The sequence below is a fragment of the Barbus barbus genome (genome assembly GCF_936440315.1).
Source record: "Barbus barbus genome assembly, chromosome: 15".
In the NCBI taxonomy this organism is placed as follows: Eukaryota; Metazoa; Chordata; class Actinopteri; order Cypriniformes; family Cyprinidae; genus Barbus; species Barbus barbus.
Genome location: NC_136743.1, coordinates 15768865 through 15840953, shown reverse-complemented (window position 1 = coordinate 15840953; position 72089 = coordinate 15768865). Strand labels below are relative to the sequence as shown.

Genomic DNA, 72089 nt, shown 5'->3' with positions numbered 1-72089 from the left:
TGCACTGGGAGAGGAGCGGGTTTATTAAGCTATCCGTTACCGGTATCCGACCTCAAATTGAATTCAATGGCAGGCGAGGATGTAAATAAAACTCTGGCAATGCTGTGCATGAATGAATTGTAGGTGCATGGTGATGAAGGGTTAGTAGTGGACAAATGCATGCATTTTGAAATAGCATAATTAAGTCACTCAGATATCTTTATTGTATTGTAGCATTGTAAAAATCAGGCTGATAGTAAAATCAATATCCACATTGTTTGTTTTTACATTACAAACTAATAGCAATAATAATTTATTATTTTTGAAAACACTTATGATGTTGAGCAATGCCCTTACGGAAATTAGACCATGGTTTTGTTACACTAATGCCTGGTTTCACAGACAGGGTTTAGACTATACCAGAATTAGGCCATAGTTCAGTTAGGACATTGAAGTAAATTTTATAAATGTGCCTTAGAAAAACACATTACTGGTGTCCGTCTTGAGACAATACAAAGGCACTGATAAATTTTAAGATCAGTTCTTTCAGTTGAAACAGCTCATACATACATTTTAGTCTGGGACTAGGCTTAAATCTTGTTTAATGTGTTTTTCTATGAAACCAGGGGTAACAGTAGTTTAACCATTGTATTTATAGTGAATTTGTAGTTATACAAATGTGACCCTGGACCACAAAACCAATCATAAGTAGCACGGGTATACTTATAGCAATAGCCAAAAATACATTGTATGGGTCAAAATGATTGATTTTCTTTTATGCCTAAAATCATTAGGATATTAAGAAAAGATCATTGTTACTGTTCGGCTAGGCTCTATCACCAGCCAATCACAGCGCACTCCCTCACCTGAATTCTGATCACACACACCTGCACATCGTCTGGCCACTAATCACCCCTGCCATAAAAGCACACACCTCACAACACCACATTGTCCGGTGTCGTTCATATGAAGTGGACTGCTTATGATATCACAGTGGTTTACCTGCTACTTACGTCCTTGTGTACTCACCTCCAGCGTCGTCTCTCCAGAGTTCCCCAGTCTGTCTGCTCCCGTGATCTGCTCCAGAAGCCTGCTACTCAGTCTGTGTGAGGTGTGTGTCCTGTTCCAAGTTCCTAGTATTCCTGTCAAGACAAAGATATCAAATCACCCTCTCATCGCTCTCCAACTAGTTTATTGGATATTCTACTCTCCGTATTCCGTCAACCTTGCTCTGCTGTTCCGAAATAAACATCATCTATTAACCTTATTCTCTGTTTGTCATGTTCAATCATGTTCCATGAAGCTATTTTGTAAGTTTCTTTCTGTAAATGTATCAAAACTAATTTTTTTATTAGTAATATGCATTGCTAAGAACTTCATTTGGACAACTTTAAAGGCGATTTTTCTCAATATTTAGATTTTTTTTTTGCACCCTCAGATTCCAGATTTTCAAATAGTTGTATCTTGGCCAAATATTGTCCTATCCTAACGCCACACGTCAATGGAAGACTTACTTATTCAGCTTTCAGAGGATGTATAAATGTCAATTTCAACAAATTGACCCTTATGACTGGTTTTGTGGTCCAGGGTCACAAATGGTAATCCCCAAAACACATGTTTACTACACTGTTATTAAAATAAAACCATGGTAAATTTCTGTAAGGGTAGGTCGCTAAACTTTTCGAGTGAAATATAGGAAAAAGTAAGCTTTTATCAGTTTCACTGCATGGAGTCCTATGGTAAGCAATAAAATGAGAATACACATGACTGAAGTATACAGATAAAGAGGGAAAAGGCCTACTCTGTATTTTTGCTTTCTTTGTGGGCAGTTATATTGGCATGGAAATTGCTGTTCAGTGAGTATGTGGATTAGATTCAGTTGCTGAACTCACCGTGATTTGGTGTTTCAGATCGGTAACTCCCCACCATGTGAGGATTCATTAAAATAACTGAGTCTTTTGACTACACGGGTCAGATTTAGAATAAGAATCAGAAAGAGCTTTATTGCCAAGTCTGCTTGTCCATACAAGGAATTTGTTTTACTGACATAAGCTTCCGGTACACAGAGACAACAGCACACAGACAATAAAAATAAGACAAAAAAATGAAAGAAAAAAAATTGAAAAATAAATAAATTGTATGTACAGTTGTGCTATAGATGATAGAATGGAATGAGATGCAGGGATGTGCTAGAATGGAGGTGGTAACAAATAAATAGAAGGTTATTGCACAGATCTTTATTGCACAGTGGGGGGAACATTTATCTGTTCATAAGGTAGATTGCCTGGGGGAAGAAACTGTTCTTGTGCCTGGCTCTCCTGGTATTTGGGGCTCTGTAGCAGCGGCCATATGGCAAAAGTTCAAAAAGGGGATGACTTGGATGTGAGGGATTCAGAGTGATTTTCTGAGCCTTTTTCCTCACTCTGGATGTATACAGTTCTTGGAGGGTGGGCAGGGGAGCATCAATAATCCTTCAGCATTATCTGAATAATGCTGAAAATTCGGAAAAATCCTCCCCTCCCCCGTGCAGCTTCCATTCCAGTGAATCTTTGATTCCATGGTCATTCCATGTTGATTCACTAGCTGCTCTGATGGATTCAGCGAGCTCCCTCAATGAAGGATTTGTCAGAAAAATTAAAATTGGAATCTTTGGCTGCATCCAAATATACTTCCCTACTATACAGTATAAATAAGGGAGACTATTCACAATGTCTGGATTCAAAGTTTTTATTATACATTAGGAGAAAAGTATCTTGATGTCTTCCTACTTCAGGCACAGTTCAGAATCTGCATCTGATGGACTCCTTACTATTCCATGAGGGCACGAGAGAGGAATTGTGAAAGGCAGTGAAGTGACACAACTGATGCTGTAGGTCACATGACAATGACAACATGACAAATATGTCCAGATTATAATCATACCACACAATCGTTAAAAAAATCATTGAGTAACATTTTTATAATAGAATAAAGAACCGAATCATGAGGCTAAATTGTGTGTGAATTGAACACTGCTTGAGGTATGTTTCTGCTTCCGTCAAGGAAAATGCTGTGTAGACAACAAGGTCATGATTTGTTAGAAATATGTATTCCCAGCTACAGAAATATTTTCTGACATGACATAAAAACTCCATCAGCGTTATACTTTGCAGGACTCCCAGTTTGAAAACTGCTAGTGTTGGAGGAAAACAAATTGCGATATTTTTCCTTATTTATACAGATTTCCCCATATCATGGCCTGAAAAAGTAGGAACTGCATAAATCTTAACATAAAAAAAATAAAAATAAAAAAATTATTCTATTTAAAGCATAATAGTATTAGCAAAACATTATTGTATTTCTTTGATTTATAATTTGTTTTATAATTGAATTAAAAAAGAAAATATTATTATTATACATACATATCAGAAACTGAATTCAGAAAAAAAAAGAATGCTGTCCTTTTTGTTTTTAGCCGATCACATGCCTGGTTCATGCACCATCCACATGCTGACATAAAACAAGCAGACTTGTCTGACATAAATACAACTGAACATACCACTGATATGATGCATTTTTTTTACCCATGTGTTTTGTTGGAAAGGGGGTTTCAATGTATTCTGCAACTACAAACATGGCATGCTGGTCTTTTGATGCCTCATTGCTGACAGTTTCATGAATTGTCCTTGATTTACTGTAAGTGGAGGCAGGCAAACTTGATTTAAGCCTGATTTCCCTTCAGGGCTTTTGCTGTCATTCAACAGTACATCAGCTCATCAAAAACACCTGGGATCTTATCATTTACCCTGGATTTATGATATTGGAATACTCTGAAACAGAAAATAAGTTTTTTTTTTCCTCCAGATAAGGTTAACAGCTCATAGAAGCAGCTGCCAGTCTGTCCAGCCTGTTTAGATGGATGTACATGTTCTCCAGAGCAAAATGATCAATATAAAAATGGCAGCGCTCTTTTGTTCTTTTCCATCAGTAAATCAACAGTGAGAATGCGCTTCTGGTTGCCCGCTTAAGTAATCAAACAACTCCTCTAAAATAAAGTATTTTTGTAAGCTATCTAATGGCGATGTTTTATCAGGGGAGTTTTCATGTATTAGCGGACTTATTCCATTCATTCCTTTTCTTGGCATTACAGCATGCCTAATGAGGTGTGTGTCTTTCGAGAATTGAAAATTCAAATGTGGAGTCTAACACAATGTGCCCAAGAAAGTGGGACAGCCGTGCTTTATGGCAGCCAATTTCAATGTTTTTTCCACTTATGGCCTTTCCCGATGGGATGTGATACGCATATGAAGCAGACTACTTTATTAGGCTTCCTCCATGTCATTGCTGTTAACTATAAGCATTTAAAAAAAAAAACTATATATTATTAAATTTGACAAACATAGATAAAATGTAGATTATGATTTAGAGAATAGTCCCCCCATGTGACTTAACCCTTGAAACAATATATTTTATTCTGCACTCATTGAACACTGAGCAAAAATGCGCTCTTTCTTTCTTAAAAGCCCTTAAGACAATGAATGGTGGCCTCATTTGAAGTGATGCGGGAGGAGCCTTCGGCCCCATGTCTGAGAGTGTCTTAGAGCCTCTGAGAATGAGTGGTGTGGAGAAGATGAGAAGGAACGCCTATCCTCCAGACCAAAGCAGAAGTGGCTGAAGTACCATGGATGATTGAGAGGGCCCTCAATATTTGAAATAATCATGAATGAAGGTGAGCGTGGAGAGAGCCAGTGATTAGATCGCTGACCCTCAATATGAACCGTAGATCTAAATGTAAGAAATTCGACCTGAAATGTTAAGTAATATAAATTAGTAATAGACCTTATTATTCATTACTATAATCAAAAATAAATACAATAAAATAAAATAAAATAAAATGAAATGTCTGGAGGGCCCTGTTTAGGTATCTTTCCCTGCATGGGGCGATTATTAAAATAATCATGTATAGTGAGTGATTTCTATTACTTGTTCATGATGTGACAATACTAAAATATTAAACAACTTGCTTTAAAACAACACCCAAAATATAGTAGGCTTTTAAATTTTACTTTATAAATTGTGAAAAGGTAGATAGTTAAATACAAATAGCTGCATCCACTCCTCCGTTAATGCACAATGATACATCTATTGCAGGTAGCAAACACTTTCAAGCCGTTAATCATTTCATACAAATGTATATATATGACTCTACAATTAGTAGAAAATCAATAAAATGCTTTTCTGAGAGCAATTCTCCAGAGCACCAATGTGCTGCATGGTGCATCGTGCCAGAAAATGAGATTACATTGACTAGAGCTTTTACTGGTTCATTCTGCTTCATTATTAACCATTCTATTGCCATTTTATATGCATCATGAGGTTGCAAAGTGAAGAAAATTGGTTTGTTATTGGTTTGTTAAAAACATAGATCATATAGATTGTATCAAGGACTCAATCTCGCTTCAGATCCACAATGAAGAACTGTAGTTGTTGTATCAAGGCATCTCTTTTTCAGTAAACTGTATTCATTTCTATCTCAAGGGCAGAGATGATTGGCAGTACCCACAGTATTTAATTTACTCTGTCATATAAGGTTTTTACAATGCGTTGACACTCAACAGAAGCGCTCGTGCCGTTCTTCGTTCGCAACGAGGATTATTAATAGGTAACTGGACTGGTTAAGAGAGGCCCTTGAGCTAAATCAATGAAGTGCTTGAGAAGGAAGCTATGCAAGAAGACCTAATGGCCACTTGTGATCGAACTTCAAAGGTCAAGTCAAGTCACCTTTATTTATATAGCGCTTTTAACATTGGAGGATAGAGTGTCAGTAATGTATAAAAATAAGATTAAACACTAAATTTTCAGTTAAAGGCATTTCATTATTGAATTCAGAGATGTCATTGTCTAGCTCAGTTTAGTTTAAATAGTATCTGTGAAATCAAATTGACGATAATCACTAGAAATTAAGTGTACCCAACTGAGCAAGCCAGAGGCGACAGTGGCAAGGAACCAGAACTCCCTCTGTGACAGAATGGAGAAAAAAAAAACCTTGAGAGAAACCAGGCTCAGTCGGGAGGCCAGTTCTCCTCTGGCCAGGATATTATTGTTTATTTATTGCTTGCTTATTGTTTTAATTACAAATTTAAATGTATAAATTTATTATATTTCTATGTTTATATTGTTGCAATTTCTAACAGTAATAGTATTATGTAGTTTGGTATTTTATTATATTTTTAGTTATTTGTTTAAAGGACTAGCACTCCACATGAAAAGGTCTGTAATCCTGTTTGAACTAGTGCAATTTTTATGTCTCCCATTTCTGAGCAAAAAGCCTGTTTAGTACACAGGAGTTTTAAACTTGGTAAAGCTAAGTGCATCTGAGATGAAAATGGAACCATTTTCATATTGCCATGTGTTAGCAACTAAAGTGGATTCAGTGACATCTGGGCGATTGAACTGAGAACGCAAATACATTTGAAAAAAAGGAACGCACAAGACTCTAAAATAGACTAAAGTTCAGTTAAAAGGACCAAAACAAACATTTCAGAGGGCAGGAATATTTTAAAGAAAGGGTTTCTGCTAATGGACTTTGCTTTTAGATGCCTCCATCGGAATGTGGGTCCAATCTTGTGGACACGAGGGAGATTCCACACCACCGTATGTCTTCTAAGTAGTCTGTGATCTGTACTCATCCCTTTTTCCCTGTCCATTGAATTATAGATATGGGCATCATCTATGCTGGATCCGAGTGACCTCAAAGCCTCTGTGGGGTTGTTCAGCTGAGAGGGCCGAGTAGTGGAAATCACATTCTACAGGCAACGCTGGAGCACATGAATTATTCTGATCATTTTAGGGGTAGGAAAATGAATACTGAGGGTGAAATGAAATGTAGAGAAGCAGATGAGATGCGGCAGACCCCATGATATTTCATTTATTCTCCTCCGGACCCCTCCATTCCCCCCTCTGAGTAAACAGAAAGTCATAGACTTGGCAGATGGAGGCATATTAGAAAATCTCAATTTGACAACAGCTTCACATTTCCGCCGATAATCCACCATCTGATGACAAAAATAGCGGTGGTTTTTGGAGGCAGGTAAGCGCTAAGCTGTGAAAATGGGAACTTGGGGTAAAAATTTAATGACGTCTTTGCTTTCGTGAATTGGTCCGTGATGATGGACATAGTGTGGCCAATAAATGTTCCTTCCTTCCACCGGCGTGCGGTAAAGGCTGCATTTTCCGGCCCATTGGAGAGAGATGTTAGCACCTCAGATGTGCGTTGTTTTGAAGCGAACCTTCATGTCCTTTCTAGCAGGAAACAGCATTTGCCTAATGTGGCTGCAAAGGTTCAGAAGTTCAAAAGAGAAGAGCTGCGACTCCTTCCGCGCATATAAGGAGGGTGTCCTTACAGATTTGGATCCGCTGTGCATGGCTTCACATTCTCTACAGACATGAAAAACTAGACATGAAACCCGGTGGGAGATTGTTACTTGTGCCTTACAGGTTCGATATTTCAAGCTCTAATGAAGTTTTGCTGGCCTTTCTGACATCGGCTGTCTTCCATACCACTCACTCTTCAACGCGCTGTGTTGTTCTGATGGGCAGACAGTGATTACCAAATACCTGTCATGTACCAAGATAAGCAGGGTGAAAGGACAAAGATGGAAGGCTCTGTGAATTGTCTAATGCCACAGTATTGTCTGGTACTAGGACTTTTGGGTTGCAAATCACAGTGGAAGATGAAATACACCAAAAGTACAGATAAACCCTAATAAATTATTACTACAGTAAATGTATATCTGTAGAAGAACGGATACTGTTATCCACAGTAGTTTACAGTCATTTTCCTCAACCTTAAAACACAGCACGGTGCAATACATAATTCAAAATATGAGTAAATACAACCAACAACAACACTTGCAGAAGATCAATGTGGAAATTCTGTCATAGTACATTCATCAGATATTTTTATGGACTTTTATTTTGATGAATTGGTATGAAACTGTGTTGGTATTTTGAGCAATACACTCTGAGTCACATACATTTTATAATAGAATAAAGTTTTTCCCCACTAGCTTTTAATTTAATCAGTTTTATTTAAAAAAAAAAAAAAAAGGATACTGTGGGTGATAAAGATTATGCTGCATTAATGCAGACAATATTTTTTGCTTCAGAGACTCAAAGGAGTTTTTTGTTTTAATCAATGTAGGCCTATATTAGACTGAGAAGTTCAGAAAGTTTGCACACTTTTGAAACACAAGATGTATTGGACTCTGAGATAAGAGACTTCCCATCAGTACCATTCCAAGAAAAGCACAAGAGTCCATATTAATTAGAATAATCCATCAAAAGCGCTCACTGTATCAGAATCTAATGATGGGTACGTAAAATTTTAACAGTCACTGTTACTTAAACTGTTGAACGATGGTGTATGTATCACTAAACATGCTGTTCGGGAGATTATTTTGAGCCATAGCTAAATGTCTTTTGTATGGCAAATAAACAGCCTATTGCTTGTTAAATGAGTCAGAACTACAACAAGTAACCAAAATTAGTGTACAAGTGAATGAGACTCATTCGGTGAATGACTGGAAAATAAGCCATGACACAACACATTCAAAACAACATCAGGAGCTCTTAGATAACACAGACAACAGACCTTTCAGTGCACTTCACAACATTTGCAGTTTGACAGATTGAATATAAACATCATTTTTGGCACAAAAGAAAGTGGGAACGGTGCTTTAGAACTCTCTGGAGTAAAGTTTAATCTGAAAAATTTTACTTGGTTTTGTGAATAACAATGAAAACCTTGTTTGTCAGGGATGATGATGGCAACGGCACCCCATGAAAACATTGGGTAGAAAGAGAAGGAAATCAAAGCCCAAGATGAGGTAGATTGGTGTTTAGCATTTCCCCTAACATGACATGCCCATTAAAGATTAAGGCTAAAGAGACAGCCGAGGCTAATGGGAAGCGACGCAGCGTTTTAAGCCTCGACCATGATGAGTTACAACCCTCAGCAGCCGCACTGCTGCGGTGACATGTTGACTGCCCTTGATTCAGCCGGCTCTTTCATGGAGTCGGCCGTGAGAGCAACGGATCCCCAGCGTACATCCAGCGCCGGCCTCAAGCACAGTTAACCTTTAGTCGGCTTAACATTACAGAGATTAAAACACACTTGAGTGTACTTTTTTCTTCTGCTTTGTGCCGCCCTTGCTTTCATTACTGTGTAGTTCATGTAATCTTGTCTTCGGGGCTTATCCTACGATTACCAGCTGTATTTGATTCGAGATATACGCTTGTAATGAACTCAAGTCTAGAGGGAGTTTGCAACATTTTAGTGCAGCAAAACTTCATGTCTTATGCATATCAGGTAAAAGCTGTTTGAGTTTTGCTCAGGCTTTTTCATTATATATTATACTGATGACTGAGCATGTATTGTTAAACAAAGTTCACCCATTCCCTGCTGGAAAAACCAGCTGAAACTGGTTGGCTGGTTTTAGCTGGTCTTCCAGCCTGGTCATAGCTGGTTTACGGGCTGGTTCTACAAAGGTTTTGACCACTCCTTTAGCTGGTCAGGCTTGAAGACCAGCTAAAACCAGCTAACACCAGCCAACTACAGGCTTGTTTAAAGGATAAGTTCACCCTAAAGAAAATTAGGCTGTGGTTTACTCACTCTCGTGGCATCCTATGTGTATATAACTTTCTTCTTTCAGACGAATCCAGTCGGAGTTATATTAAAAATTGTCCTGGCTCTTCCAAGCGTTATCATTGCAGTGGGTGGGTATTTTTTTGTTTTTGCACAAGACGTCAATTAAAGCGCGCATCCATAATAAAAAGAGCCTCACACGGCCCCGGGCGTGAATAAAGGCCTCCTGTTGCCAATCCATGCATTTTTGTAAGAAAAATATCCACATTTCAAACGTTATAAACACTTTTCTCTCACTTCCGGTATCTGTTGTACGTGGAAGCCGTTCCGGCAGATGACATAGGACGTATGCGTCGCACTCATGCCTCTGAGATATGCTAATCTCACGAGTTTCCTTACTTTAGCAATGGAAAACCAGTTTCCTCTTGGCTTATATCAAAATCTACCAACAATTTTTCTCTACAAATCCTCGGTTTGTACTTCTAATTCTTGCCTGCCATTTTGTTTTGTTCTCTCTCCGCGTTCGTCACTAATCACGCAATGCCAATGTCCTACGTCATCCACCGGAACGTCTTCCACGTACCACAGTTAGATGAACTATGTTTTTTTTTCTCTCAAAGCCGTGAGTCCCATTGACTGCCATTATTGACAGACTGCAATGGTTTGAGTTAAAAATCTTTGTTTGTGTTCTACTGAAGGAATCCTGGATGCCCTTGGGGTAAGCAGATAAACAACAAATTTTCAATTTTGGGTGAACTATCCCTTTAATGTGACAAATACGTCACATCAAAATTCCATCTACTTTTATAAAGTTAATAGCCCGATGTGACATATATGTCACCACACTATCTTTGTAACTTGTTTTATATAAATTTGTTCAAGAAATGTATTAAAATCAGGTTAAGATTAATCTAGATGTTGCTATGGCAACAAAGATGCATACATTGTCACATGACTGAACCTGGGTGTTGAAAGTGAGGGATAATGCTTTAAAAAGACCTTTCCAGATAATCACCAGTGTTTGTGACACCCGCGTCACCTTGGGTTCTTATGGGTTAATTGATAATGAAGTATTCCTTTAAAAGAGCAATCCTTTATATAGTTTTCAAAGGTATCCATTTGTCTGCTTTTTCAATAGTAGTCTACATAAACCTCAATCAGTTTCTCTTAGAAGCAAAAGCACTTCTGATGGAGCACAATTTTTCCATCTTCTTTCCAATAAATGCATACTGACCCTTCTAAATTGAGGTTAGTGCACCTGAATCCTGGAGTGCTGCTTTATATTTAAGCCCTTAATGGCCTTGTACAGACACACAGAAAGACCAGATGAGACTAGTGTCTACGCACATATTTGCAGAGTGCTGGATGGCAGGGTGATTGAGTTAACATGGGCATTGTTTGAAATGTCACCATCTGCCTCACAATTGCTGATCCCCAATCAATTTAAAATGAATACTGTTTCCTCTCCCTCCAAATCCAGTGGCGAGCTTTGAGATCTTCATTATAGATTTGCCTAATGAGCTGACGATCTGGGACACTGGAAATTTTCCGATAACGATCATGACATTTGGCCTCTAAGAATCATGTTAAAGTCATGCACATATATTGAGCATCAAAGGAAGTAATTATTATATATTAGTATATAGTACTATTAGATACATCTTATATATATGTAGGAAATATATTTCAGATTAAATAAAAAAAAAATACAGAATAAATATACAGTATATCCTAGATATGTTTATATATTATTATTATTTTTAAATATTGTATACTATTTTTTTTGTATTTTTACACAGACACATACATATGTAAAACATATTTCATATATGTATAAAATATGATTACATTTAAATAAATATTAAATACATTTGTTTTAGGTTCTATGATTGAACTTATCTTTGCTCAGAAAATGGGCAACAGCCCAACAGTCATTTGCAAAATAAATACATAAATACAAATTGCTTCTGATAAGTCAAAAGCTTAACGTAATGCATTTATAAGTGTTTGGGCCTGCAAAGAATTGCTCAGGTTTTTTGTAAAAGAGAACATTTATTTGAATGAAAGTCTGATTCCATTTGCACATCATCAAAAGAACTGCAACCAGCTCACATTTACAGTTTAACACTTTGAAAACACAGAAACAATAATACCGAATGTACATATTTCAAGAATATTTAGTCATCATTGTGGTATATAAATATTTGGTACAAAATTTCACAAGATATAAAGCAAAGTAGTACATGGACACAATCTACTCTCCCAAGCTGGCACTGGTACAAAGCACTGTTCATTAAAACAAGTTTTTACGGCATGAGTTACCTTTTCTTCATTTTTTTCTTTTTACAGCATATCAATGACAAAGAATGGAAATTCTGCTTCTAAAAACACAAATATTTACCTGCTGGATTGCCGTCCTAACTGAAGAGGTGAAGGCAATCTCAGACTCATTTTGTGGTTTGAAGAGAGGGTGCAATCATTGCAGAGTGATTTACTTTAAGATTTGACTCACACCTCAATACAACACTGTTGTGGTTAACATTCAGCCAAGGAATAAATCTGTTGAGCTTTTATTACTTCCCTGGTTATTTGACGCTCGCTATTAAAAGCAGAAGGTTGTCAGAGGAAGGACAGAATTGCAGCTTCAAACTGTGATTAATTAACAGTTTTGCTTTCGATCTCTTGATCCATGAAGCTGTAATTCTATGTATGGATATTAATGCTTCATTCTCTTTCAGCTGGTTTGACTCTATAGCGGTTCTTGTCAAGGTCTCATCTGAATGAATAGACAGAGAGGAAATAAAACACACACATACAGTGATTAAAGGTAATAGTATGGAATGTAAATTTTGCAGCAGGTCATTAAGGGACCGTGTGAAAGTCTTAAAGTCATACTAAGCAGTTCTGAGTTAAACCAAACGTTTGTCAGACTGCTAAAGGAAGCAAAACACATTTAGGTCCAATGACATAGCAGATAATTGTAAGCTTCTGGCTTTTTTTTTTCATGTGGATGATGAAAACCAGTGCCAACCGTGAAACATCTTCTGACCTATTTTCTAGATGGGCTTCATACAATCCGTCTTGATTCGGGTTACAGGACAACACATCTTTTCTTGAGTGCGTAAGTAGATTAGTAAAATTATGCAAATGGTTAATAGTAAGGGTTTGAAAATTCCTCCATGTTATTAGACAACTCCTATGATCTTGAACTGTTTGATTCTGAGCTGCCCGCTGCACATTGAGGTCTGATGGTGAAATCATAGGCTCAAGTTTGGCGATGGTTTCATTACTTTCATAAAGTCCTCGGCCTTGGCCTTTTTTTTAGTCAATGACCTGCTCGAGTGTCACTTCAAGTGTTTCACAGGCTCACAGTCAACTGATAAACTGTTCTTTGCAGCAGGATTTGAAGAGCGCTTCTGCATTAGATGCTCAACTTTTCAAAGGAACGTTTTCAGCGATGGTTACGGATATGAAAAACTGCATACATCTCCAGAACAATCTGGGATTTTGCAGGAAAATGTCACCGCAGATGATCTCTCTGATGAAAAGTCGGCGTACAGATATGTGCTCCTCGCCAGAGCGTGAAGTTCGTCAGCCAATCAGGACAGAGAAACTGGCTGCCTGATTGTAGGACAAAGAGAAGGATAAAAGGGCACTTTGTAAAAGAAATTAGGCTGCCTCATTCTGCCACTCCAGTCTTTATGTAGAGGCAGATCAGCAAATGAGTCTCGTTCCACAGTATGTCCGTTAGGAGTCCCAGTCGCTATCCTCGCCGCCGTACATGTCTGCTAGCTTCCTGAAGCGTGGCCCCCACTCGCTGAGGTAGTTATAATCCTGCTCCCCTTCTGAGGACACGGACCCCAGCGAGCTGAGTGACTCGGCCACCGATCCGTTACCTTCATATGCGTAGGTGGCCAGCGAGTCGTAAGGGGGAGCCGTGGGGTTGCCGTCGTTTTCCTGTACGCGCTGGTTGATAAAGTCCCGCACGTCTGCGTTCTCTCGGGATGGCACCATGGTTCTGCGGAGTGGCGGCAGAGGGTAGAGCGACTCGGAAGGCACGATGTCCCGCCGCAGTTTGCTCTCCTCCATCACTTCAGGATGCCGAAGCGCTCCGATGTCGAAGGCCTGTGTGTCCTCCTCGCCGCCGCCCTCGTCGTTGTAGCTGACCACATTGTCCCTCACGTCCTCCTTGGAGATGATCAGGGGCTCTTTCTTCTTCTGACGTTTCAGGGCAGCAAACAACACCACGATCACTACAGAATGAGAGATGGAAAAATAGAATTATAAGTGATGCACCAGAATGAAAAACCCTTGCAAATGTTATTTATACTCATAAATGTATCAAAGGTTTTGGGTCAGTAACATATTTTTTTATTTTTTTATTCAGCAAAGACACATATAAATTGATCAAAAGTGACAGTACATTTATAATGTCACAAAATATCCAAATAAGTGCAGTTCTGAACTTTCTATTTATCAAGGAATTATGACAAGAAGTATCAAAGTTTCTACAAAAAATATTAAGCAGCACAACTGCTTTCAACATTGATAATAATACGTTTCTTGAGAAGCAAATCAGCATATTGGAATGATTTCTGATGGATCATGTGACACTAAAACCTAGAGTAATGGCTGTTAAAAACTCAGCTTTGCCATCACATGAATAAATTACATAAAAAAAAAAAAAAAAAAAATTTAAATTGTAATAATATTTCTATATATATTTATAACTGTGTATAATTTATATATATGAATAAATCTAAATATATATGAATATATGAACATCAAATTGAGTTGCTATGAGTGAGGTACAGAGAGGAGGAGTGCAAAACTAAAACCACGCCCTCTATATGTACAGTATTCCGTTTCAGCTGGAAATACATCACTACACTGAAATAAAGTTAGCAGCAACTTCTGGTTCATGCGGACTTTATATATATATATATACACACATACACACACAGTCGTGGTCAGAATTATTGGCACCCTTGGTAAATATGATCAAAGAAGGCTGTGAAAATGAATCTGCATTGTTATTGCTTTTGATCTTTTATGTAAAAAAATCACAAAAATCGAACATTTCATTGGAGAATAAGAATTTAAAATGCGAGTAAATATCATTATGAAATAAAAGTTTTTTCTCTAATACACATTGGCCACAATTAATGGCACCCTTTTATTCAATACTTTTTGAAACCTCCATTTGCCAGTTTAACAGCTCTAAATTTTCTCTTAAAATGCCTGATGAGGTTAGAGACCACCTGACAAGAGATCAGAGACCATTCCTTCATCCAGAATCTCTCCAGATCCTTCAGATTCACAGCTCCATAACGGTGCTTCTTCTCTTCAGTTCACCTCACTCATTTTCTATAGGGTTCAGGTCAGAGGACTGGAATGGCCATAGCAGAAGCGTGGTTTTGTGCCCAGTGACTCATTTTTGTGTTGTTTTTGAGGTTTATGTTTGGATTATTGTCCGGTTGGAAGATCCAAACATGGCCCATTATAAGATTTCTAAAAGAGTCAGTCACTTGTTGATTTTGTATCTGTTGGTATTTGATAGAATCCATGATGCCATGCGTCTAAACACGATGTCCAGGACCTCCAGCAGAAATATAGGCCCACAACATACAGCAGTATATTTCATTGTACACATGGGGTACTTTTTTTTATCCTTGTGTGCACCAAACCCATCTTGAGTGTTTGCTGCTAAAAAGCAAATTTTTTAGTTTCATCTGACCATAGAAGCCAGTCCCATTTGAAGTTCCAGTCGTGTCTGATAACTGAATATGCTGGAGATTGTTTTTGGATGAGCTAGGATAATTTTTCTTGAAACCCTCCCAAACAACATGTGGTGATGTAGGGGCTGATTGACAATTTTTTTTTAAGGTTTTCTGACCCTGAATCTCGACCTTTCTCTAAAATTCTCCAGCTGTGGTCCTTGAAGAGTCTTTGGCCACTCAAATTCTCCTCCTCACCGTGCATTAGGACGATATAGACACACGTCCTCTTCCAGGCAGATTCATAACATTCTCTGTTGATTGGAAATCCTTAATTATTGCCCTGATGGTGGAAATGGGAATTTTCACTGCTCTAGCTCTTTTCTTAAAGCCACTTCACTAATTTGTGATGCTCAATTATCTTTTGCTGCCCATCAGAAATATATTCTTTGGTTTTTCTCATTGTGATGGATGATTAAGGGAATTAATCCCTTTGTTTTCCCTCCTATTTATATGAGGAAACGGTTGCCTTAAAATTAAGTAAATAATACAATTCACTTAACTTTTTTTTTTTTTATTATTATTTACTTAATAATTTTAAGGCAACAGTTTTCCTCATTTTTTTTTAAGTTAAGTCAACTTATCACTTTTTACAGTGATGAGGAAAAGGTTGCCTTAAAATTAAGTAAATAATCATTTAAAAAAATAAGTTAAGTGAATTGACAAATTCACTTAACTTTTTATTTTAATTATTATTTACTTAATAATTTTAAGGCAACAGTTTTCCTCAATTGTTTTAAGTTAAGTCAACTTATCACTTTTTACAGTGTATTTCTGTGAAACAGGAAGCCATGGCTGGATAATTTCTTGTTCATAATCCCCCTGGAGTGCTCAAAATTGTAAATATGAATGGGAATATACTTCAGAGATATTTTACTCAAGAATTTCTAGGGGTACCAATAATTGTGTTCAACGTGTATTTGAGAATAAAAAACATTTATTTCATAATGAGATTTTCCCCCATTTTCAGTTGTTTTATTTGAATGAAAGGTCAGATTTTTGTGATTTTTTTTTTAAATAAAAGGTCAAAAGGATTAATAATGCAGGTTTATTTTCAGAGCCTTCTTTGATCATATTTAGCAAGGGTGCCAATAATTCTGACCATGACTATATATATATAGCGTTAGATAAACCACCCACAGAAAGCACTTGGAATATGAAATGTCATTTGCTACTGATCATTATAGCAGATATTCATCAAATGATGAAGAAGAGCATTATAAATGGCCATATATCCAGATGTGCTGTGTAGTGAAGTATGCTTTTGGCATTTTGAAGAAGTGATTCAGACAGCGTGTGCAAATAAACCACACTTTCAGTGGGCCGCAATTCGTTTTTAGTAACCCCCCCTTAGTGCCATTTGGTTGCTTTTATCAGTGAACTTTCACTGTAGTGCAGCAGGAAGAGTTTCATACATGATGCATGCTTTCACCCTTTGGGTGACATCTAATGTAGGTGTCAGGTCATTAAGAGAGCCACTGCACGCAGTTCATAGATGAGATCTAGCTGATGTTAAAGTTTTCAGAACTCAAATAAGCAATCTTTGCTCAAGCAATTCTAATGCAAAAAAAAAAAAAAAAAGAAAACATAATAAATCGATCAATTACAGAAGCTTGTTAGTTGTATGAAGACGCAAGTGTTTTAATTAAAATCAAGTCTAAAACTCAATGTGATATGCCTTTTTTTGTTGAATTAAACCAAGGCTGGATTGAGTTTAATTGAAATCTAGCCCTTGTTACCCAGTTTCCTGATTAAATAACCAACAAGTAAGTTCTATCAGTTCAGCCGTCTGAGCATGTCAGAAATTGTTTTTCTTTACCCCCCCCATAATTGCAAATGATTTTACATGCAGATCAGGCATACACACTTCAGACCACTGGAATTGTAATTAATCAAATGGCAGCGCAGACAAAAGCACTAACTGACAGGAAGACAGGTGGGAAAATTAACTGAAAAGTCTAACTAACAAAGGGCTTGAAAGATGAACAGTCGGATTCACAGCAGACAGACAGATGGAGGAAGCGGCCATCAGACAGATGGACGTAGGAGAAGTGATCTGATTGTTAAAGTCAAAGGAGAGAATTGAAGGCTACTTACAGAGCAGGATGAGGATGCAGAGCAGGATGGCCACCAGCGCCCCCGTGCTGAGCCCTGCAGAGCTGCTCAGAGCCTCGGCATTGCACATCTCCATGTTGCCGTCTCGGTCGCACGTGCACACCCGAATCGTGAGCGTGCCCGTGCTGCTTTGCATGGAAATGTGTCCGTCTGAGATCACCACAGCCACTAGATGAGTGTTCTTGTGCATTCGGCCAAATCTGGTGCCTCGTGTGAAGATCCCGGCTGTGTTATCTGTGGAGAGTTGAGCACTTAGTTTATTAAGAAACAAAAGATCTGGCCTCTCTGCAGGCCACAGCGGGCCCAGACTGACCTAAAGTTATGGCTGCTGCAGAACGCGCCGCCTCAGTTTAAACAGCAAGATGAGGAGAGGCCATGTGTCTTAAAGATTTCTCCTGTTTGATTGGTCTGTGTTGTCACGAAGAGAGATAGTGAGCTAGTTAGAAGGCCAGAAAATGTGAGAGGTCACCCACCTCCATTATCTCGGACTGAGAAGTTTGCTCGCACTGAGCTCTCTGGTGCTAAAGAGAACAAGAAGCGATGTCCACCGACCGGGTCATCTGGATCCACTGCGCTTATCGTCTGGATTTTCTGTGCAAAGAAGCAAATGATGACAACAATAACATATTTAACAAAATCCATAGAACATACATAACAAATGTCCCCATCATAAATGTCTAAACATGATTATTATATTATATTATATTATAAACATCAAAAAACACACTTCTAAGTGTTTCTTTTACTCTTTTATTCATTCATTATTTAATTTATTTATTCAGATTTTTCCGATTTTTATTCTAGAAATGTATGTAAATTACTGCCTATTTCACTAGATAATGCATAGTTTGCATATAAACATTTTTTTTTTCAGAAAACTTACAAAAATGTTTGCAATTCTTAAACTAATCAGTCTATGTATTGTGATATTTACTTATGTATCCTATTCACCTGGGGTGTCTTTCCTTAAAAATAAAAATCATATTAGTTTTAGTTTAATTAATCTAGTTTAAGGTTAATTATTCTAGCTTATTTAACTAAAATACGATGTTGCCATTTTTTTGAAATTTTGTAATGTTTCAGAAGAACAAATGTTTTGGGGTTTTTTCTACAAAAAAAAAAAGAGCTTTCTAGGGATATTGTGTAAATTAGAAATGATATATATATATATATATATATATATATATATATATATATATATATATATATATATATATATATATATATTCAATTTCAATTTCCACCCTGTTAAATTTATTTATTTTATTTTTACTCCTTTTAGCTAACTTTTGCTCTGTATTTCCATCCAATTAGGCCTCCAGTTAATTCTCAAATTGTGTGAAGTTATAATGAATAATGCACAAGCTTGACCAGGATGCACATAGCCCTTTACCATTAATCATTTTTATTAAAGGTACAGAGCTGGAAAGGTACTGAATAATAGGAACGACCCATTCACAATGTCATCTCTCAGACCTTACAAGTGTTTACATGTAAACACTATAAGCATGTTTACAGCGAGGAAAGATGTTGGCTCAGTGATAGAGGCTCATGGTTATCTTTAGTTGTCACCAAGGGCAATTTTAGTTTAAATGCATCTCTCAAGGGTGCACTGGCAACACGCTGTGACAAAAATGCAATCATCCATTGTGTGCTTGGTGTTTTTTCTCTACCAAGCTTACGCACTGGCCAGATTTCTTGTGTTGCTGGCTGGCTTCCCTTTCCTCTGGGCTTTACTGCAGTATGTTAGAATATAACTGCTGAACAGAACCAGAATCCCAGCCTTATCTCACACTGTCGTCGCTTGAATATAGCTAATAAACATCATAATAATTACTAATTGTTTAGATTCATCATGCAAGTAACAGCACTGCCGCACAAGTCTGCTGTTTTGAAACTCTCTTTTACCTATACATACTTAAATAGGAGACACAAATTGTTTCATGATGTATTATTCTTATCTTAAAATGCAAATGAATGTGCCAATGCCTTCACTGACTTATACTTATATTTATAATTTTGACAGATGTAGTTGACAGCATATATGCTTGTTTCTGTAAAAACTGCGTAATTTATATAATAATAAGACTTTTTTTAGAGAATAGATTTAGAGAATAGATATTCAAATATTATTATCCATCCATCCATCTTCCAAATCACGTATTCGCTGTAGGGTTGCAGGTAATTTACTAATATATATTTATTTTATTTTTTACACACTTTTTATATAACCTCACTAAACTGTGTTAAATTTATGCTTAAAATAAGAAAACAAACAGTACTGCAGCACTTAATGTCTTATGAAATTTTGCTTCTCAAGTAAATTGAGAAGGATGTTCTTTCATATTTACTTATAGATTTTGATAGATGTAATGGATAGCATATGCACTTGTTTCTGTAAAAGTTGTGTAATTTACATAATAATAAGACTTTTTTAGACAATAGATATTAAAGTATTATTCTCCATCCATTCATCCATTTTCCAAATAGCTGTAGGGTTGCAGGCAAATTACTATTATTTCTTTATATTATTTATATAATTGTTTAGATACTTTTTAGATAACCTCATTAAACTGTGTTAGATTTATATACTACTTCATACTACTTTAATACTTCAATATTTCAAACATTTTCCATTTATATATATATATATATATATATATATATATATTATATACTTCAAATTAGTTTTTTGCTTTTAATTTATATATTTTTAATTGCATTTACTCTATATAAAGTATGTTCTTAATAAACAGTCTTTGATATTTTTGTACCCAGTAATAACTAAACCATGGCACACACCAGGTTGAACATTTCTGTCAGGAGCTGAGGTGGGCGGGTCAGTGAGGTGGGTGATGACGGACAATGAGGGATACAAGAAGAGTCAGTAAATGCAGGAGAGGTGGACAGTTATTATGAAGTGCCTGTGATATGTGACAGCCCCTGTCATCCACCATGACACATAATCTCATCAAGCCTGACAGAAAAAGGCTCTGCCGTCTAATCCATGAAGGAGAAATACTCATCTCTGATCTTTATCTCGCTCCGGAGGTGTGAGTTCTGTAGAGGTCACACACTGTTTAACAGACGCCCCTGCTTTAAATCGACACATCCATCCGCCGGCCCAACAGGAGAAGTGGACTTATTCCCCCTTATCTTACATCGAAATTGACAATGTGGCAGATAAAATGGGAAACGTATACTAAAATGCTCTTTACCTGACCGTCTTTGGCGTTTTCACATACGAAGGTCTCGTAGAAGGATGCCAGCATGGGGGGGTTATCGTTGACATCCAGTACACGGATGTACACAGGCACTCGGCTGGTCTGCTCGGGGTTGTCTAAGTGTCCTTTAAAAAGATGTGGCAGATGATGGTTGACTACTTGAGATTATAGAAACTCACATTATTGGAGTCGCAGGAGGAAACTGGATTTCTAATTTAAAAAAGTAAACTAATATATTTAGTCAATAAAAGCTGTCATGGTAAATGAAAATGCGTAAATCCTATTGGAGAAATTTAATGCTGGATGACTTGAGCTTATCAGACTAAATTCATTCCAAATGAACTGCGGCTGTGAGCCGTGTGGAATTACTTACTGAACTCGGTTGCGATCACTGAGATGTTGTGCCAAGCGAATTCCTCTCGATCCAGAGGCCTCTGCAGGAATATAGATCCATTCCCAGCATAGACACCAAAAATCCGGTCCACATCTGTGTGCCGGTCAATGGAGTACCTATAATTCAAACCATTTAGCTCAATTGTCAACAGTTTCTGTATGTTTTCAATAGTGTTAAGCTATTCTCAAAATGTGTAGCTCTTCCAGTAATTAGCTACTTTAAATTAGCAATTTAGCATGACAAAATGTCATGTATTATGAGGTAAAACAACATTTCTACACATTTTGAATTGAAATTGGGTCTTTTAAATTAAGACATGACCTGTGATAAACAGGTTTGGCTCATTTGCTCAGAAAAAAATGGAGCGTGAAAATCATTAAAAATTCAGAGAAAAAAAACGGAAATCTGTGTTGTCATAATTGTTGTTTTGTCTTTGTAGGGAATAATAATCAGATCTGCACTGCTGTTCTTGCCCCTTTCACTCTCCTGTTTAGTGCTGGAAAGTCTAATTCATTCAGGAAGAATGTAAAAAAACATTATTTAACCAAAATAAAACATCTATTTTTGACAATACATTTTTCTGGTTATGACCAGCTATGATAATTTAACTATTCTTTGTAAGCGCTTTGTAATCACTATATATATATATTTTTTTTTATCCTTATACTCAGTAAAAGAAAAAAAAAGAAAAAAACATGAAAGTTATTACTTTATACCTTGTGCGTTGACTAGTTTGACCACTTAAAATTCTAATAAGCTTGTAACCTTGCAAAACAGCTTACCCAACACTGGTTTGCACAAACGTTAATGCGACTGATCCTTTAGAGCAGGAGACACTTGAGAAAACTTGATGCACACCACAGCTATAACTGCATGAAATCCCACTGCCCTGAGCCCACACATGCCCAGTTCCCATTTGTTCTTCTTTCACCAGAAGATCACAATATTGCTCTTTCAAATGCAATCAATCAATGGGATTGTTCAATTTCCTAATTAGCCTCCTGATGTTCAGACCGACAATGTTGCTTGTGCTTCTGATGTCCTTGATAATTACCAGCCCTGAAGTCCTGTTCTCTGCTGCAGAGGGCTTCTTAATTGCGCTTCCATTCTGCGTTCTTATTTACTGTGGTCTCCGGAGGGAAACACATCCATTTATTGTCCTCCTGAGCCTTCCGCATCAGCTTTATCATTAGGGTGCTTTGGACAGTGATAATATCGTCATTTATTCTCATAATTGTAGTTTATTACAATTATCTCATAAAGATGCTGCGATTGAAGGACCTCTCGAATTAAATGTGAATTTAATAAGCACGCTCTGAGGAAGCAGTCGCCATAGCTCCAGACATATTAATCAGGGTTTCGCGATTATCAAAAGGTCACTGGAAGAAACGGGCAGATCTTTAAGAGGCTTCTGCCAAGCTTTTGTGTGTTGGGAAATGTGCATTTAAAGAGATTTACCACAATCTTGTAAATATAGATGATGGAAACAATGTGGGATGATATTAATGCAAAGCCCTTACTTGACCAGACTGCGGCGTATGTCAGGATCCACAGCGCTGACCGATCCTATCATGGTGCCCACAGCCGCGTCCTCTTTCACCTCCAAAATATAGCTGATTTTCTCAAATTGAGGGGGCTCATCCACATCCTCAACACTGACCCTGACGGTTGCAATGTCTTTAGCGTCCAAGCTCAGAAAGCGTGAGTCTGGATGTGTGTTTTGGACCTGGATCTGAAGTGCGTATGATTTCTTCATTTCATAGTCCAGAGGCTGCAACGGAAAAACACATTCAAAGGAATAAACAACCCACTCAGGGTCACATTTTCAGCACAAAAACCTGCATTTTATTCACAAACCATTACAAAAAATTAAATATATATTTAAACTTGCATGAGTGAAATGAAAAATCCTCTGTACCTTCTTAAGACTAAGTATGCCTTCTTGGGTGTTCCTGTCAGTGCTGATGTTGAACACATCCAGACCATCTCCGCCAACAACGGTGTAGTCCATCTCCGCATTTCTGCCGACGTCGGCATCCTCAGCCCTGATCCTGCCAACCGATGATCCTACCTTGGTGATCTCTGGAACGCTGAACTGATATATACCTGGGGAACATAATGTTAATGTCAGGTTGTGCTTGAAACCATGAATTCTCAAGAGTCTACTTTTTTCTTGAAAGAAGATCTATAATATAAACGGCAACTATAGTGAACACTAAATTTTTTAATTCAGAAATCTGATCCCTGTATCTAACAATGTAGCCAATTGTCTTGGTGTCCTCTTTACTATAATAAATGGCAAAGGTGACTGATATTGTGCTGCCTGCTATAAATCTGCTTTGTGCTCATTCCCTGCAATTCTCTGATTAACATGACTGAAATTACAAGCATTTTATATTTGCATGCAGGCTAAAAGAATAGGTTATATTAAGAGAAACACAAAAGAGTAAGTGAGCTGAGCCCACTCTGTCCATTTAATCAGGATTAACACATAGACCTCACACAGTTACTAAAGCTTTGCCGCTAACCATTTTCCTTCACACAAAGATAAAAAAGTGTATCCATCTTTGTTTTTTTTAAGCTTCTGTAAAGTATTTCTTGTTATGTGCATGAGTCCTATAAGCAATCTTTGGAATTATGGAACAAATGCCTTGTGCAAATATCAGATTGATGATATTTCTGCATTTACATACATATTTTTCTATTTATTGAATACATGCTTACTTTGCGTGAAACGAGGGGGGTTATCGTTGACATCGGTGAGGCTAATGTTTACTGTGGTGGTGCCTGTTAAGCCCCCCTTCTGGCCGGCCATGTCCTTGGCTTCGATCACCACCTGGTAGTGCTCCCTCTGCTCTCTGTCAATATCAGAAGGTCCCAAAGCCGTCCGGATTATACCTGAGGGAAAGATGGTTTATTTTAATTTGTTAACATCCGATCCAGCCCAGTTCCTTACTCTAGGAGATGGATGACTCTAGATTGCAGTGGCAGCTGAGTCTTGGTTGTGTTTGAACAGTGCAGAACTAATTGTGTACATGCATTGAGACTGACATTTTGCCACAGAGATTATTATTATAGCTGCTGATTGAGATATCGCTGCGGGTTCTGAAGAAACAAGACCTTAGATTATTAAAACCAGTGTGTTTTACAAGCTAAACCAATTTGATCGCAAGCAATTTCAGAGTAAGACAGTGTTAGACTTGCTTGACAGATTTGGACCAGCAATTCTTTGCAAAAGAAGTGAAGTTAAAGGGATAGTTCACCCAAAAATGAAAATTCTGCCATTAATTACTCACCAGAGAGATCTCAGATTTCATCAAAAATATCTTATTTTGTGTTCCAAAGACGAACAAAGGTCTTACATGTTTGGAATGACATGAGGGTGAGTAATTAATGACAGAATTTTCATTTTTTGGGTCAACTATCCCTTTAATTTTTATCCACAGCAAGAAATATAGTATCATACAAGGCATGATGTAAAGGTATGTAAACATTTGAAATAAATTATCAAATAACTAATAAAAAATCATCATAACCCATGTAATCATAACCCTTAATTATGCATAATTGTAACATTTTATTTATATTATTAATTGTACATGTATATGATACACACACAATAATAATAATTATTATAAAATATTATGAATTCCTTTTGTTATTGTGAATGCTTTTGATCACTGCACATTATTTTAACTCTTGTCAGAATCTTAATGTAAAAACTCTAAGAAAACTACTCATCTATTGGATAATGTTAACCGATAGTCAAATATCTTTTATGGGATTTTTTAGTAATCTCAATTTCTGGTTTGTAACACCCTCAGTCCCATCCTAAATTTTTGTCATTGAATTTTCTGTTACGTCACATTACAGAAGTAAAATGGATTTCAAGTAGTGATTCACGTTGTCTTTGAACATGAATACGCCTGATGTCTCGGTTAGACTTAAAAAAGGAGAAAGGCAAATCCAGTAATTCATGTAGAGAAGAACCCAGGCCCTGCTGCTTCTTTGAATGGCACAAATGTTCCCAGATTAACCCCCACCTCTAATGAATATCCCTTTTTCAGTTTTAGGATTTTGTGTGCTCATGGACATCATCGTTCGTGTCCCATCTGGGCTAAAGCATATCAGTGTTAAGCTGGACACTAATCTGCCATGGGAGCTTTTGTGTTTCTATTTCTCTTTTGTTTAAACAAAGACCTCTGCGGGAAATGTTCCAGGGCTCACATTAGCAATGATTAAACTCGCTGGGCGAATTTGCTCGGCTAAAATGCTTGAACGACAGAGCTGCAGTACAACCCTTGCCCCATATCAAATTATATAGATACACATACACTCTCTCTGTGTCTCTCGGTTTTTCTCACCATCTCTGTCTATGATATAACAGTTTAACAGGACTGACCTGTATTTGGCTCTACTGAGAAGTATGGATGACCCTGGCTGATGCTGTAGGTCAGCTTTGCACTGTAGCCAAACATTTCATCATCTGCATCCTGGGCGGTAACTTGAGTGACATAGGTGCCTGAAAAACAAGAAATCAGTTCAGAGAAGAGTTCAAAAACCTGAAAAACCTGTCATTATGCTGTCACTCACATGACATTTGTTATGACTTTTCGTTCTTCAGTGGAAAACAAAAGGAGGAAATATGAATGTGCTTGTTACTGATTCATTCACGAATCTGACTGATTTGGTTTTCAAGCTCAATTCAATGATTCTGTAATCCACCCTAATAAAAAAGTATTATATTTATTTCATACTAAGTATAGTTCAAATCTATTAACATATTTACTGACATATCGTTTGAAACTTACTGATATAACAATTTTAATTAAACTTTATTTGGAGTACTACTTGTACACAATGCACATTCCTTAATATTAGGCTTACAATGTGTTTTGATTGCACTGTTGATGAGGATGGTATGATTTTTGAAAAATATCGGTCTAATATCAGTCAGATACTTAAAGCATACCTGAAGTATACGTGCAAAAGTACCACTTTAGCACAATCAAATATACCTCAATATATCTTCTGCTGGACCTCAGCAATACTTCTGCACAATAAAAGTGCATTAAGTACAACATTATTTGTTCCAATTTAGCAGATTTTAAGTATACCAGTTTACCAAAATTACAGTTGCAGGGTATATTTATTAAGCACATAAATATGCAAATGTATTTGTAGCATACTTAGTATGAAATAAATGTATTTTAAATACATTTTAGTATATTTATTTTTCACAAGGGCAGTTGCAGCAGTTAACAGTTTTCCAGGGTAAAATGATCAGTGGAATAATGACTAAAATGACTAAATTTGCATCCTTTTTACAGCTTCCAGCAGCTAATTGAACTGTATGGATAAAATTAACTTTTTTGTGCCAATTTTTCTGTGTGGAATGACATGAGGGAGAGTAAATAATAACACAATTATTATTTTGGACACAATTATTCCTTAAAAAGATTATATACATACTAAAATATGATGATACAATTTTGTTTTGTACTACTATATAAAGCAATATATTGTTTTGCATTACTTCTACAATATTTATATAATTCATGTGTGTCCACAAAACTTTCAAAGCTTGTTTTTGAATCTTACCTATGTGTGACCTCTCAGGTACGGACGCTGTATAAACCTCCTTGTCAAACTTGGGCTCATTGTCATTGATGTCGTGTAGTTTCACAGTAAACTCTGTCTCTGGCTCCAGTGGGAGGCCGGTCTTCTTGCTGACAGCCTGGGCTCGGAGTGTGTAGAAAGGTTTCTCTTCTCTGTCCAGGCTCTTGGTAGCATGCAGATCTCCTGAGTTGGCATCTATCACAAAGATCGACCCCGCACCTTCACCTTTGAGAACGTACATCACCGTTCCATCTCCTCTATCCATATCTGAGTGAAGCTGTTGAGAGGAAGCAATTCAAGCATTTCATCAGCACCTTCGCTCATTCTGCTGTTGATAGGGCTCATGAATATGTATCGCATTCAATATTCTGAATGTATTCAATATCCAGTGATTTTGAAGGAATAAAACAATGAAGAAATACTACAGGGGAATGTAGCAAGAGACAGGTACTCCATGGTAAATATGTGAAAATGAGTCCTCGCGGAATTGAATTCTGATGGCATATCAGATGAAAGTACAACACGCTGAATGTGCAATCAAGGTGAATGCACGTCTATTGCTAACAGTGATGCTGCCGCATGGTATCACTTAGTGCAACCACGTTTGCCTGATATTCATAAGGTAAATCAACTTTTCTGCTTCTCGTCTTTCATAGATGTGTCCAACTGTTTTGAATTTGTGATATTGACTATTGTTAGAAGAAATTACGGAATTGATTGATAGGAACATCACACTTCAGAGCTGAAGGTGTGATGTGATTAGCTTTGACAATGACATCTGATAGAGGAGTGAGTGAATGATTTGTCATTTCTTTCCACTTGAATGAGCCGCTTTGTTATAGTAAAATGGGGTAGTCAAATACAAAAGACCAATGAAACACAATGGCTCTTTTGCTCTTCGTGATTTTCCCTCTGAACATTTTAGAAATAGCTGCTTCTACTCCACATTGACTGCTACATGATCCAGACACATAATGTCCATAGCAACAATGAGATCTTTGTGAATTCTGCGCTTACAACATCCCACATGAATAATCCAGTGGTCGGTGATCCTTTGCAAAGCTTTCGAGTCTCTAAATCAGGGGTTCTCAGACTTTTCAGGCCAAATCACACCTTTGATCAAATCAGAACATCCAAGTACCACCTAATACATTCTCCTATCTAGAGTGCAAGCTTAAAGACTGTGTATTAAAGACAGTGCCATATTTTGATTAATATTAATATTCCTGTAAAAACTATTATGCAGAACAGCATTTACAAGAAAAACTTTAAGGATTCATTTCAAACTCATTATTACTTAATATTGTATAATATACAAATAGTGTTTGATATCAATAACATTTCTTCATGTTTTTGATCCTATAGGGATCAATCATTCTAATATGCTAATTTGGTGCTCAAACACCATTTCTTTTTATTAACAATATTTTTGTGGAAAATGTGATTTTTTAGGACTCTTTAATGAATATGCAAAATACAGAAGAACAGAATTCTTGGAAATAGAAATTTTGTAACATTATATCTTTAATAATAAGTCACTTTTTCCATTTAATGTGTCTCTGATGAATAAAAGTATTAATTTCTTTCAAAATAAAAATGCTACTTACCACAAACATTTTGAACTTTAGTTTATATTTAGGGATGCATAACATATCTAATATATTGGGTATTGTTACTTTTATTTTTTATTTTTATATTTTTATTATCTTTATATTGGTATGTTGATATTGGATATTTAATTGCGAAATGCTCATTTCTCCTGCCATCATCTAATCTGTAATAAAATGAATAATTTAATAACACAGTTAAACGTATTATTATTAATATCAAATTTTCATATTGTACAATTATTTTAGCCTTAAAATGAAAATTACGATCGACTTGGTAAAAGTTTTAATACTGGTGCAATTTTTAATATACATATTTGACATTGTGTTAGTTTTTTTTCTTCACTAATATGATGCTTCTTGAGCCCCCTTTGTTCTGTTTACACAGTCAATGAATATGTTTTACAGGCAGGAATTGTAGGTGGGGGGAGTGAATGTACAGCGCTCTCTCCACCCTCAATACCACGACTGAGGTGCCCTTGAGCAAGGCACCGAACCCCCAACTGCTCCCCGGGCGCTGCAGCATGGCTGCCCACTGCTCCGGGTGTGTGTTCACGGTGTGTGTATGTGTGTGTGTGTGTGTGCATTTGTTCACTACTCACTGCTGTGTGTGTGCACTTGGATGGGTTAAACGCAGAGCACCAATTTCGAGTATGGGTCACCATACTTGACAATACGTCACGACTTTACTTTTTTACTTTAATATTTGAATGAATTAACATGTTAAACTGATGACTTTATATTTTTAGTTCTGAGTTGTGTCGCCTACCAACTGAGGGCCACAGTTTGAGATATTCTTCTATAAGCAACAGTATCAAGCTGTTATATTTTATTCTAATCTTTGATCCTCAGCAGCTCTGAGCTTCAGATGAAATGTGAGGTACCAGGGAGGTCAGATTTCACCCTGCTCCTTATCTCAAATCCAGCAGGCTCTATGCTGGAGATCCCTATATATGGCATAGCCATAGTTTTGATCATCTCTGTTTATTAACCTCAGAAGACAGGAGTGATGAAACCAAATCTATCTCTGCAATTGACTCCATCAACATTTCTCCAGCATTGCTCTCACCACCTTTATACCCTGGAAAAGAAACACGATCTCATACCTTGCCAATGTACTGGTGCTCCGTTCCTATGTACTCCTCTTGAAGAAAAAACTGTCTCCACATCCATCCTCTCTTTGAACGTCTGAGCAAATCTTTGTCTTGCCGTCCTTCAATTTCTTTGGTTTTCCTTCGAACTGGCCCTCTTGAAAGGGCAACTGCATTCACACTCTGGTGTGCACATGCCCACAGAAGAAGTACAATCCAAGTCCTCATCTTTTCCGTTCTTAGGGTGTCTTACAGGGGGATAATGATCCTATCTGCCAAAGTTACAGAGCTCTGCAGTGCAGGCGGCAGCCACCCTCATAGTCCTTCTGGCTGCCAGCGAGCCACACAGAACCTGTAATAAGAGAGAGAAAAGAATTGAAAAACAATCAGTTATTGGGCAAAGTCTCACAGTGTTATCCCAAGGCTGCTGGCAATGCTTCCCTTCCTAATTAAAGGCAACTTGAGCTCCTGTATCATACGACAGCCATCCCCTTATTAAAGATATCTTTGAAACATTCTCCATAAGACACCAATTCCACTGCAAGTTTTGTGGCCGAGGCTCTGATATCTATATAATTGGCATCCCACATTCATGAAATATAAAACCAGAGGCCATTCAAAGTGCTGCAGCCATCACTACAGAAAGGCTTTTTTTCCCACCTAGCCATTAACCTCCGACTCTTAAAATACTGCAAAGTGGGCCAATGGGCAAGCTCTCGCAAATCTGTAATCAATGAATCAATACGCATGCTCTCTAAATGCCCCGCTTTAAAGATCTAAACACTCACAGTGCTATTGAATTCAGCCGGGCCTCAAAAAACCCCAACAACCAAAGTGTGTTGGGTTTTATCAGCATGCGCGGTCACAATAGCCTGCTGTCTCTAAACTGACCTGCTGGAATGACAGTCTGGGAGACAAAAGCATCCTGCCACCACATAATAATCAGCAATCAGCATGTTTCCTGTTTCCACATCAATCTGCGGCTTTGTCTGCGACTGGACGCCTGCACTCGCTCCCTCTCACACTTTATCAAGCAGATTGCAAATGTGATTGCGCAAAGTGGCGAAGGGGAGACGCGGGTCTCTCAATGAATCGCGTTTAAGTACCTCTGGTTTTTTGATTTACAATATTGCTTGCGACATTCGCGCACCTCTCTCCATTGGTGTAAAAATGCATCAGGTCAACATCGCCCTTCATCCGGGAAGAGCGCCAGTTGAGGGCCAGCAATTCAGATGGAAATGCACAATTGCAATGCCGAATTGACTTTCGTTGTTCCGTGCTTGACTTAAATGGTGCCGCTATTCCCCTAATAGCGCTTTCCATTAGCTCCATTATGTTCTGCTTTATGAATTGGCCTAATTGAATTAGGTAACAATAGATAGCACAGGATACTGATCTGCTGTCAAAGTCAATGAGCTAGAAATTATCATGGGAGCTCTACGTATGTATAAATATAAGTGTGCGCATGATTCTATCTGTGTATTTCAGTACAAAAAGGAAAGTGAAATGGGAAAAGCGGGCCCTGTTATGTCCAACAATTGTAGTTATGGATGCTGCTCTTTAATGAATTTCAGCCACCCAAAACTCCTGGGCAAAGAGAGCGGGCTCCTTGAGCACATTAGTCAAACTCAGGCAGCCATTTTGCTCAGCTCTGTGACCTGGCAAATCCCTTGACACAGTCCTGCCGGGGGAACTCAGCTGGATCTAAAGCGGTTTTGTTACATGGAGTGTCAGTGTGAACAGACACAGTTTCCAGCACAAAATATCTGCTCGTTCATTTACAAGTCCATCCTGCTGAGAGGGAGATGGATAGTGAAGGATGAAAATTCCCCTGCTGTCCTTAAATATAAGCACAAAGCTAGGAAAACTCAATGGGACAGGATGGTTTCACACAGCACTTCATTTTACGGGCTCACTGTTGTATCATTTTGATACATGCTGATCCACAACTACGGACTCTTATACTGTGAAAGTCACGATTGAGTACCTTAAAAGGATAATTCAGAGGAAAATGAAAAAAAATCTTTCATCGTTTACAGTACACATACTTATGTTGTTCCAAAAAAGCAAACAAAAAATAACTAAAAATGTAAACTGAATAATATTTAGTGTTAGCTTCTGTTTGTAGCTTTTCTTAAACCTTCAAACCCACCATTACCATAATGTAAAGGTGCCACTAGAGGGTGATAATCCAAATGGCTATTAACCTCATTCAGCACGATTGTCTACTTCTGTAAAATGCAAATGAAGATAATTTGGGGGTAAACAAACAAATGTTGGACCCCAACGATCCTTAAAATATTTCCATTTGTGATTTGTGACAGAATAAATAGTCAGTTTAATTAATATTTGCTTCACTTGATGAGTGTATGGAAATAATGGAAAAATATAATTTTCACACTGGAACATTGAAAAAAAAAATCCCCCTAAAATTTATATAAAAATAGAACTTTACTTAATTTGCGTCATCCATTTTAAAGCATGCTTTGCATGGCACATCAGTTTGAAAGTAAATGCCAAAAATAAGACTTATTTTTATGAGTGTCCTAAAATGAAAAAGGAGGAAGTATATGATGTTCTGAGATTTAGAAAATTATATGTTACTAACCCCTGGTTATTTTATTATTATTATAATAATATGAACATGACCAAACTCAAAATGACATTTTTGTTCATTACAAAATAAACAGATTTTGGCAAACTAAAGCTGCAGTGTGTAATACTAGGCGTCACTAAATCGGAACTGCAAAAATAATGAAAGTTTTGCCAAACATTCTCCCTGTCAGCAATTGGTCAAAAGTCCCACCCAAACTCACCCCATTGGCTGAGCCACTGTTGCTGTGTCAGGCTGGTGTGGAAACTCAAACAACCAATGTTTTGAAAGCACCACACACCACAGAGTTTCTGAGAACCCAACGCACAAACTGTAGAATAAATTACACACATCACCTTTAAACTGACTGTGTTACACTAGCATGTTTACATTTTTCATGTTTCAATTAATGCAACGATAAAGTAATTAACTCACCGGGTGCCTGCCATAAACAGGGCCACAGTTGTCTGCTATCCAAAACACAGACAAAACAAATTAACCTCAACACCACCTCACTTACATCTGCCTGAACGTTATCTGCTGTTATTTTCAGATCAGGCAATTTACCATGCAGTCTGACCTTGAGACATCAGATGTCCTTTTTTTTTTGGTTTTGTTTTAATTTTTCTTTCAAAGACACTGTCCCCTCAGAAGCCCTTTGGGAACGCAAGCGAGGTGGGGGCTGACAGGTGAGGGAGGAAGAGGAAGACCGGCGACACCTGTGAAGGACGCGGAGAGTCGGTCAGGCGGCGGGAAGCGGGAAAGAGAGAAAGCGAGTGAGGCGGGGCCTGGAGCGCGGCCCTCGCTGAAACTCTGCCACACTGCAGACAGCCACAGCAGCCCTGATAAGTCCCACAGGGGCAATTAGGAGTGAGAGAAGGAGAATGTCAGCCACGGGCAGTGAGGAGGGAGGCGACAGGTAACAAGTCTTGCTGCAAGAACACAGACCAACAGAGCAGAGAGAAACAGAGCTGGCTAATGCCACACACTGTCTCCGGGCTCTCTATTAAAATGAATAAGGCACCGCACCACCACACATTAACTAGAAAGACTAGATGCCACGGATCTTAAATAGGTCATTCTTGTTTGCATAGCCAAGGTACATGATATAGCGTCTCATGATTGTGATAGCATAAATGTTTGATTTTTCTGAGCTGCGCGAATCTCTTATTTTTATTTTTTGCCTCCGCTAAGAAATTGTCATGTAGCTTCTGGCTACATCACATCTTAGTGAAAACACTAAGAGAAAACTCTCCAGCTGGTACTAGGTAAATGGTAGGAGACATGTGCCATGTTTGATTGCGGTTCTCTTCCTACTGCTGAGCAACAGTGCATGAGAGGCAAAGTCGAGATCAGGTGAACACAAATTCAGTCAGGGTGGCACACTTAAACAGATTCAAGCTCCTCTTCGGTCCGTTCAGTGCACTTGCCTGCCAAGCAGCGTATCCGTGTCATTCCCCAGGGCATAGTGGGTAATCAATATATATTGATTTGTCTGTTTGGGGGGAAAAGGGCTGTCTAGACAGCTGGGTTTTCGAATGCTAAGGTATCACTTATCCTGCAACACTCTAGCTCGGCTGTAAGCGATGATTGATTTGTTAATTTTACACATACGCTTTTTCCCATATCTGACCTACCCTACATTTTTGCCAAGGCTATTTATACACATCACTTGATGTTTAAAAGCAATAACACATTTACCTGACAGCAAAAAGGCTAAGATGTGGAATAAATCTGTGATAAGAAGGTAAATAATGCACTGTTTTTGCAGCTGACACAACCAAAATGACAGGAGTATCACATAACAGCACACAATCGATTGATATACTGTTTTTTTGATCGATAGTGTGGGATTATTTTAATGTTAAGAATTAAGTATCCAATAACTGAAATTCAAAACTAAATTTGAATTATTGCTTTACTTCTGCTATTTGACACAAATTAAAGTACAATAGCAACATAACATAACATTACATAATTTTGCTATTATACAGTATATATATGTATGTGTATATATATATATATATATATATATATATATGTATATGTATGTATATATATATATATATATATATATACTGTATATATATACTAGCAAAATTAGCTGCATTGTTATCATTATTATTGAATTATTATTATTATTTATTATTATTTGCAAAATATTAATGTTAAAAAGATATTTCTTATTATAATGATAAAATATAATGCATATAATTTCGCTATAATAATATTTTTTTTTACTTTTGCACTATAATTATTTTAATTATTAGCTATAAATTATAACTCTACAAATTTCTAACTTGAGAATAAATGGCTGTTATTTGAAAAAAGGTCATTAATTGTTCAAATAATACATAACATTTCATTATCTGCTGTTTGTTGCTATTCTATAGAGACTTGTCAATTAGACCCAATGTTAAAGAACTCCTATATGATTAAGTTGGAAAGAATGAAAAGTATAAATATTGGTCAAAACCGATTATCTCTACACATAAAAGGAGTCACTTGTTAAGACACAGCACACCCGGCATGTGACTAGATTGCTGGAAGTACTTAACCAATAGAGTTACCAAACCATAGACTTAATCCTCAAGCCAAGACACAAGCGTCACTCGACCCTCCACCATAATCTCCCCGGCAACATGTGTACCTTAATCTGAACAGTAGGAGATAATGGATTCAAATGTTGGAGGTCTTCTTTTGCACAATGGGATGGCCATGTGCACACCAACACAATTAGTGTCAGGGAGCGCTGCCCGTACCAGATGGGTCCTCTTAATTACATAACAAGAGAGGCCATAATGTGATCTGGAAGCAATGTTGTGCCACTGAGTTCGAATCTGCTTTTCCTGGTCGGCCATAATGACTGTGAGAGCGTGTGTTTTTGCCGGACAAATTGCCTGGAGCAGACCGTACTGTGTGGTGAATTAAAGCAATTTAGCCAAACCTGCTAAAATCAAATGTTCCTCAAATCTCCATTTAGCCGCGTACCATTAATTTGCTCACGAGAGTGTCGCGTGATAGACTACAGCTTGCAGACTGTCGATTCGTGCAGACTGTTCAAATAGATAGCACAAAGCACCTGTTAACCTTTGTGTCAGTGTGGGCCTAGCGTTTACAGTGGAGCTGGAAAGGTTTCCCTGTAATCCCGTAACAGCATTGTGGGGTGTTTGTTTAGTGTTCCCCTCATGAGGCACAGGAGAAGCCGTGGGAACCGCAGTTTTATGGCCTGTGTAAAGAGATGCCTGCGAGACAGCAGCCTCCCTTCAGCATTGTGATTCAGCCCTGGAATGCAGCTCCCATTGCAATGCAAATGTCTTCACGTCTGGTTGTTTTGTGCGCGCGCGTTTACGTGCATGCTTGTTTACTTGTCACTTCCACGACTGACAAATACGCAAATCACAAACACTGTGCTAATAGAGTTTGCAGAGGCCGTCAAAGTCAAACAGACTGTTTCTCGTATCATAGTTGATATTTATTGCGTGTTCTACCCCGAAGACCCTTTTACAACTTGACAATGCCATTAACTCATCCTCAGACTCACAACATCTTGTAAGTGTAGCACCTTTACCTTGGTAAACACAAGAGACTTGAGTTCCAAACAGACTGTGACGTGGTTGTTCAACCCCCAGACTACATTTGAATTTACGGCCGGGATTTACATGAAGGTATCTAAATGGAACCGTTCCTGGCTTGGGTTGTAATTTATTGTGTTGTTTTATGCCTCTAACCCTTGCTTTGTAGAAGAAGCCTTAAAGACAGGATTTTACAATCAAGGTAACAATGCTTCCATTTCAAAAGGTCACGTGAAGCCACCTTGATTGCAATCACAACAAACTCTGACATTTTATTCTGCTTCTTTGTTGATATTATAGTTTAGGGCCCACACGACAAAGAAATAAAAAGTATATATCAACAGAAATAATCAATAATGACATTCATTGACATTAACAAGCACAGCAATCAACTGAAAGTCCCAACGCTCTGTGACCACAAATAAATAAACCCTGTGAGTGGGAACTGGAAAATTCTTTGCATTAAAAGCCACTGTATATGTCAAAGGCAAACAGAGAGCAAAGGTTAAAGGCTGTTGATTAAAACTGACTTCTTTTCTTCTATGTTTTCTTTCTTTGGACTTGGCTCAAAAACAGTGGAAAAGTTGAACTCTTTCGACCCTGGATTTTTCAACGTTGATAAGCCAATAATATATATATATATATATATATATATATATATATATATATATATATATGTGTGTGTGTGTGTGTGTGTGTGTGTGTGTGTGTGCGTGTGTATGTATATATATATATATATATATATGTGTGTGTGTGTGTGTGTGTGTGTGTGTGCGTGTGTGTGTGTGTGTGTGTATATATATATATATATATATATATTATTATTATTATTGTATGGACAAAGACAACAAAAATACTACAATAGTTTGTCTAAATAATAAAAAAGTATATATTATTTTAATGCTACAAGTGAATTTATTAATATTGTATATTACAATGAATGCAATAAATGGAAATTTGCTAAAGATCATACTAAGCAGTTTTAGCCAAATATTAGCATTTTTAAAGATTAATTTCAAGTGAGTGTTAAATGATGGTATGAAAATGATGGAATGAATGATGGTCTTAAAATAAATAAGTTCTGAGAATTCAGAATGCATAATTAATTATAAACAACTGATAAATGTCTGATATAAAAATTATATAGTTTGTCTAAATTACTTGTCTAAATTATTAAAAACCTAAAATCATTTTAAGTGAGCTTATTAACACTGTATTGAGTATGAATATGAAAAGTGGGTATACAAAGTAATATTTGCTAAAGATTAACTTAAAATTAGATTTAGTTAATTTACATGTAAAAAAAAAAAAAAAAAGAATGAACATGCACAATCAAATATCCAATAAAAACCCAATAGGCCAATAATAATAAAAAAAAAAAAACCTAAATATTACTTGGAAAATAATTAGATAAGTGATTAAGTACCAACATTACAAAAGTTTATCCTTTCTATAACAGACTGCATCTCATTTACCATTAAATACATCCATAGAGTAATCTATATGTGGTTTGTATTTCTTGCACTTTGCTCTTGGGGCTTGTGCCCTTTCGGCGACCACATTCTGACTGTGTCGTCTTCCAGGTAATAACTATTTGCTTTTGGGCCTTGCTGCTTGTATGATAGTTTGTTTTTCCAAGGGTAAATATATCAGTATCGCAGTTTCGGTGTGAGATGTCACCGGCGGAAAATATCCAGGCTAGATTGTCTGACCAATCTAGGTTTGAGACAACCGTGATTCCTCAACAGAATGGACATTTTCGGCGCTGGTGTAATTCATATCACACACGTCCAGGGCAGGTTCGAAAATTGGAGAGCTGTAACACATTCTGCCTCATTTTGGACTGACTCGTACGTAATAGGAGAAAGCAATCAATTGAAAGAACCATGACAACCGAGAGGAACATTAATGACATTAGGCCTATTATTGTGCTTGAAAGTGGACTACATGATTGGATGCTGCCTGCGCAGATAGCCAATTTTTGACAACCCAGTTCTGGTGAGTAATTAGGTGCCTCCATATATTGTGGACACAGTTTCAACTTCCAAAGGGAGAATGCTCCTCAGTTATGCAAATCTAGACTGTATTACAAGAGGCTATGCTGAAGGAGATACATGAGCACTAGAGTTCAATGGTCTCTATTTCAAAAAACAGCCACCAGATAATTAGCCACACACAAATTTCCATGCAACTGGGGCTTGTTCTCTCCTAGTATAACATGGTGGACATCTAGAGACAGTTAGAGATGTCTTATATATGACTATAAAAAATTGATCGAGAGGACTCGTGTATCCCTGCGTACATGGGTGGAGAACTCGGCTTCGACATGTACCAGCCAGAGCAGATCACATTAGCAGAGACAGCCGAGCTGAGCAAGTCACTGCAAACATGAATCAAAAGTCACTTCAAACATGAATCAAAAACTTTGAGGAGAATTTCCGATTAAAGGCTCTCCATTCTCGTGAAAACAGATTCTAGTTGCGTTTCTGTGCTAATGACAAGTCTAAAAATGAGAGCAATTTTAACAGTAAATGACTGTAAAAATGTTATAGTAAAAAAACTATTAGCCTAACTGATTGACAATAAGTTCCTTACGCTATAGCAGGGATAGGCAACGTCGGTCCTGGAGTGCCACTGTCCTGTAGAGTTTATCTCCAACCCTAATCAAACACACCTGAACAAGCTAATCAAGGCCTTCAAAATTACTAGGGCTACAGGCAGGTGAGGTTTTTTCAGGGTTGGAGCTAAACTCTGCAGGACATTGGCACTCCAGGACCAAAATTGCCTACCCCTGCTCTATAGTATGGTGAAAAAACTGTCAAAGATATAATGGGACAGTGTTTTTTTTTTTTTTTAAATCCCTATTTTAAAATCCCCTTTCTCAAATCAGGCTGTTCTGAGATTCTGGTCAGAATGACTTAGTTCTGTACAGACCGCTCCCACGGTAGTTGATTGACAAAGCTATCCTTACCTTAGACCTGCCCGGAGTGAGCTGAGAGCTGTCTGCCTCCGGTGCAGTAGAAGACAAGATGTCTCCGATTAAGCGATTGAGGCGTTCTGTTGTTGGATGTAGTAATGAATATAGCAGTTGTCATTTACTCCAGACATCAGAGCCGCTGAAGACGTTCAAACGTTATGTTCTAATTAGCAAGTTTCACATGAATGCGGCTAAAGTAAACAGTCCCTCAAAGAGGGACTCGGAAGAGAGGGGCAGGGTCAGCAGAGCTCATTAACATTTAAAGGAAAATGCTACAAAACGGCTTGCTTTGACAAGAGCTGTTTTTGACAGGTTTAAAAAGGTTTTTTTTTACACTACCACTGACAAATTTTAACCAAACTATGTTACAGACTTTTCATTAAGACCCTAAAGCAGGGGTGTCCAAACTACAGCCCGCGGGCCATCTGCGGCCCGCTATCACTCCTGTTGCGGCCCGCGAGGGATTTTTAAAAACATGATACGAATCTGCAGAGGTGGGCAAACAACGGGTGTTTTCATCCAGCCCGTGAGGCAGTTGTTCCAATATGCAATATCAGTAAAATCCAATAGATGGCATGGCGCTGTATCCTGTAGTGCAGTATATAACCCCTGATTTACACTGTCCTACCGCTCCGACCGGAGCTGATCGCGCCCGCTCCAGTCGATCCGCGGCACGTTTCAGAAGCGGCTCTCTGCGTGGCTTCACTAAAGACAGGTGCCTAGTCTATTTTTGACGGACGCCGCGTTCAAGCCGCACAGCAAATACAAAATAAAAAGTCAAAATAGCTATATACACTACAAAACTGGCACAATAGTAAATAAGTTACATGTTTTAAAAATGTGAAAGTGTTCATTTGTTTTGAAAAATGCCTTGTATTGGAACTGTTTTAAAAATGCTTAAAAGACTTTCCAGTATCAGAACAAATGCCTGAACAAAATCAGAACAAAAGTGTTATCCTCCTGCTCACAGGTGCTGTCATTTTGTGGGGAAAACATGGAAATAATTTGTCGTTTTATCTCGCAGAAGAAAAAATCAAGATATGATTTTTTCTTCTGTTTTCCACACACATTTTTATGAAAATGGATATAGTACTGTTTTCTGGATTATAAATTGCGTTTTTTCATCTGAAATGTGCTGCGATTTCCAAGGCGACTTATATAAAGTAATCAAGGTCAAGCGCAAAGCGCACACATTAGGATTGGTGATGAATGAGAAAGGGCAAGTGAGTTTGTTTTGAGTTTGTATTGTGCATTTTCCAGCAACCACGCCGCTAGTTTCAGTTTCGCTTTAGATATTTAGACTGGGCATTTATAATATGTTTATAGTGAATGCCACTATAATTTGTGTTTGTTTTTTACTTATATTTCCGTTCTTTTTTCTATTCTGAACACTGCTAAATTTACAGGACTTTTTGTGGAGTGTAGGGAATATAAAAACATGTTTCTAATGTTTGTAAACGTTTAGTTTATTTTACATTATTTCTGAATGAAATGATTGAATGTGTCTTATACATAGACTTGTACACCAATGCAACTTATCTGTGTGTCATAAAAGTGCTCATAAAAATAGGTAGAGATGGTACAAGAAAAGAACTGCCATGTATGTACAAGTATACATACAGTACAGTAGTAAGTGAGTGTCAAATTTATAAAAAAAAAAATCAAAGCTTCATTTGTCATGAACATATTATGTGGCCCCCCACTTAATGTGGAAAACTTGATGTAGCCCTCGAGTCAAAAAGTTTGCCCACCCCTGCCCTAAAGAATCATATTAACTTGTGGAAAATGGGCATCCGATGACCGCTTTAAAAATTGACATTCAAAATGTTTGTGACACTTCACTTTCAATGTTTTTTTTATTGAAATAACTATGTTTCTTAATTTGTTTTGTATCAGTACATTAAGGTTTGATGTTACATCTTATGTTGGTAAATGAATGCTTATTAAAACAATTTTTAAGTGTCTTAAGTTTGCTGCTGTCACATATTCTACATTTTGGACTTTAAAATTAAAGTTTTGGTTTTGTTTCCTGTTGTTACTTGACAGTTGTGCTAAGTTTAATTTATCTTGTGTTTTTTGTTCATTTTGTTAATGAACTTTTATACTGTGCACCTTCTATATTAGTATTTAGGCCCTTACCTCAATTTATGGAAAGGGGACTTGTGATGAACTTTGATTCATCATGTGGTTTCTCTTTACCATATGAAGGATGGTTGTCATTATATATTCTAAAGGTAAATACAAATTTTAGTATTTTGGTATAGTAACTCAATTTAAATTAATGAAATATTTTAAAAAATTAAGTCCAATTTGTATAACATAAAATGTTGCCATTTTACAGATTGTTTTTACAGTGAATGCTTTATGAAAGCAAATGTCTTAAAACCTGACCAGCGATGACTGAAGGCCATATGCACGTTTGATTCAAACCACACCCCATCCTTTTGACTAACCGTACACGCTTCGAAGGCTCAAAGTTGAACTGAAGTTTACCTGATTCCCCAAGGTCACAGTGATTAAGATGGAGGGGAGTCACAGGTCAGAGCAGTCATGTGCTGACTGAATAAATCATTTTGCATAAACGCAGCCATGGCAGGACTGCCAGCACGATATCTCTGTCATCAGCATTCTTATTTCACACTGCACTCAGAACAAAAAGAGCAAGCAATCCCTATTTATTGTAATGCACCAGCCTGAATGGTAAAACTATTCAATGTGCATAGCGAATTCTGTTTCAACTTAGTTTTTCATCATCAATGCTATTTTTTCCCTCAAAATTCCATCCAACCCATGCTCTCTGTGATCTGCCCTGTCATCTTACACATAGAACGATGTGAGGAGTATGCTATGGAGGATGTCCAGCGCTTTCGTATACCAAGGCTATTTCCTATAGGCAGGTGTGGATGAAAGAAAATAAGTGAAGTGAAGTGACATTCAGCCAAGTATGGTGACCCATACTCGGAATTCGTGCTCTGCATTTAACCCATCCAACGTGCACACACAGCAGTGAACACACACACCCCGTGAACACACACCCGGAGCAGTGGGCAGCCATTTATGCTGCGGCGCCCGGGGAGCAGTTGGGGGTTCGGTGCCTTGCTCAAGGGCACCTCAGTCGTGGTATTGAGGGTGGAGAGAGCGCTGTACATTCACTCCCCCCACCTACAATTCCTGCCGGCCCGAGACTCGAACCCACAACCTTTGGATCACGAGTCCAACTCTCTAACCATTAGGCCACGACTTCCCCAACACCTAACAACACCCTGCTGTAAGAAGTAAACTTATTATCATAGACAGAAACCGAGGAGAACAGATTTTCCTTTGTGGGCCCATTTAAAGATTCACCGGAGACACTTTCATTTGTTCGCCTCCCTCCATCCCAGTCCTTACGAATTAGTAAACAACAAGAACGAACACGAACAAGCCAGGAAACTGAAAACAGATAGCGGACGATGAATTGGTAAAGAAAATCAATCGCCTCGTATTGGACTAAAGCGGGTGTAGATAAACACTGTTCTATTGATTTTGGAAGTGTTCTACACATAAGAACAGCAAATTACCCATATCTTGGAAAAATAGGCTTAAACTCCAGTCGCGCTTTGCTTGATCATGTTATTTTGCAGTTCAGTCTGAAAGTGCTTAATTTTGGGCGATATTTATGAGTGGTTCCATTATTGAGGTAAAAGCAAGATGGAGCTCCATAAATCACTCTTGGGTGAAATGAATCACGTGTATGTGCTAATCAATGTTATCTGCTTCATCTCCTGCGAGCAAACACAGCTTTTGCTGGGCCATTGTCATGTCAGGTGACAGATAGCTCTGATCTAATTATCATACAGAGCCTACTGAAACATTTGCATACAGGCATCCTCACAATCTGAGTACACTCAAACTATTAAAACTGTCAAAGTGTGAAACTTTTGATAAAAAGAGAAAGTTTATTGTTTGCTAAAACATCATATTTTAAAATCTGTTTGTTTGAATGTAACATGACAATTATGACAACTGCCATTAAAATGCTTTTTTGTTTTGTGTTTTTAAATAAATAAAAAACCTCTCAGGCAGCCTCTCAGATTTAATTAAAATGCCAGCGATAAAATAACAACAAACATGCACGATATTCTCCATTCAATTGTGATGTGGCTTGTTGTCAAAGAATTTTAGCGAGTCAAAGGTCATGTGGCCTCACTATCTAGTAGACTTGCAAACTATTCTGAACCCAAACAGAATCACAAGTATTTTCTAACCCTTTGATTATTAGGTGATATATTTCTGAGAAAGCTGCCTACCACATACAGCATGTTTTTAAAAACACAAACTTATCATTAAATGTTAGCATATTGAGAAATAATTTTGTTTGTGATATTAAAAAAATAAAAACGTTTGTGTTTTTAAAAACATGCTGTATGTGGTAGGCAGCTACATTTTCTTCCATTGAAAATCTATGTTTTGCATCAAATCTTCCTTTAGAAATTATGTATCAGGGTTATTTGAGTCTTTAGTGAACACCCAACTGTTCAGAATCCAACATACATCCATAGAGAACCACACAAAGTGTTTTTCCTTTAAAAAGAGAACTGAAAATGTCATACCTTTGCATCCAGTATACTAATGAACTAACATCAATATGAATAAATCCATCAATCATTTGCTTATCATTTCTAAAAAAAAAAAAAAAAAGAAAAAATTCCTAATATCAGCATTATCAAGAAGGAACATATCTAAGAGGTCTACTGTTTGTTACGTGTATGGCCTAAAATCCAATAGAAGTCCAAGCAGAACACTACAAAACAATCCATATACCAGAGACCACAGTTGCTCAACTGATATTTGCAAGACTGAAGGACATAGCACACTAAGTCTGAAAATTCCATGTGCGTTTTTCCGATTTTTCGTATTCCTCATCCTTTTCTATCAAAATGCATGCTACGGGTGCGAAAACGCAGAAAATCGAACTTGATCTGAATTTTTTTTATGACAGACGAATGTTTCGGAGGCACGTGATTGGCACAACGTGAGGTCGTATTTGTGACACGCCTGGATCACAAAAAATTTCAAAATTGAGATTTATACATCATCTGAACGCTGAATAAATAAGCGTTTCATTGATGTATGGTTTGTTAGGATCAGACAATATTTGGCTGAGATACAACTATTTGAACATCTGGAATCTGAGGGTGAAAAAAAATCAAAATATTGAGAAAATCACCTTTAAAGTTGTCCAAATGAAGTTCTTAGCAATGCATATTACTAAACAAAAATTAAATTTTAATATATTTACAGTAGGAAATTTACTAAATATCTTAATGGAATATGATCTTTACCCTAATGATTTTTGGAAATGATCCTAAGCGACTTAAGACTGGTTTTGTGGTCCAGGGCCACATTTATTTTTTTATGTGCGAAAATTTCGGACGAAAATTTTGGACTCAGTGTTCAATGACCTTAATATTACAGTGTGTAAAATCCAGCAATTTATAGGATTAAAAACTGCATCGCCACAAAGACTTGAAAGAACAAACATTAATATATTTTTGTATTCGTAAGACAAAATAATAACATTGATTATTTAAAATACCATCTCACACATTTTAGAAACACTTGCAACTATTGTGGTTCTTCCTCAGAATAATATCTGAAGGAGAAGTTTATGAATAATTTACATAATCTAGAACATCTTTAATCAATCCACCCAGAAATCTACAGGTGCCTGACATAAAAGGACTCAAACAGAGCTACAGTCTGAACATGTTCCCACACCTTTTGATCATTTAATTTCCATGCTTCTCCATTCATTTTTCAGTCATCCTTGATTACTGGATAAGGATTTTCTTAAAATTGTTTCATAGAGTCTGCACTCACAAAAAGTGATATCTAGCCATTCTCTTTTTAAATATTTAATATATATTATATATATATATATATTTTTAACATAAGAAAGGAAAAAAGCAGTTTTCTGGATCTGCTCAGTTCATATCCACATCTGTGTATAGGCAAATCTTACAAATATTAAAGTTAGCATCTCAGTTTTACCAGGCCTGACACTAAAATACGGTGGATGTGGGAGCATGGTTCAACAAAGCAGCACAGAGAGTCTGTCGTATAAACAAGCACTGACAAAATAGATGTTGCATATGCTGAAAAATTCAATTATTGTTCAGTGTTCTCTCTGAAAAAAAAAGGCCTTGAAATGTAAATAACTAAGGACATCACTTTCTGACACGCCACGCAACAGATGGATAGTGAGCACACTGCATAAAATATCATTGTCAACCCACTAAAACTGAAAAAATTCAGTTAAATTACTACCTTAAATCATTAAGTAAAATCATCACAACAAGAAGTGATGCGGTCAGTGCACCGTTTTACTCCTTTGAATTCAATTACTGATAAAAACCATAAAAACACTATTAAAAAGTTATTGTGGCAAGTTATATGGATAGATGGACACAAAATATAATTTTTTTTTTACAGCAGGTTAAACGGCAAATACGATACTTCAACTTCCCTCAAGAAATAGTATTAACATTTTAAACTCGAATATTACGTTAAGCTTTAAAAACAAGAATAAACAACACTATAGTGTTTTACAACGAGCCTTTTAAAACTCACGCGCTCTGAAAAACAGGACGCTGCCGACCTGAACCATAAACATTCAACACGTAGAAATAACATCATACAAATATTTTGCTATGGTAAAAATCACTTAGGCCTATATGTTGCTTAATAGTTTAAAAAAAGTATCCGGGGCCAATTTTGACAGGCATCATCCTCGCGCATCCACCAAAGTCAGTGTACGGCATAAGCACACAGTCTGGGGTCAATTAGCGCACGCATATTCAGTGCATTTCTGTTTCATTAAACGCCAAAATCAGATAAATCTAGTTAATTTCCCCACTCACCTCAATGTTGAGGAGTCGAGAGTAGTCCTGCTGTCGATGTGTATCCGCTGAGCGCTGTGAAGACACTGTACTGTGTGGACTCCCTGTCTCTCTCTCTCTCTCTCTCTCTCCCCTCCCCTGTGCAGAGCATCACCGCTCTCTCTCTCTCTCTCTCTCTCTCTCTCCCCTCCCCTGTGCACAGCATCACCTCTCTCTCTCTCTCTCTCTCTCTGAAATCTCGTGCAGTGTAAGCGACAGAGCCGCTGATTGGCTGTCACTCGCAGCGCGGTGACTGAGAGGGATCATGAACATTAAGGGATGCGAAAGTAGTTTGAAAATGAAGCCTGCGTTATATGATATCGTCGCGTCTGTTCTGAGATTTGGGTCACTACTATTAACTCTCACTTTGATTCAGTTTATCATTAATATTTTTGGCCGTGGAGGAAAAAGGCAGAGGCAGCTTTAAAAAAAAGTGAGGATGAGTAGGCCCACATGACAGGGTTTTCTTTTTTGGGTGAACTATCCCTTTATTGAAAGGCTTCAGAATCCTGAACATGTTATGCGAGACGGAGAACAAGCTTTTTAGTTCATTTTTCAAAGTAGCTGTTGTGGGCACGGAAGCCTACCATTTCACTGAAGTTTTACCATCCATATATTTTTCTGCTGAGAATCAAAACCCCCTCAAGACCCCCGCCTGACTTATTTTGCACTAGCACTTTTCTGACTAGTGATAAAAGAATTACTGATGCATGATCTCTGGTTATGGAAGCATCTGTACAGTTACACTCCACAATAAAGTGAAATGCATCAGGCCGCTTATATCAGAAGCTATTTAACTATTATGTTCTTGGCCTTCTTGCATTTAATGGAGTTCTGAATGAAATTTTGGGAGGAGCATGTTTTCTACTCCTGTCAGTCATAAGGATATATAAAAAACAGCTCAGCTCACTACCCTGATAACTGTTCTCCAGCATCCTTTATTTTGTTGTATCTCTACTGAATATTAAATTATGTAATCCATGGGAGAAACGTAACATTTGAGCCCTCCATGACGGACAGCAAGCCAAATCAGTTTACTTTAATAGTACCACTATCGAGGATTAGATCAGGGGTCTCAAACTCAAAACACCTAACTGGATACTGTTGTCCATCAGGAGACAAACGTTTCACAAGCATAAATTTTATCCATACAAAGTTATTGGCACATTTATATAGTTTACAAAATGGCATGTGTGTGTACAGTCTTGTTTGTTGTTGTCAGACAAGGGGTCTTATTCATAACTATTTTATTCTATAAACAGCATAACTGTTATGTATGTATATATATATATATTATATACTCAATTATACTGTAATGTTGATTGGCTATAGTCAATGGTTAAATATAAGGAAATAAAAATGTTAGTAAATAATAAAATAAAAATAAAATCAATATTAGGGACAAAAATCCTAGAGACATCAGTAGTATTGGCATCAGTGATACATGCCTTCAGTCATACAAAATCTGACATTAAACAAATATTAAAAGTATTCTGCCATTATGTTGTTTCAATGTTAAATTGAAGATTGAATGTTAAATTATTGCAATATACTGTAAAAGTACATTTTAAAAGTTTAATGTTAGGTGGGAATAATCACGATTAATCACAATTTCATTCAAGAAAAAAAGTGTGATTAATTAGTTAAATTTTTTAATCAATTGATGGCACTAATATAGCTAAAAGATCACCGTCAACATACAAAGTATACTTTATCTCCACATAATATTTTAATAATTCTGCCTTTATGACTGTGACAATATCCAAATTTGCATAGAAGACTCATTATACATGAATTATGAAACTTATTGTCAGTCCTGTGTATTGTGTTTCCCCTCCTCTCGTGCCCATATCTAGTTCCTGTTTCCTGTTCTAGTTTAGTTCTCATTAATTGATTAGTCCCCATCCTTGTGTTATTAATGATCTAGTTTCCCCAGTGTTTATAAGCCCTCTGCCTCCCTGCCTTGTGTCCTTGATTGTCTATCTGAGTGTATGCTTCTATGTCTCCAGAGTTCCCCAAGTGTTTGGCTCAATGAAAGTATATATTGGAAGCAGTTCCTACGCCTCCTTGCTCCTACAAAGTGTGACACTTATATATATAAACTGTAAAAAAAAATTATATATAAACTTTAAATAAAACAAATATTACTGAAACATGTTTATGTCTTTCTTCTTTCTTACAAAATCTTTGTAATATTTGTGAAATTTGCAATTTATGAGTGAACTTATGTTAAATATAACACTTTTACAAGGCACAGTCACAACCACCGTTTGGGAAATCGGACCATGCCGCCATCTTCCTCATGCCTGTTTACAAACAGAGGCTGAAACAGGAAGCCCCGGTGCAGAGGGAGGTCCAACGCTGGACGGACCAATCGGTGGCCGCTCTGCAGGACGCGCTAGATGACGCAGACTGGGACATGTTCTGGCGCAGCTCTGATGACGTCAGCTTGTTTACGGAAGCGGTTGTGGGATTTATAGAGAAACTAATGGATGATACGGTGCAGAAAACCATCATCAGGACGTTTCCCAACCAGAAGCCGTGGGTGGATAAAACCATCCGCGACGCCCTGAGATCCCGCTCCGCTGCCTACAACACAGGGCTCATCACCGGGAACATGGATGATTACAAGGCTGCATCTTACAGCGCGCGCAGAGCGGTGAAGGAGGCGAAGCAGCGCTACGGGAGGAAACTAGAGTCGCAATTCCAACATGGCGGCTCTAGGAGTCTGTGGCAGGGACTCAGAACCATCACGGACTATAAAACACCACCCTCCAGATCGGGGAATGCGGACGCTTCTCTGGCTGACGAGCTGAACACTTTTTATGCTCGCTTCGAGGCTGCAGCTAATCACGCTAGCGGCGCTAGCAGTGCTAACTGCATGCACGCTGAGGAAGCCGGTGAGGACAACGTGTTCACCATCACGGAGCATGACGTGAGGAGGGCATTCAGGAGAGTGAACATCAGGAAGGCAGCAGCACCAGATGGCATCACAGGTCGGGTTCTGAAGGCCTGCGCTGACCAGCTAGCACCGGTGTTCACTGAGATCTTCAACCTCTCCCTGGAACAGTCCATAGTCCCCTCATGCTTTAAGCAGTCCACCATTGTTCCTGTCCCCAAGAAACCCCAGCCCACCTGCCTAAACGACTATCGCCCTGTAGCCCTCACATCAGTGGTGATGAAGTGCTTTGAGAGACTGGTCAGAGACTTCATCATTGCATCACTACCAGACACACTGGATCCACTACAGTTTGCATACAGGCATAACCGCTCCACGGAGGATGCCATCTCACACCTCCTCCACACCACAACAAGTCACCTGGACTGCAGAAAAGGGAATTATGTAAAAATGCTGTTTGTGGACTACAGTTCAGCGTTTAACACCATAATTCCCTCCACACTCACCTCCAAGTTGGAGGTCCTTGGTCTCAGCACATACTTGTGCCAATGGATCTCCAGCTTCCTGAAGGACAGACAGCAAGCCGTACGGATGGGTAAACACACCTCATCCTCCATCACCCTAAGTACTGGAGCCCCTCAAGGTTGTGTTCTGAGCCCCCTGCTGTACTCACTGTACACTTATGACTGTGTGGCCACTTCCAACTCCACCACCATCATCAAGTTTGCTGACGACACTGTTGTGTTGGGCCTGATCTCAGACAACGACGAGACGGCCTACATACAGGAGATTAAGAACCTGGAGAGTTGGTGCCAGGTGAATAGTCTACACCTGAACATCAGCAAAACTAAGGAGCTGATAGTGGACTTCAGTACGAAGCAGGAGCGGTCATACCAGCCGATCACGATCAACGGGACTCCAGTGGAGAGAGTGGACAGCTTCAGATACCTGGGTGTTCACATCACGCAGGACTTGACTTGGTCCTGCCATACCAGCACCCTGGTGAAGAAGGCCAGGCAGCGTCTGTACCATCTGAGATGCTTAAGGGACTTTAGACTTCCCTCTCGGGTGCTTAAGACTTTTTACACCTGCACCATCGAGAGCGTCCTGACGGGCAGCATCACTTCCTGGTTCGGGAACTGCACTATGCAGGACAGACGAGCCCTCCAGAGGGTGGTGCGTTCAGCGGAACGTACCATTCACACCGAGCTCCCTAACCTGCAGGACATCTACAGCAAGCGGTGCCTGACCAGGGCCAGGAAGATAGTGAAGGACCTCAGCCATCCCAACAATGGACTCTTTTCTCTGCTGCGTTCAGGGAGGCGCTTCCGCTCCATGAAGGCGAACACAGAGAGAATGAGGAGGAGCTTCTTCCCGCAGGCCATTCGGAGTCTTAACCTCTCTCCACTCTAAGCACATCACCCCACACTTCCACTTTGCACATTTTCAAATACAATCTGCACTAATTTGTAGAAGGTCACGTAAGGATAAATGAGTGGGACTTACATACCATTTGTCTTTTGTCTTTAGTATTCCTTTTACTCACTTATACACTTTACTGCACTGCACAGCACACGGACACTTTATCACTGACATACACTTTACTTTTTATAGAATCTATATAGAATCATATTCTATTTTTATTCTTCATATCTATTTTTATTCTCATATCTATTTGTTATTTTATTTTATTGCTAGTTTATTTCTATATATATGTTTACTGTACTTTTTCTATTTGTATTTTTGTAAACTTGAGGTTTTTCTTAATTTTGTTGGACAATTTGTTGGACAGTCGTACAATACATTTCACTACATGTCGTACTATGTATGTATATGTATGTGACAAATAAAATTTGAATTTTTTTTTTTCCAGTGTACCTCTCTTCAGAGGCATAAGTTACTGTTTAGCAAACCTTAAGAAAACTATAGTTAGCTATGTATTAAAAGTCAAGCCCTAAAGTCAAAAGCCACATACCATGTTCAGTCATCAGACAGACACCCCATGAAACCCGGTCACACTTTAACGAAGCAAGCCCCCTTCCTGTCTACTCCAACCACTCCTAAACACAATGGGAATTCCTCTAGGCCTGATGATGCCTCATTAGCGGGTCTGTTAGTGAGGGCACAGAATAAAGTTATTGTTTCAGCAGATTTATGACTCAGCATTTAGGAGCAGACTTGAATGATGTGAATTTTTTTATTGCTTTGCTCACAAGACCCTGAGACATTTAGTGAAAACAGAAGAAATTCTAACAATTGTCTTTGCAATTTTTTTTTTCTTCAAAAAAAAGAAAAGAATCTCCAACACCGCATTAATAATTTGAGTTACCAGGAATATGACAAGAGCGCTCACAGGCATGATGCTCGGCTCTGGAAATGCCATGCGTTAACATAACTGATGAAATCCTGACATGACCTAAATGTATTCTTTGACCTGGCTGATGCACATTCCACTTGACTGCTGACAAAGCAGAAAGTCTTGCTCAAGTCAGCGTGAATAAACCTACAAATGCTTGTACTGTATATGTGTAAAAAATGGAAAAATGGGAAAAGTGCATATATCCTGTCATACACTGATAAAGCTGTACACGCATGTGAATTAAAGAAAATGTATATATAGTATATATGGACTATTGATAACAATACAAATGGTCTTGACTCCAATAAACTAGCATGATACTGAAAATTCTCCTGCTTGCTGTCTCCAGTCTCATGCTAACAGAGATTACGGCTGTAATGTGAAGATGAGTATAAATGTGGTGATGGAGAATGGAACGATAGCGCACATTCTTTATGTTAACAGCCAATCACTCAGCAGATGTTTATGTTTATGCTGCATTAAGCGCTATCTAATCTAGCATAGACACAACACACACTCCATCACACATTAACTTTGAAAATAGCATTAAGGTGATTGTAAAGAAACTGAGATTGATCCAAACTAGTGTGTTTGTATGAGTTTTGCATATTTAAAAAAAAAAGAAAAAAAAATACATATACCCGATCTACAAGGGTAAAAAAACAAAAAAACAAAGAGGTCTGTTGTTTCGTTTTCTAATCCAGGTCTGCCAATATGAATATTTTAAAGGATTTCACTGAGGCTTAGGACAGCAAACGATAATCCGCTTTAAATCAGTAACAGCATATTGGCTCAGGCTTATACCTTGTACCACCCAAGACAGAGTTAAGGAGCAATGGGCGCAATGTAAAATAATAAGCAGCCCAGATATGTCATGCAATGCCTTCAGTATTTCAAATAAAAAAAAAATATGTGCATGGAGCAAACGGCAGTTTGTATAACATTCATAATTATGCAGATGACTTCTTGCCAAATCCGAGTCTTTGTATCACCATGTTTCCGAATGCAAAATGTTCTGAATTTCTTTTAATGAATGTGGAGACTTCAAGGGCATCTTATTTGCATGTCCTGTAAGGCTGGTGTGTTAAGAGATGAGCTGTAAAGTATCTATTCCCTGAGGATTCAAATGTGAGTCATTGAGGCCTAAGAGAGTAGTCCCGAGCGCTCTTGCTGAGCATGGAAAATCGTAGGGGTTGACCCGTCTCCGCCACTGGAATGTGATTTCCACCCTCAGCAAGAGAGCAGATCCCAAGGACCCAGGGCAACATCACTACAGCAGGGGGAAAAATTTATTAGACGTGCTTCTCAATAGACTTTGTCATGTTGCATTTATAGCGCTACTGTCATGGGGAAACAAGAGCGAAAGAGACAAACACTGGCCTAAAGAATTCTAGAAGGACACACAAGTACATGGGTGTGTTTTGAAAAAAAAAAAAAAAAGATGGTAACTTTGCAATAATGTACAATGTGTTAACAGTAATTAATGCATCGGGTAAACTGTAAAAACAAATTTTTCGTTGTAAATAATTGGAGTACGTTTTACTAGGATTTGCTTTCTACTTCAAAATTTCATTTTTAATTCAATGTCTTATATGCAGTTTCTTTGTAAGTAATTATACAATTTACCAGCAAATTTTAAGTGAAATTGCTTCTACATTTTTATATTTTTTTCCATTGTATAATACACTAACAATAACAGCATTTTACATAATTTTAGATTAGTTTATTTCTACATAATAATAGATTTTTAACTTTTCTAGATGTGAAAGTGAAAGAGAAAGTGACGAAAGTAAATTGTATGAAGTAACTTGAATGTATTACATATAAACATTAATAAATTAATAAATTAACATTAAACATTAAGCATAAAATAAATCACAAAACAAATATATTACTGTTAATGATATGTAACAATTATTTAAAATGTGTAATTATCATGAAATAAAAAAAATACAAATATGTATATTTTAAATGAATGTTAACCATGCTCATAATACATAAAGTATTAACTAATATTAAACCTTATTTCAAAGTGTAAAGAGTAACAGTAAAATAAAGTTGTTTATTATTTTAAATATATTTTTAAACATATTTTTCCATTCACACACATCACATTGCAATATAAATATATAATCAGTTCTAATGACGATTAACAGCCAAGTCAGTGGTGATGACAGTCAAAATGATTCTCATTGTTCATTTAATAATATGTTTGATTTGTATGTAACATTAGCATCAATTACCCCTTGATTGTCTTGTATTGATAAAGATGCTGACAGGTGATAAAAGCTGTTGAAAAGCGAATTAACGGGCGATTACGTTAGTATTTTGAATGAGATTTTCTGCTGAGGTGTTGAGCTAATCTAATCTTGTTTATATTCTGAAAAGACATCTCATGTGGGTTGAGGAAATTACCATTTGAAGGGCGGAAGGCAATCAAATCAATCATATTTTGAGTCGTAAGCTGTTTCATGTGAAATAAAAACAGTTCTCTCGGCTTATTTAGACAGGTCCTTTTTCAACTGTCTATTCTTAATATCCCTTATACTGCACAGAGCCACGGATTAATCAGCCCCCCCCTCGCTGGCCCAGATGGACAGAGCCTGTTCACTGTTATTAAATCCTGAAGTGTTTTGTACTCAAATCATCAACACATTGCACAGCCCCCGTCTTCATCAGATTACATATATAAATAGCATTGGCATGCATTCTATAGATTTCAAATGGAAAAACACAGAGCGACGTATATACTGTGGGCTAGATGGTCCACCGATCTCTTTGTGGGTCCTCTGAAGATCACTCAGAAATCTGGGGTTGGGCCACTAATCTAGCTGCATTACTCTTTGCCAAGGAATTACGGAGTGACAATTTCAAGAGGAAAGATGTAATGCCGCGCTTAAGCCTCTGGTCCTATTAAAAGCCAAATTGTGCTGTGACATCAACACAAGCACTACTTCACAGTTGCTAAACATTTCATAAAGTTGATGCATTCTCTAAATGCAAATAAGGATATTTCCGTTCCGTCCCTCAGGAAAATCACTTTTCACACTTGTGCGGTTCCGGCTATCTGAAGACTACCCTTAAGCACTTGGCATTTTTAAAGCTTTAGAGACTGTTCAGTCGATTAATCCAAGAGGTATGTTTAAATCCATCTTCAAATTAACAATGCAAAAATGAGAAAATCTTTAGCCAGAGTGTAGCCTGTTTAAAGGCCTTTTCAAGTGTCGGTGGTTTACAAAGCCAATGGATGTAATCCTCTCTTTTTTTAAGTGGCCCAGAATCTGTTTTTTCTAACTGGCAAGGACCAGGTCTGAGGTTTAAAAGAGCCAATGTGTGATGACCCACAGAGCCTTTGTCTTGACAGAAGAGAACACAATGCAAGGATTAGTCAAAAATAGTGTTCAGATATAGGGCTACAATAAGAAGGAGCAGGGACTGCTGGAAACCTATGGTAACATTCACTGGAGGTTGTTCCTTTTAAAATAAGGTGGAAGGCTTCAGGAAATGGCATGAATTCACAAGTTACTGCTTTATTTTTGCACTGAGGAAATCCCACGGGGAACACAAAATAACTTCAGTCTACGGTAATTAACTTTGGTGCAACCTTTGGTTGGAGAGTGCACTCGACCTTGCAATTCTTTTGCCACAGCACTTCAGCAGCTGCCTCTGACTATAGACCTTCAGCATTAATGCTTTTATACAGACTAACCACACTTGCCCATGCAATTTGTAGCACACTTCTCATATCTAAAACACATTAAAGTTGTACAGAGATGAGCATTAATAAAATGTTATATATTAATTAATATTAAGATATAAATATTTTAAGAGGAACAGTAGTTTTAGCTAATGCATTTATTTTATTTTCCTTGAATTGTATTAGGTACAGATTGCTTCACTGAAGGAGGATTTTGAGGAAGAGCTGATTTAGTCTTTAATGACAATATTTTCCTTTATGTATCATTATTATAACCCATACAGGAAAAAATATATAATTTTTTTTTCAAACAAATGCTAAATATATATTTGCAAACAGCACAGGTTGAGGAAGTAAACTGGAAAACAAAACACAACATAAACAAAAAAATGTTCTAATCAAAATGGACAATATGAATATATTCAGATTGGAACTATGTACTGTATAACAAAAGCACAAAAATATGTAAGAAATTGTAAAACATACCAAAATACTGTGTTCATATATATATATATATATATATATATATATATATATATGACATTTTATATTTTCGTAATGTTTTGTTTTTGAAATAAGTCTTTTATGCTCACCAAGGCCAAATTTATTTGAATCAAATTACAGTAAATACAATAATTTAGCCAAATATTATTACATAGCTGTTAATCACTATTAACTATGAGTTTTCCCTCAATAAACTCCTAATTTGATGCTTATTAATAGTTAAGGTAGTTATTAAATTTAGGTGCGGGTAGGATTAAGTAATATGCTAGTAATATGCATGCTAATAAGCAACTAGTTAATAGCGAGAATAGGTCCTTAAAATAAAGTGTTACCAAAATAATTTCTAACATTATAAATGCCTTTACTGTTTTTCACTTTTTATCAACTTAATGTATCGTTGCTGAATAAAAGTTTTAATTTCCTAAAAAAAAACGATCACCAGTGAGCTCAATTTAAGAAACTCTGCACTGAAATTAAAATTATTTTAATTTCATGTTATGGTCTGATTTTACTTGCTCGGATTCCGTTTGAAGGATTTCTCCTTTGATTGGTACCTCATTAGCAGGCCTGCAGGAATGTGAGCGTGCAGAACTCCACAAATATATCTGTAGATGTGGAAAGCCGGCATTCACAAAGTTCTGCACATCCCTGTTTGTTTAATAAAGATTTTGGTTAATTTGATTATGCTTGCAGCTAGCAAAAATTGTCTAATACTCTCAGCTGTTTAACAGATTTTACCGTGTTTAAATACATCCCACAGAAGTGTGGAAAATACGAATACGAATAGTGTGATCAGCAATGCTGAGCAAGCCATCTTACAAATGAGCACTAGTTTAGGACCAGTTACCACACTGCAGACAATCACTCTCATGGGCCTCTCTGCTGAAAAGACTTTAGGGCCCGAAAAAGGCGAGAGGGGATTGTGAGATGTGAGTCTTTCATTACATACAAAAGATAGGAGAAACCTCCTATAAGATGGAAAAAGACATGTAAACATTTTAAACTTTAAGACATCTGAGGTTTGATTTCTTCATACCACTTTGTAACATCTGCTGCTATCTGTTTCTGGCAGCCATTTATGGGAGTGTTGATGTAAAATAAAAACTCACTACAGTATCTATGAATTAAACTCAAGTGTTTTAAAGGTTTAAAGAAGCAAAAGAACATTTTATGTAAAAAAAAAAAAAAAATCAATTGGTAACAGTACAGGGACCAATTCTCACTATTAACTAGATACTTATTAGCATGCAAATTATTAACATACAGTATTGGCTGTTTATTTGAACTTATAAAGTGCATATTCTGCATGACCATATTCTACATCCCTAATTCTACCCAACACCTAAACTTAGCAACTACCTTACTAACTATTAATAAGCAGCAAATTAGGAGTTTTTAGAGACAGGAGGAGTTTTTTTGTAGTTATTGGTTTGCTAATAGCAAGAATTGGATCTTAAAATAAAGTATGGCCAATTATTATTATTTTTTTATTTAGCAGGGAGACAATAACAAATTGCTATTTTTAATGTTAATTTATAATGTTACATATTTCTAAATAAAATGAATGAAGTTCTTTTGAACTTTGTATTCATCAAAAAATACTAAGCAGCTGTTTTAAACATTGATAATAATAAGACAAGTGCTTTGAGAAGCAAATCACATATTAGAATGATTTCTGAAGGATCATGTGACATTGAAGATTGGAGTAATAGCTGCAGAAAATTCAGCTTTGCCATCATGGGAATAAATTACATTTTAAAATCCGTACATAACAGTAGAAACATTATATTAAACTGTAATAATGTATCACAATATTGCAGTTTTTACTGTATTTAAACATTAATTTGTATTAGTAGTATAGCTTGATAACTTGTGCATTAATAATTTAATAATATTTCTTTGTATATATTGTTCAAATTCGAACACCCGCATTCACTGCTCAATGGTTCAAAATTTTCTCTCCTGTACTGACTGTGCTTTACATAAATTTAAATGCAATGGACCTCCCCTTTGTTGACAGCAGTAGCTACTCTTTTTTTTTCTTGATGTTACCTTGAAACCTGAACTTTTTTCTGTTTACCAGGTTGAGACAGGCTGATTAATCTGCTGTTATGTGGTTTAGGAAAAGCCAGAGAAAGATCCTCTTGTTTCCCTCCACCTGCACATTTGTAGATATGGAGGCCGGGATACAGGCTGGGTAACGACACTCTGTGTCTGATGTCCGCCATTATCAGTAGTGGCGTTCTGATGTCTGTGTACTTTTGTTCTCTGACAGGTGATTAGCATTGTTTCACTTATCTTCACTTGATGACTGAACAATGGGGCCCTAAAATGGGGAAGATAGATGAAACACAGTTAGGACTGCAGGGGGTTCTCCACTATCTAAATGAATCCTAAACTAAATTTAACTGCTGTTTGGTATGGTTTAAAGAGTAACTCTTCTGGATGACCTAAACATTAGCCATGTAATGCTACTTTATTAGCCACTTATAGGCCAGGAAAGCTAGTTTAGCATTACTGGTAAATCAACTGGCTATCCTCCAATCTTAAATCTAATTTACATTTTTAGCTCTGACTTCTTATAGCAAATAAACCTGTAACTCAAATAAACAATTTTAGAAGCAATGTGTGTGATTTGTTCTGTCAAAGTCTTCAGGGCAGCAAGTTTTATTTAGCTGGTCTTGGTAGATCTAAGCTGGGTTCGCTGGCCAATCACCGACAGCATCAGAAATGGAGCCAGCACTTTCAAGGAACTTCAAAAAGACACTTTAATCAAGCATACACATCTCTTAGGAAGCTGCTTGTCAGGAGAGAAACTTTAATGATGTTAATTTTATGGTCAATATTTTATATCAGTTGCTTGGTAAAAATAACAAGATTTACATCTTGTTTTGTGAAAAAGAGGTAATTCTAAACGTATTAATAGCACTCTATTAGTATTAGCATAATGTGTTTATGGATGGGCCTCCTATCCTTTGGACATATACTGCCAAATAAATGAATAGATGAATAAATTAATGAATGTGATATTATAAAGACAAAACAACTGAATAATTGCTTTCAGTGAAATAGCTAACTTATATTATATATACACTCACCTAAAGGATTATTAGGAACACCATACTAATACTTCAGAACTGCCTTAATTCTACGTGGCATTGATTCAACAAGGTGCTGAAAGCATTCTTTAGAAATGTTGGCCCATATTGATAGGATAGCATCTTGCAGTTGATGGAGATTTGTGGGATGCACATCCAGGGCACGAAGCTCCCATTCCACCACATCCCAAAGATGCTCTATTGGGTTGAGATCTGGTGACTGTGGGGGCCATTTTAGTACGGTGAACTCATTGTCATGTTCAAGAAACCAATTTGAAATGATTCGAGCTTTGTGACATGGTGCATTATCCTGCTGGAAGTAGCCCTCAGAGGATGGGTACATGGTGATCATAAAGGGATGGACATGGTCAGAAACAATGCTCAGGTAGGCCGTGGCATTTAAACGATGCCCAATTGGCACTAAGGGGCCTAAAGTGTGCCAAGAAAACATCCCCCACACCATTACATCACCACCACCAGCCTGCACAGTGGTAACAAGGCATGATGGATCCATGTTCTCATTCTGTTTACGCCAAATTCTGACTCTACCATCTGAATGTCTCAACAGAAATCGAGACTCATCAGACCAGGCAACATTTTTCCAGTCTTCAACCGTCCAATTTTGGTGAGCTCGTGCAAATTGTAGCCTCTTTTTCCTATTTGTAGTGGAGATGAGTGGTACCCGGTGGGGTCTTCTGCTGTTGTAGCCCATCCGCCTCAAGGTTGTGCGTGTTGTGGCTTCACAAATGCTTTGCTGCATACCTCGGTTGTAACGAGTGGTTATTTCAGTCAAAGTTGCTCTTCTATCAGCTTGAATCAGTCGGCCCATTCTCCTCTGACCTCTAGCATCAACAAGGCATTTTCGCCCACAGGACTGCCGCATACTGGATGTTTTTCCCTTTTCACACCATTCTTTGTAAACCCTAGAAATGGTTGTGCGTGAAAATCCCAGTAACTGAGCAGATTGTGAAATAATCAGACCGGCCCGTCTGGCACCAACAACCATGCCACGCTCAAAATTGCTTAAATCACCTTTCTTTCCCATTCTGACATTCAGTTTGGAGTTCAGGAGATTGTCTTGACCAGGACCACACCCCTAAATGCATTGAAGCAACTGCCATGTGATTGGTTGATTAGATAATTGCATTAATGAGAAATTGAACAGGTGTTCCTAATAATCCTTTAGGTGAGTGTATATATATGACCAGTTTGTAATTTAAACTGTGATAACTGAATGCTTGAAGTTTCCAAAATTCCACACTATAATTGTGAACAGTGCAAGTAAATTTTATTTTCAGGTTACAGTTTCTTAATAATTTGTGTTAAAACATGAAAATGACATGTTATGCAACTTGATATTTCTTAATTTTTTTTGCATTCAATTTCGTGACATTTAAGGGCAATAGTTTTGTACTTGTTCAAATTCATTTGTCACCCTACATTTAAAAAAAATGCTTACTGTAAGTAAAATTGTATAGCATGGAATAATAATAATAAAAAAAAACTAATACTTTCACAGGTACGTGTTTATGTATTAATGCTGCAAAGTGGTACCCCCACACACTTTCTCAGTTTGAGGTGTGAAAATTTGCTCATTTAAACTGTAACGCAATGTGAGAATTACCCAAGATGGTGCTATAGGGGAAATACAGAGATATTATTTTTAATGACTTCATGTTGTGAATTGCATGACCACAAATTCACATTAGTAGATCTTATGGATTTATGAATGAACCATTAGTTTTAAAATCTTCCTGGTCTACTGCCATTTGTTATGAGATTCCCTTCAAACATTACAATACTCATAACTTTAATTAAGTCTACAATAAGTAAATCCACTCCATCAGCGACGCCATAGAAATATACAGAGCTACCGCAAAAAATGTAAGTTCAAACACAATGTTCTTAAGAAGGTTGTGTGCTTGTTTCTCTGGCACACAATGTCAATATATATGTGACCCTGGACCACAAAACCAGTCTTAAGTCGCTTGGGTATATTTTGTAGCAATAGCCCAAAATGCGTTGTATGGGTCAAAATTATCGATTTTTCTTTTATGCCAAAAATCATTAGGATATTAAATAAAGATCATGTTCCGTGAAGATATTTAGTAAATTTCCTAGCATAAATATATCAAAACTTAATTTCTGGTTAGTAATATGTGTTGCTAAGGACTTAATTTGGACAACTTTAAAGGTGATTTTCTCAATATTTAGATTTTTTTGTACCCTCAGGTTTCAGATTTTCAAAAGGTTGTATCTAATATTGTCCTATCCTAACAAACCATACATCAATGGAAATCTTATTTATTCAGCTTTCAGATGATGCATAAATCTCAATTTCGAAAAATTTACACTGGTTTTGTGGTCCAGGGTCACATATGATAACATTACTGTAACATAAATAGTAAAACAGAATGTTAGTGTGGCCCCCAAATGTATCAGCAGTTCACCATTGTGCTCTAGCAATTGCAGAAACTTTTTAAAACGTATATCCCCTGATTTTACCTTGTCAAAAACGATCAACACGTAACATATTAGCTTGTGTTAGCACGTGAACAGAACCAGCCTTCTCTGCCTCATCTACGCCAGAGGTGTACATTCAAAGCATATACCGTAAATAAAAGCACAGGCGCTCTATTTTTGGAATAGATTCTTCAAAGCCTTGTGGATAATATTGTGTTCCAGATCAATTTAGAGAGAAAAATGAACAGCATCACAGAACTGAAGCAAAACAATGCTAGTTCTCTGAGTGACTCCAACCACTCTGCAGCCCAATAATGAAGTGTGAAATTGAACTGTCAGTACTCTGTGATTGTGTGTCTTCTCTTGCCAGAGGGATCACATTGTGGCTGATAAAGCTGCACACAATGCAGGTTCTGACATACGATCGCAGAGAACATGTCCTCCCAATCTCCACTTATCTGCTCGTCAATTGTGGAGCTACAGTTGCAACAATGACACCCCCAACACAAATCTACTGTCATATCAGGCGTGGTAAAGGGTGATAATTCTGATGAAATGATGATAAACCACTGAGGAGCTAAGTGCTAAATGGCACGTTGATTGGATTTTATTCCTTACTCTCACATTTTTTCATGTCTCTTCTTGGATTACAGTCACCATAGTGGCCTAATTGCTGAAAGTAGCTGCTGCCACTGTTGCATGGATAACAGCTGCCTGAGCTGTTGTAGCACCCTCTAACTACCTACAAGGAAAGGTGACATATTTATGTAGTTACTTAATGAGGTGAAGCTTGGGAGCCTTAATAAGAGATTCATTAATGATTCTGTTGTGCAAATAATATGAAATCATATAAAAGGGTCTTTACATGTTATTGTAAAAGTTATCTATGGCTTCCATTTTTTTTCTTTTCGTAAAGTAAACATCATTGTTATCTCTGAGTCACCAAGCTTTGTTACCCAAGTTACTAAATTGAACCCCTGATTACAAAGAAAGTATTTCACTTCCATAATAATAATAATAATAATAATAATAATAAAAACTCCGGATAATTTACTCACCCCCATGACATCCAATATGTATTTCTTTCTTCTGTTGAAAAGAAGTTAAGTTTTTTGAGGAAAACATTTGAGGGTTTTTCTCCATATAGTAGACTTCAATGGGTTTAAGGTCCAAATTGCAGTTTCAATGCAGCTTCAAAGGGCTCTACAGGAGCTCAGCTGTGGAATAAGAGTCTTATCTAGTGGAAAAAATGGTAATTTTCATAAAAAAAATTACAATAAAAATAAAAACATGACATAGGTGGAAGTACCGATCCAGTGTTTACAAAGCAAACGTGCAAAGAAAGTCAAACGGCCTTGAAAATGATATAAAGTTTTCCGCCCTACCCTATACCTTTTTTAACCAAAGTACACATACGAAGAACTAACCACGCAAGACTTTTAGAACGTGATTACATAGTGCGTGAAGTTGCGCATACACATTGCAGAGCTAGTGCAAGACAAGCATTTGTCGTTAAAAGTATATAAATGCCTATTTATTTTTATCTTTTTGAAAAATACCGATCTTTTCGCTGGATAAGACCCTTATTCCTCAGCTGGGATCATGTAGAGCCTTTTGAAGCTGCAGTGAAACTGCAATTTGGACCTTCAACCCGTTGGCCACCACTGAAAATCCTGGAATGTTTTTTCTGAATGTAATTTTTATTCTGGAAGTGAACTAATACTTTAATACTGTTATTCAGCAAGGATGCATTATATTAATCAAAAGTGACATCAAATATATAATGTTACAATAATTTACAACTAATTACAAAAGATGTTACAATAATTATTTTGCTCTTTTTATTCATCAATCAAAATCATTGTGTCTACAAAAATATTAAGCAGCACAACTGTTTTTAAGATCATAAAAAAGTTTTCTTGAGCAGCTAATCAGCATATTAGAACAAATTCTGAAGGATCACGTGACACAGAAGACTATTTAAACATACAAAATAGAACATAGTTATTAAAATTTTACAGTTTTTACAATTTTTTATCAAATAAAATGCAACCTCAGTCAGTATGTGAGATGTCTTTTGAAAACATTACAACATTTTTTTTCCAATCCCAAACTTATGAATAGTAGTGTAAAACAATAAATCAATAAACCAATCAATACTAAAATAAATAAATAAGGCAGCCACTTGAAGACAAAGTGACCTCACTTCATTAATTTTCAATGATACATGCCGAGATGCAATGACACAAGCAACAGTGACCATTTGTGAAAAGATGTTGGGGTATGCAGCAACAAAATAAATCTACATTTATGAAAAGGCAAAACTGATGCAATCCACGTGAAGAAAATAAAGCTCACGTGATCTCGTCGGCTAATTAAATAAGAAAAAACAACAACAAAAAAACACACATGAAAAAACATACTTGAGATCCTGTATCAGCTTAGTGTGCATGATGTCCCTAACTGTTTCTATGGCAACCAGTACTAAGAATGCCTAAAAGTGACCAACCAGTACAGCGACTAGTGACATGCAGAGACAAAGACGTTGACGCTGTGAATGGGGTTTTAGAGAGTAGCTCAATGCCCCATGCTGCTGTAGAGTACAGAACTATGTCCGGGCGATATTCTTGTCTTTGTTACTGATTTGAAGGAAACATAATGCTTAGTGTAGTAAACTTCAAAGGTGGTTCTGAAGGAGTAAAAAAACTAAATGGAGCATTACAGAATCCACAAAAACTGTACAGGAGCATAGAGAAATGGAATGGACTGACAAAAAAATTGAATCTAAGGTGCTGGCACACTATTCTGGATCGTTCCGGCCCAATTTAAGCCATAATCCATTACCCAGGACACATCAAATTCCTGAAGATGAGACACTGACCTACATGCAAAGGAAAGGTGTGTGCGAGAGAAAGAGAGTGAGAGAAATGACGCGTCATAGCTGGAGACAGAGTGAAAGTGAGCGAGAGAGAGAATTATCACACTTCCTTCTGTCGGCTCATGCTCTCACCTGTCTGATCCCATTGTTCCAGTCATGCACATTGTGACATTATCCACAGTATGCACCAGTGGCCCAGAACCACAGGTGAGGTCTGTCTGTTCTCCTCCACCCAATAAAATAGCACCACAAAAGTCAATTTCCTCACACAACCTCGAATGTGGTTAGGCCTGGTAACAATGTTGAAGGAGAAGTATAAGCAGAATTGATCAGTGCTGCTTTTGGGTGGGGGGGTTTCATTGGGGCGGATGAAGCGGTGTTAAGAAACCTCTCTCAGCCCGTGCCATTACTGTCTGTACACGAGAGGCATAGATACATTCTGCAGAGCACTTCAGCTGTCTCCTCTTATTTAGTGGAGACAGATATGTGTGCAAACACTAGGGTTTGGCTCAGGGGTCTTGGTGAAGCATAGGGATGAGATGAATTCTGCCTCTCACTCCTGCTTTAAATTGACTGTTTTAAATTGACATTTAAAACGCTGCATGAGACAAGATGTTTGCATTAATAAGTTGCGCGAGCTCCCGAATGGAAGGTTCCCTCTGGAACGGCACTCATTTGCACCCCTTTTCCTCAGCTCTAGGGAACCTCTGAGGCCTCCCTGCTTTATTGACAGATGTTGTTGTTATTGTTGTTGTTCTCATGTCAGCTTTACTTCTAATTTAACATTCTCTCCTATGATTAGAACAGGTTCAAGACAAAGTGATTGTTGACGGTGAAACTGACGGGCCAATATTCATAGAAATAAAAATTTTATATGACAATTTAAACTATTAATAAAAACTACAATAGTATCTCAATGATACTAAAATAAACCCAACTGCAAAATAAAATCTTGTTTTATATTTGATTTTGCAGTCTCAAGTAAATTGTTTTACGAGATAAAACGATGTGTAACATGTCACAATGGCCAGAAAACACATCTTTCTATTGCTCACAGAAATATAGCGCTACTAGTGTAGTTCAGTTTACGAATAGATGACTCTTTTGAACTGGCACTTTTTAGTGAATCAAAAACAAACAGTGCAACCATTGCAGTCTGATTCATGAATAAATGACTTTATGAGCTGGTCCTTTAAATGAATAATTAAAAAAAGTAATAAAATAAAAGATAAATAAATAAATAAATTCTACACTTGTCTATGGAATAAATAATATTGCTGTCATATTGCAACTAATCTTAATTTTTTTACAATTACTATAAATATTTTCATAATGTACAAAGCTAGATGGTTTCTTTCATAACTTAAAGCATTAGCTGACAGATCATTTCTTTCATATGTAAAATAATAATATTATTCTATCCTAATTCGTAATCAAATCAAACTGAGAGCTGAATTTGAATTTAATTGGGAAATATTTATTAATACCCAGAACAAATAATGTAATAATAATAACAACAATAATTTTGAAATTAACCTCTTTTTCATTAAAATTATTTTAATAATTTTCTCGAACTACTGTAAACAAAACCCAGTAGGCTGATGATATTGAAGCTCCCTCTACTTTATATCTACCTTATGCTTCATGTTTTAGTATCTGAGACTCCAAATATAAAACATTAAATATTTTAATTTTGAAGCTTATCAAGTTGAAATTACCTTCTCATCAGAGTACACAAAATCATAATATATCAATATTTCACTTATGTTATGTTTATATATATATATATATATATATATATATATATATATATATATATATATATATATATATTAAAAGGGCCTTGGGAATTTTTCAGACCTCAAACAGAGCATGAGGCTTAATATATTGTTTATTCCTTTTTTTTTTACAGTCTATATCCCCACTGTCCCACCAGATGTCTTCATTCAGAGAGCCGGTTACCCTAAACTGCTTATGCCAGCACATGATCCTCTCACATCTGTCAATTTATTTCCTCAAGGTTGTGATATGTATTTCCAGACCCTGTCAATTACAAAACTATTTTCCCCTCCCCTGCCACATTCATAATTAAACTCTTGAGGTACAGTACACGAATGTGAGCACCGAACATGTGAAAAAAAAAATATATATATGGAAAGCAGGGTTTTGGCTTAATGAGAAGCCTCGGCTTTGATCAGGTGGAATATGAGGGGAAAATATTACAGGATCATCAGGCTTATATAAGCTGTCTGGTCCTCTCACTCACTGGACAGCACGACATTCGTGTATATGTGCACTTCTCTTTGTGCCTGACTTCCACTGAACATGTGCACACAACATTGTTTGTGCACAATACAAAATTAAAGAGCGATTTGGGAAATGTTGGGAAAGTGTGCGTCAAATTTTTTTGTCTCTGTCCTGGTTTTGATGCCATCTCTCCGCAGGAAACATCTGGCGTGTGATGCTAGATTTATCGTGGGAACAATAATTAAATGCATCACAGCTGACCCCATCAGTGCAGCGAGATATGAGAAACAAGAAAAACAAAACCAACAGATAACAGCAGAAATTGCACTCGGTGACAAAACTGCTTCTAGAATCAGAGAAACAAAACGGATAAAAATAAATTACTCTGTAATTGAAGAATAATCACAAATAGAGTTGCGAGAGGAAGCGATAGGCCTAAATAAAACAAAATAAATGGATAAGTAAACAGATCACCTCGTATGTTGAAGATTGGTTGTTTTTAAATGCCAGTTCTTCTGTTTCTCTCTTCTTTTCTTTCACACACACACATAGCCCACAATCAACCCACACACACACACATATTTTCTGAAAGGCAATTGTTTGAAAGACCTTGATTCTTTTTATTAGCTTCGTAGCACACTTTGGCTCCAAATGATGCCAAGCTTTTGCTTCCAATAGAGGGGGTGTGGGGTGTACAACAAAAGCTTTTGCCAGAAAGAAAGAGGGGGAAAAAATGGAGAGTCTGTTCAAATGACCATGAAATGCAGGCCAAATGAAATGCCTTGTGAATAACTAGACCCAGAGAGAGTTGCCTTCACTTTCTAGGCTTGAGTTATAGGTTATATATCATCTCCTCGGGAGATCATAATTTTGGCAGCAGCGATGCTTTCCAAAGAACTGGTGAAATGAAATCACTATGTTTTAAAGCAGCGGAGAGGCTTGCTATATAGGCATAAGGCATGTGTCAAATATGTGTGATTTCAGAAATCACTGACTAGAGTGAGTCATGGGCCTACGGGTCATTTGTGCACTCTATGTGAACAGGGAATTAAAATGATTTACAAATGGCAGTCTCTTACTTGTCTTCACTGGTCATATTCCTCAGTTTTGCTCCAGTGATTTTTTTTTTTCTTATTTGCATGTATAGTAAATGCTGTTAACACGTCTGGGCATGAACTATTTGTGGTAATTAGCTTGACTAAAGGCTGGTGTTAGCTTACTAAATCACTGCTGACAGCAATTTAATTTTCCTCGTTACAGAAAATAACAGAAACCCCCAAAACCAAGAGAAATAATTCGGTCTTCAGCCAGGCGGCAGACATTTAAAGAGATAGTTCATTGAAAAATAGAATTCACTTGCCTTTATGTTTTTTGAAACTGTACAGCATTCTTCACCAAAGTAGATGTTTATGCATAATGTCCAAGCTGCTCTTTTCCATAAAATGGAAGTGAATGATGTCCATATCAATCCAGCAAGATTTTCAGTGCAAATAGCACAGACATATTTCACAATGAGAACATGAGTCTTATGGACTATTTTTGTGATATTTTATGGTATTGTTGTGCTTCTCGGAGCTTGACACCTCCTGGTCACCATCAACTTTCATTGTATTGAATAGAACAGCCTGAACATTCTTCAAAACTTCTTCTTTTGTATCCCTCAGAAGGAAGAACATCATATTTGGGAGGACATAATGGTAAGTAAATTAGGTAAGTTTCATTTGTTAGCACTAGCTGACATTAACTAACATTGAACAATATACTTCTACAGAATTTATTAATATTATGTTGATTTCTACATTTACTAATATATATTTTGGTAACACTTCAGTATAGGGACCCATTCTGACTATTAACTAGTTGCTTTTTAGCATGCATATTATTAACATATCGACTGTTTATTAGTAATTATAAAGCACCTTTTCTGCATGACCATATTCTACATCCCTTTACCCAATACCTAAACTTAACAACTACCTTACTAACTATTAATGAGCAGCAAATTAGGAGTTTATTGAGGTAAACGTCATAGTTAATTGCTTGTTAATAGTGAGAATTAGACCTTAAAATAAAGTGTGAGCATATTTTTATATCTGTTAAACATTAGTTAATGCACTGTGCACTAACATGAAGAAACAATAAAGAAATGTATACTATTAACTAACAATAACAAAGGTTAATGATTGCTGTAAAAATATATTGTTTATAGTTAGTGCATGTTAAAAAATGCATACATTTTAACCAATTAAACCTTATTGTAAAGTTACCATAAAATATAACAACATTTTTATTTTTGAATGAACTGTCCCTCTTAGATTCTAATTTGGCAAAGAGCATATGCTACAGTATGTGATAAAACACATCAAATGAAACCAAATAACCTGAAACTTCATTAAAAGACGCAAAGCAAAAAGAGAGCGAGATATAAAGAGAGATTTGGGGTGTTACTGGAAACTGGTGGGCTAAGAGCTAACTCCGACTGTAATTACAGACTCTCTCAGCAACCGCTATAGTCAAGTCTCATTACAGTCACTGCATGATACCGTTACTACCGGTGACCAACACAGCACCTCCCCAACACCTAAAAGACCAACGATGTTCATCTTCCATTTCTTCCATTTCTCTCAATCTGTCTCCTGTACAGCTCAAATTCACTTAGCATATCTTTTCATGTTTCCTCCTATCTCTTTATTCCCTCTTTCACTGTCATTTACCCTCTCTCTGTGAGTGCCTCTGTCTCTGAGACTCCAATTTACTATAATTCAATTCCATATCGAACAGTTCATTCACTATGAAATAAGGTCTTTTTCAGCACCACAGTTCTATGGACCGCTGACGCTCCAGCTCTCTTTCTTTCCTCCCTGCAACACTCTCTGCCATCAGCACCCCATTTCCCATGGGCTAACTTATCATCACGTTGATTTTGGTCTTGTTGATCTGTTTCTCATGGCTTTTGCATGTTCTTCAGTAAATCTTACTGTGAGAGGGAGGTTATTTGCGTACTGCACACTGAGCAGATGTCGTTATGTCTGCCATATAAATGAATGAGGCTTCTTCTTCTTAAAAATGCTCTCTTGACTCTCTTGGTCCTCTCCCTTCTCCTCTTCTTCTCTTTTGCCGCAGCATTTTGACGCTGCTCTTTGAGCGTGCTGTGGCCCACATGCCAGCTGCTACCATAATGAGAAGAAAACCAACCTAGTCTCGTTACATCCTTTTATTCTTATACTTTAATTTATTTTCTTTTCCGTTGTGAGTTTTGTGTACTCAGTTAAGTTTTGCCGCCATGCCTCGTCTCCGAGTTCAACTGGAGTCTGTGACCGCCTCAAAACTTCTACCAGCCACAACTCTATCAGCTTCCCAAGACGTCACTTTACGACTACTGAACTCTCAACCAATCAGACACTTCGGGGAACCCCCTTTCTGCAACGACTACGATGACTCAAAGGAAACCCCTTAACACAGGCAAAGCAAGCAAGTAACACCTCCAGCTTCTAACTGAATCAGGTGTAGTTAATATAAATTTTAGCCTCATTGAGAAACTCAAAGCGAGGGTTAAATAAGTGATTGATGGTTGTTCAGGTCTATGCAATTGAACATATTGCTGTAAACTTGGGATTTCACATTTTCATTCTCTTAAACTCATCCTTTCCTCACTTTCTCTCGCTCTGCAACGTGTGAATGCTTGTGTTCATGTGTTAGATTAGTTTATGTCTTAGGTTTATATAAATACAATCTTATTTATATTGAAAATAGAAGTATCTTGTGTTTTGTGCTCACAAGTTAATGTCTTAGTCTGCCGATCTTGTTACTGTGCTATTAAATAGTGTTTTCACTATATTTTGGATTTTAATATCCAGTGCAGAGTTTGTTATACGGCCGTAACAGTGATTCTGTTGAAATCCCTATAAAATCATAAATGATTCCATTTGAGCTAAATTAAACTATTTCTTTAAATTACATATTAATATTTTAAGTTTTTTTTTTCTTATTACGTTACAACCATAACTCATTTAGTACCCCAAGACATGGCTGGTGTATTGTTGAGCTATTCTTTACTAAATTATATTCATTAATTTTTGAACACCATTAATATACAAATGCAACTTTAAAGACCGCATGATATCGTTTGACAAGTGTCACTTCCTATCCGGCTGACATGTTTTCTATTGCAGGGGTTCAGGGATCCACGGGGGTCCACAGGGGGATGTTTGGGAGTCTGCAGAAAATTAGAGAGAGAGAGAGAGAGCAAGAGAAAAAGAAAAAGTCTTTACAAAACATATTTGTTAGAGCTGTCAAACTTAACTTAAAATATTAATTAAATATGTTAATCACAACCATTCTGAATACATTTGATATTATTGCCATTTTATTCTACTTTCTAAATTTGTGAGATTAATGGTTATTTCATTATATTGACAGCCATAGTTTCTAACAGTACAAAATACAACATAGGAAAGAGATAAGTGTAAAACAATAAAATAGCTGACTTATAAATAAATATTTTACAGATGTTTTAATAATTTTGATATTTGTATTGTAATTGTTTTTAATCATTTAAAATGACATAATATAAGTCAATTATTAATTTTGAAAGAAGATAATATATATTCTCATTCTGGTTGGACAAAAATCTGTGTAGTTTACGATGAATCATCAATATTTTAAAAACATCAACGTTTTTATTCAATATTAAGTCAAAGAGTATACTTTTTTAAAGGTTTATATCTTTTAAAGGTGAATTCTGTTGACAAAAGGACATAGATTTAGACCTGTAAAAGTTAATAATCAAAGACTAAAATTCACAAACCTCTCCTTTATAGGGACCTTTAAGAATGAACTAGTACTATTAACACACAAATCCTCACTCTGCATCTCATTAACCTTCTTTCAACTCAGAAATAAATCTAAACAGCAGTTAATACCTTATTTACTTCTTAGTTTGATGCCAAATTGAGTCAGTCTTATCCAAACAAAAGCCTCAGTGCTGTGATATTACAGAATTTCCAGTAGTAATAGTCTCTCAGAGCTTAATATTAAAGTAAAAATAAACCTCTTACCCCATGCTGTGGATTTCAACTCATCATAAATACTAATTTCCCTATCTCATCTGCAAGCCAGATGCAGATGCATTCTTGGGAGGAAATAAAAAGAAAACAAATCTAAAAAGAAAAAAGAACATTCCGATCTCATCTGATAACATGCTAATGCTGTAATAATTCAGTTGTGATATCGTCTATGAATAATGTATTCATGATTTATTGGTGTACAATCCAAAGTGATGTTGAGATATGGAGTGCTGTTACCAAGCTCAAAGAAGCAGACTAACTGGCCAACTTTAGACAATCAGCCAGAAATAAGGGCATGTGCGCTGTAGAAAGGTTCTATGAAGCCCACCAGGGGTCAAGAAGCCTGCAAGAAGTCTCAAAGAACTTGGAGAAGGAGTTCCCAAGGCCCTTTGAGTAAAGGGCGTCATTACCATCTCCCCAGTAGCCCACTCTCAACAACAGCAGTCCAGCGTGGTGTTCTGCGCTCGGGGTACAAATACCATTGGCCATAGGGTGCCCTGTCTGTAGGAGGCACTTCAACACAGCAGGAATCACCAGCAGCGTCTCCAAAGAGTTTTGATCTGACTATTAAATTCATGGAAGGTTTAATATGCATTATCTCTGACAATATACACATTTGAGAGGGATACTGTGCAAATAACATAAATCAGAGAATTGGGTTCAAGTGGAATTTAGGTCATAATTTGTAGAATCATCTTAGTGCCAAATGTCACTGTTGGATCAGCAGCTGGTTCTCATCATATAAATGGAACTGATGTGTTTTATAGATCATTTCCTACATGTCAACATATTGTTCGTGTTTATTCTCTCCACAATGGACAATGGTTGCCACAAATCTTGTGTTAATGCAACATTGATATTAACTACTTGAGGCTGACACTCCTCAACAGATGTTAGAAATTAAAATATTTTGTGAATGACCAAATATAACAGTTTCATTATTTGCTGTAATGAATTATGAGATTCTTATTGTACTTTGCCAAGATGTATTAGATTTATTGCAGTAATAACATGTTCCTTCCGGTGCACTTTAAAGTCTTTTGGTCTGGAGAAAGCTGGAGGAAAAAATGCACTTCAAAGTATGAATGTTGAAGTGGTGTTATGTAGTCTTGCTTATGTGTGTTATCAGTTTATTGGGATGGAAATGTGACGTGGAATAACACGGGAGGCTCAAAGAGAAGTGCCGATATCATTGCACAGAGATGTCGAGACGTAAATTACAGAGAATAAAGATGAATCAAGAGGATCTTCTTTTATTTATTATTACAATCCCCTCAGAACAGCAGACCGCAATGAAGGCAATCCACTTAAGTAAGAACAAATGAGGTTGCTTTGAATTCATAAAGCATGCATTGCATGGCTCAGACACATATTATTATGGG

General features: G+C 37.1%; 1 protein-coding gene across 1 annotated transcript; it reads right to left on the bottom strand.

The window, feature by feature from the left end:
* Nucleotides 1-11641: 11641 nt before the first annotated feature.
* Nucleotides 11642-45570, bottom strand: LOC306881452 (cadherin-6-like). Its single transcript, XM_079435560.1, has 12 exons — nucleotides 45479-45570; nucleotides 29447-29783; nucleotides 26716-27010; nucleotides 25517-25636; nucleotides 23839-24012; nucleotides 23033-23220; nucleotides 22635-22885; nucleotides 21094-21230; nucleotides 20715-20845; nucleotides 17970-18087; nucleotides 17479-17730; nucleotides 11642-13857 (listed from the first exon to the last, which is right to left on the bottom strand). Exons 2-12 carry the CDS (start codon nucleotides 29657-29659, stop codon nucleotides 13352-13354), a joined length of 2385 nt encoding a protein of 794 aa, XP_079291686.1. The 5' UTR covers nucleotides 29660-29783; nucleotides 45479-45570; the 3' UTR covers nucleotides 11642-13351.
* Nucleotides 45571-72089: the final 26519 nt, after the last annotated feature.

Bases quoted from the DNA above. Each gene is read 5' to 3' on its own strand.
- LOC306881452 (XM_079435560.1), bottom strand. From the start codon at position 29,659: ATGAGGACTTGGATTGTACTTCTTCTGTGGGCATGTGCACACCAGAGT. The intron at 25,637-26,715 runs GTAAGATTCAAA...CTTGTTTTTCAG, and splicing joins ACCTGAGAGGTCACACATAG to GCACCTATGTCACTCAAGTT. The intron at 22,886-23,032 runs GTACAGAGGATT...TTTCCGTTGCAG, and splicing joins GCATACTTAGTCTTAAGAAG to CCTCTGGACTATGAAATGAA.